Source organism: Saimiri boliviensis, chromosome 6, assembly GCF_048565385.1.
Source record: "Saimiri boliviensis isolate mSaiBol1 chromosome 6, mSaiBol1.pri, whole genome shotgun sequence".
Lineage (NCBI taxonomy): Eukaryota > Metazoa > Chordata > Mammalia > Primates > Cebidae > Saimiri > Saimiri boliviensis.
In genome coordinates this window covers 121,554,078-121,626,166 of record NC_133454.1, presented here as the reverse complement: position 1 = coordinate 121,626,166, position 72,089 = coordinate 121,554,078, and the positions used below count along the sequence as shown (strand labels likewise).

General features: G+C 41.2%; 1 protein-coding gene across 1 annotated transcript; it reads left to right on the top strand.

The window, feature by feature from the left end:
- The first annotated feature begins 17,547 nt into the window (after positions 1 to 17,547).
- LOC141584964 (mammaglobin-B-like) lies at positions 17,548 to 37,305 on the top strand. Its single transcript, XM_074401936.1, has 4 exons — positions 17,548 to 17,602; positions 18,803 to 18,990; positions 34,315 to 34,396; positions 37,226 to 37,305. Exons 1-4 carry the CDS (start codon positions 17,548 to 17,550, stop codon positions 37,303 to 37,305), a joined length of 405 nt encoding a protein of 134 aa, XP_074258037.1.
- The last annotated feature ends 34,784 nt before the right edge of the window (positions 37,306 to 72,089 follow it).

Genomic DNA, 72,089 nt, shown 5'->3' with positions numbered 1-72,089 from the left:
AAGAAAAAAATGTGTAAGATAAAAGAAAACAAAGCTAGAGGATGAATCCATTATGTCCAACTAAAAAAAAAAAATCCAGAATGAGAGAAAACATGGTGGGAAGAAAGTCACCCCCCACCCCCCAAAAATACAAGAAAATGTCCCAGAAAAAGAATGTGTGAAATTAAGATTGGAATGAGATTTAAAAATCCACTAACTTCCCATACCAAAAAATCTTTTGTTAATGTTTTTAAACATCATTTTAAAGAAAAGGTCTTCTTTCCAGAAAGAAACACAAGACACATCCAAAGATGGGGAATAAAAATGGAACCAACACAAGAACAAGATGGCAGAGGAAAAACAAACTCAAAATTCAGAGGATCCCAACCTGTGATTCTGCACAGATGTGAATCTACATCCAGCCTAGTATCACTCAAGCATGCAGACAGAATACAGACATTTTCAGGCGTGCAAATCCTCAAACATTTTATCACCAACGAACTTTTTCTCAGAAAGGTGTTAAATAATATGCTCCATCAGAAAGGAGGAGAATAAGTAAGAGGAAGACTTAAGATTTGGTAAACAGGAATTAAAATAGGAGTTAGTGGATGCTCAAGAAAACAGCAATAAAAATTATTTAGAACATGGAAATCGTTCTGCAGGGAAAGAAGTTCAGGGTGAGGATGGTATTGGGGGGGTCCCTAGGGGAAGGGCAACGAAAGGTCACTTTTAATAAAATTCTTTTTATACTATTTTATTTTTCAAAACATGTGTCTATATCAGCTTTTAAAAATAAAAATTGCTGGGTCAAACAGTATTTCTGGTTCTAGATACCATTTGACCCAGCAATTTTTATTTTTAAAAGCTGATACAGATGCATGCTTTGAAAACACGTATACACAAAGGATTATAAATCATTCTACTATAAAGACACATGCACATGTATGTTTATTGCAGCACTATTTACAATAGCAAAGACTTGGAACCAACCCAAATGCCCATCAATGATAGACTGCATAAAGAAAATATGGCACATATACACCATGGAATACAATGCAGCCGTTAAAAAAGAATGAGTTCCTGGCCCTTTCAGGGACTTGGATGAAACTAGAAAGCATCATCCTCAGCAAACTAACACAGGAACGGAAAACCAGACACTGCATGTTCTCATTTGTAAGTGGGTGCTGAACAATGAGAACGCATGAACACAGAGAGGAAAACATCACACACTGGGGCCTGTTGGAAGGTGAGGGGTAAGGGGAGGGAGAGCATTAAGACAAATACCTGATGCATGCAGGACTTAAAACCTAGATGACAGGTAGATGGGTGCAGCAAACCACCATGGCACATGTATTCCTAAGCAAAAATTCTGCACGTTCTGCACATGTATCCCAGAACTTAAAATAAAAATAAAAATTGTGAAAAATAGAAGGTGTTGGAAGACAGAAATAAAAAGGAAAGAGGATAAAAGAAAAAGTACAAAAAATTAGGCAGAGGGCAGATAGTTGGCAGAAAGAAGCTAAGAAGCTGCAAATGGTTTTAGGTAAATGCAGAATGGACTCCACATCAAATTATAGAGGAGGATGTTATATTTTGTAAGAGTATTAATATATAAAACCTCAAACTATAAAAACCCTGGAAGACAACCTGGGCAGTGCCTTTCAGGACATAGACACAGGCAAAGATTTCAGGACAAAGATGCCAAGCAATTGCAACACAAGCAAAAGTTGGCAAATGGGAACTAATTAAACTAAAGAGCAAAATAAATTATCAACAGACCAAACACAAACTACAGAATGGGAGAACATTTTTGCAAACTATGCATCTGACAAAGGTTTAGTATCCAGCACTTGTGAGAAAATTAAGCAAATTGATACACTCACATGCACACACAAAGAAACAAAAATGTGGGCAAAGGACATGAACAGACATTTTCCAAAGAAGACATACACGTGGCCAAGAAACATGAAAAAAAGCTCAACATCACTGATCATTAGAGAAATGCAAATTAAAACCACAATGAGATATCATCTTCCTCCAGCAGAATGAATATTACTAAAAAGTCAAAACATAACAGATGCTGGTGAGGTTGTGGAGAAGGAATGCTTATGCACTGTTGTTGGGAGTGTAAATTAGTTTGCAATTCTGTAAGACAGTGTGGTCTTCCTCAAAGACATAAAGTCAAAAACAGCATTTTACCCAGTAATCCCATGCATGCACACTTTCATTGCAGCACTATTCACAATAGCAAACACATGGAATCAACCAAAAACCTTATCAAAGATAGACTGGATAAAGAAAGTGTGGCATATACACACCATGGAATACTATGTAGTCATAAAAAAGAATGAGATCATGTCTTTCGCAGAGACGTGAATAGAGCTGCAGACAATTATCCTTAGCAAACTTACGCAGGAACAGAAAACCAGGTACCTCACATCCTCATATATAAGCAGAGGCTAATAAATGAGAACACGTGGACACATAGAGGGGAACAAGAGACACTGGGGCCTACTGGAGGGTGGAGGATGGGAGGAAAAGGAATCAGAAAAAAATAACTAATTGGTACTATGCTTAATACCTGGGTGATGAAATAATCAGTACAATAAACCCCCATGACGCATGTTTACTTGTGTAACAAACATGCACATCCTGTGCATATACCTCTGAACCTAAAATAAAAGTTGAAAAAGAATGAAATTTTTAAAAGAGTTAATTAACAAGTTGAATGAAAAGACAAGATGTAGAACTAAAGAGGACACAGTGTATATCACTGAGATCTTATTATACAGTTTAAACGCTCATGTAATTCAAGGATATACGAAGGAAGGCTTGTGGAAGAGGTGATGGCTGAGCTGGACCATGAAGCACCGAGAACATGAAAATGACAGTCAGGGGAAGTAAGGCCTCCAGGTGCATGAAGCAGCCTGGGCAAAGGCATGGACGTGAGGCTGACCCAGCCCCACTGGAGGACAAAGGACAAAGATGCCCCCACTCCTGCTGGCATCTTGAATGCTGGTAGATATTTCTCTAGCTCAGGATTTCTCAATCTTAGTGACATCAAGAGTGAATAAACCTTTTGGGGTCTAACCTCTGCACTGTAGAAGGTTCAGCAGCACCCCTGACTTTTGCCCACTTGATGCCAATAGCGCTCCCACTACCATCCAGCCCTTACAACCAAAACATCTCCGGACTGACAACTGCAGGGGTCAGGAGAAGAGGAAAGGAGATGTGCCCTAGTTGGGACATCACTGCTCTAGAATGGGAAACTTTACCTCAATTCTCCTCTATGACTCTACTAACGGCCGTAAGGACTGGACATTCACAACTCTGGGATCATTTCAGTTACCAGGAAAGTGGGGCATTGGAAAAAAGAAAAATTATGAACTTAAGGGACATGTCGGCACAAATATTTGATGAACTAAATCCACAGTTACGTGTGTACAGGAGTAAGCCTTTAACCACACATTATAGGGAAATGTCAGGTTGAGTAAAGTTCAGGGATTTGGTGAAGGAGCCATGGAGAATTAGCCAGGGGCAGAAACCCATTCCTGGCTCTGCTTCCAAATCCAGCTCCTGGTCTGAACTCATCAAGTGGATCCAGGTCGGTCAGTGTCATGGAAATGGTCACTTCTGGGGAAAAGGGACACGGAAGTGTCCTAGGCCCTGGTTGGCACAGTCTCCAACCACCTCTGCTCCTTACCTGTGTCCTGACACCCTAACCCTGAACTCCTCATACAGGAAAAGAGAACATTGATATAAATATTGTTGTCCGATCCTTCCCTTTACTAAAGATTCAAAATAGATGAGCAAGTTTCTTTTTCTTTTTCTTTCTTTTCTTTCTTTCTTTTTCTTTCTTTCTTTCTTTCTTTCTCTTCTTTCTTTTCCTTCCTTCCTTCCTTCTTCCTTCCTTCCTTCCTTCCTTCCTTCCTTCCTTCCTTCCTTCCTTCCTTCCTTCCTTCCTTCCTTCTTCCCTCCCTCCCTCGCTCCCTCGCTCCCTCCCTTTTTTTCTTCTTTCTTCTTGCTTGCTCTGTTGCCCAGGCTGGAGTGTGGTGCTTCAATCTCGGCTCACTGCAACCTCCTCCTCCCATGTTCAAGTGATTCTCCTGCCTCAGCCTCCTGAGTAGCTAGGACTACAGGTGCCTGTCACCATACCTGGCTAATTTTTGTATTTTTAGTACAGACAGTGTTTCACCATATTTGCCAGGCTGGTCTTGAACTCCTGACCTTGTGATCTGCCCGCCTTGGCCTCCCAAAGTGCTGCGATTACAGGCAAGAGCCACCACGCCCGGCCTTATTTCTAAATAGATCTAATAATAATACATATAATATCATCAGGAAAATCTTGTAAAACATTAAATTCTACTCCAGAAAATCAATTACAAAATTATTTATTGAGCAGCTACTGTATGATGCTGCTACACAAAGACAGAAGATGCAGAGGACATGCTGTCCAGGGGCATGAGCCGAGAGGGAAGGTCAGCATCACGGTCCTGAAGATGTCAGGATGGAGCTGCCTGTGGACAGCCAGGGACCCTGTGAAGAGGGAGATCCAGGAGATGCAGGGGCTGAGAAAGGGGGACCAGATGTGGGCTGGTCTTTGCTGTGACTTTGGGAATGATGAAGTATTTCAACTCAGAGAGTCTGAGGAAAGGTCAGTTGAGGACGGGAGGCCACAGGGAACAAGGTCTCAGGCAGAAAATAATGGGCTGGTACAGAAATCAACCGGAGTACATATAGAGCAGCAGTGGAAGTCGAGGCCACCAGGACCCATCTGAGCCATGAAGTGCAGGTCCCTCAGGGTCCAGCCAAGAAGCGTTGAGAGCAACAGAATGCCTGGCTTCATATCCTGCTTCCACCACTTCCTAGCTGTGTCCTGGGAAATTCTATGGAATCTCTGTGTCCTGTAGCTTGGTTTGAATGATCTGCCCACCTCACAGTGTGGTGACCACACATCTAGTTTGCTCAGGACAGTCCTGGTTTATGTTGTTGTCTTGGGGTCCCACCCTTTTAGGGTTCCCAGATGTTCTCCAAAGTGCCCCACATTTACAATCAATACTATGGCCACACTGCTCATAGGATTGTGGTTGTGAGATTCAAAGAGGCTTACAACAGTGCCTGTCATTTAGAATCTAATACACGATATTATTTCATTCATATTTTATTGAACATTTTCATAAAAATTGTTAAGAAATTAGATTGTAAGTTCTTATCACACAAAATTTTATGTGTTCTTGTCACACTAGTTTTGAGATGATAGATACTTTAATCATTGAATTAATCCTTTAATAACATAAACATATCAAAACACATGTTATACAACATAAATATATACAATTTATATCCATCAATTATACCTTAATAAAGATGGGTACAATTTTTAATTGTACAATGGGTACAATCTTTTAGAACCCAGCTCTAATTAATTGCCCATATTTTAAAAAGATATTTTAAAATATGGGCAATTATTTAGAGCTGGGTTCTAAAAGATTAATGTAGTAGCAGTATATGAAATATACTTGGGAGAGAAATTTTTTTTTGAGACAGAGTCTCACTTTGTCACCCAGGCTTGTGTGCAGTGGCACGATCTCAGCTCACTGCAACCTCCACCTCCCAGGTTCAAGCAATTCTTCTGCCTCAGCCTCCCAAGTAGCTGGGACTACAGGTGCGTGCCACCGTGACTGGCTAACTTTTGTATTTTTAGTAGAGATATGGTATCACCATGTTTGCTAGGCTGGTCTCGAACTCCTGACCTCATGATCCGCCCACTTCTGCCTCCCGAAGTCCTGGGATTATAGGCATAAGCCACTGCACCCAGCCAAGAAATCTTTTACAAATTATATCCTTAATGTCTCTGTGAAAAGAAGAACTCATAAAACATTACACAAACACAAATCAACACAGTGCTTTCTTTTCAAAGTGAAAACTTTTGGCCTGTTTTTGAGTAGGTTGCTCTGTTTTGGAGAAAGTGATGTGCAAACTCAATTTTCAGAGATTACAAAGCTCCTTAGAGTTTATCAGAAACACATTTGATAATTATATAAAAATAAGGACACCAGTTGACATTGAGGTAGGTTGATATTGGCTACTCTGTGCCAAGCACTGTTCTCAGGACCTCACACTTGTGAACTCACTGACAAGTCACAACAATTCTATGACTGTTTCTGTTATAATGGAGACACAGAGGATCAAGACTCCTATCCAATGTGGCAGTCAGCAAATGGGGAAGGTGGCATGAAAACACAGAGGGTCCAGCTCAGGGTCCTCACTCACCAGCCATCTGCCATTTGACCATGAAAGGAAAGAGCTGCAGAGCTTGCAGGGACTGGAATGGCAGCACAGCACAGAGGTGCTCAGCAGAGCTGCAGCTTCCCAGAGCCTCTGTTCCCAAGGCTTCCCTTCCCACATCTCTTCCCAGGTGCCTTGGGAATGTCCTGCTGGGGTAGGACTGCCCATCGGAATAAGGGTTTTTATTTCTTCCTGACCTGTCAATCATCTGACTCCTCTGGATACATCCTCACCTCCCCCGAGGTCAGGTGGATACATCTGAACATATCCACTTTTAACCTACTTGTTTCTTATCCACAGTTTCCCCTGATCCTCTGAGTCTGAGGAAGTTTCTCCTACTTAAAGGAAAGCACCCTCTCCGTCCCCTGGACTTCCAGAGCCTTCATCAGTCTCTCCCTCTGCACCTCCCCTTTCCCATTGGGGCTGATAGTCTCTCGGGCCTCTGAAAGGCACAAAGGGACACAGGTTTCTTTGGAAAATTGCATATAAAAACCATGCTACTATGACACCCATTTTCTTGTGTTTTTCTGTAAGGGGAACAGTGTTCTTCCTTGGTTGTTGTAGACTCCACATGGAGGTGACAGATTCTCCTTTTCTCAGCTCCATTACAGAAAGGAGAGGTTTCAATGTGTTGCTGATGTTCGTGGTCTCTTTAGGGGAATCACACGGTTCTGCTCACACAATCCCAACCCTGTGTTGTCATGCACACACATACTTATTCAGGGGAATGTCAGTCTTTGTAGGTTTCTTCGGGCACTTTTGGTGTACTCAGCTGAGCTATGGGGGTGGTGGTAGGGTGTGGATTAAACACTGAGATACACACGGACATGGAACCCCAGCCCCAGACTTGGACTAAGACAAGGAAGGCACTGGGTCTGGGAGAGGCATTGGTGACTTAATCAACATCTAAATGTGAAACAAGACAGCTCCAAGACCAGAGGCCTTTCCTAAAGTCTCTTGGATAAGCAGCTCCTCACTTAACATCTACATTGGGCAAAGTCTCTTATTTACCTCAAAAGGCTTGTCTCAAGTGGTTTCCCACCAACCTAGTAGGGGAGAGGCTAAACTAGATGCAGGGGATGAAGTAAAAACGCACATCTGTGTTATGTTCCCTCAAACACCCTGGAGGAGGTTCATACCTGTAATGTACAATTTAAAATATAAAACTTCTTGATCATTTTGCCTTCAAAAAATATTTTTTATGCTTTCTGTTTAAACACACAAGTCACTAACCCCCGTATGGGTCTCAAAAAAGTTGCTACTTAATATTAAGGATGGCAAGGCCTTGCAAATGTCAAAAAATATTAATATGTCTTTATCTGAGTCTCCTGGGAACCTGAGGCTAGCCCAAACATCACTATTTCTTACCAAGGACTTTTATTCTTTCCAGAGACACCAGCTCACTCCAGATAGAACTTGTAAATAATTTATTTTTGCAGTGTGCTTGTCACAGCAGGTGATGAATAAATATTAGTGAAACCAAGCACGGCACTGAAGGACACCAGACTTCCCCAGTTCCTGAACTTCATTAAGAGACCCAAGCAAAGACCCTTTGTGAAGAGAAAAAGACTGTAAACTGCACCAGCAACATGAGTGTGCTGAGTTCTGCGGCTCTCCTAGTTCTTTCTGGGAAGGCTGCATTGCCAATGAGTTTTTTTTTTTTTTTTTTTTTTTGACACAGAGTCTTGCCCTGTCATCCAGGCTGCAGTGCAATGGTGTGACCTCAGCTCACTGCAACCTCCATCTCCTGGGTTCAAGCGATTCTCCTGCCTCAGCCTCCTGAGTAGCTGGGATTACAGGTGTGTGCCACTGTGCCTAGCCAATTTTTGTATTTTTAGTAGAGACGGGGTTTCACCATGTTGGTCAGGTTGGTGTCGAACTCCTGACCTCGTGATCTGCCTGCTTCAGCCTCCCAAAGTTCTGGGATTACAGGTGTGAGTCACTGTGCCCAGCTAGCCAATGAGTCTTTTTAGGCTTGAGTTACTGTTATTTCACTCACAAGAGAATAATCACCTTCAGATGTCCTGATGGAGGTTAAAGAAAACCCAACATTTTTAGTGTGGGCAACTGCACCTGTCACCTCTGGCCCAAGAGGTGACAGAGCAGGGTCATAAGGACTGTGGCACTAGGCAGAAACCCAATAAGTCTTGGCTAAAAAAAGACAGCACTCATTTCCTGATCAAAGTCCTTAACTTCCCCTGAGAATGAAGGATGCCAGCCATGGTCAACCATTTACACAGGTAAGTACACAACCCTTCTACTTTCTGTCCTCCCACAATTAGGCTTGTTCTTGGCATCACAGGCTCTGGCTGAATGATGACAAATATATGCCACAAATAATCCAGACAGCAAATAATGCATTAATGAGTAGGAAGGGACACATAATTTTGGCTGTCTCATTTATTTCTGTTAAACTTGAGCCAACTTTGTGTTTCTAGTACCTTTTGCCTTTATGTTATTCCTAAATAAATGAGGGTTGATTTCTATCATGTGAAGGCAACTTGTCCCCAGAGGGTACAATGTGCCCTACCTCCCTTGACCTTACCAAGTGCCTTCCACCCTCAGGCCCTGTACTTGCTGTTCCCAACTTGGAACACTCTTCCTCAGATGCGTCTCTGTATATCACTCTCCATTCATTCAACCCTCAGCTGAAATGGCACCTGCTCCCCAGGCTGCCTTGGGCTGCTTACAGGAACCTGCCCTCACCATCCAGTCCATGACAGCATTCTGCCACTATGGATATTCTGCTGTTCTTTGCAGCAGTTCTCACTTTCCAATATCTCTGATTCATTTGCAGGGTTATTTTTGACCTTCTGGGAAAGCAAAGTACATGAAGGCAAGGACTTGATCGAATTTTTGTCTGGAATGAAATTTCCATGGCTCAGCTCATAGGAGAAGCCCACGAGTTATGTCGTCAACAATGGATGTGTATATAGATGAAAACGGACATTTATTCAGAATTATCTTATGTTACACCATGTTCTAAAAACTTGGCATAAAGTATCCATCATCATTACAAATTTTAGCATGGTATCACTTATGCGCATTTCACAAAAGAGAGACAGAAATTCTAGAGAAACCAGCATTGTAACTTGCCCAAAGACACGTCATGACTACACATGGCCTCCAGGATCTAAGCCCACATCTGCATGAGCCTAAATCCCATCACCGCCCACTGCCCGGCACTGCCTGCCCAGGAAGTCAGTTACTCCACTAACTCACAGCATCCTTTCAATCAGTGGGAGGGAAACCTTAAAATGCTACCAAAGTGGCTGGGAAGATGGCCGCCTAAGAACAGCTCAGGACTTCAGCTCCCAGTGAAGGTGCAGAGGGTGAGTGCACGCCGCATTTCCAGACGAACTCTTATTGCCCACAGACCAGGAGATACCCAGGCAGAGGGGTCGCCAGCGTCGCAGTCCCAGCTGGTGCGGCTGTTTTGGCCCCCGCGGGGCTGATTCCGCCCGCGCGGCTGCAGTGACCACTCCCTGTTGCTGCGGTTCTCTGTACAAAAGCCACTGGTCTGGGAGCCCTCTTAGCTGGCGAGCAGAGCCCTGAGACGGCAGAATAGCCCATTCATCTGAAATAGCGAGTCAGGCCAGGAGATTCCTAGGCAAAAAATCCGCCAGGAGCCGGCGCCGCGGTTCGAGCCGACTCCGTGAGTCGCAGCACGGGAGATCCCGGCGCCTTTTCAACAAGCGACCGGAACGCGGGGTCGTTCAACTTAAAAGAAAAGACTCTGAGTCAGGGAGCCAGGTGATCAGGCTCGGTTGGTCCCACCCCTCCACCCCCAACAACAACGAAAACAAAAACAGTAATTGGAAACCCTCTGGGTTGAGCCCTTCAAACCAAACACAGCTGAACCGGGACGGTCTGGCTCCGTGGGGGAGGGGCTTCCGCCATTACTGAGACTCTCCACCACTAAGGAGGCAGGCTGCCGTTGCTGAGGCAACCCGCCGTTGCCGAGGCAACCTGCCACAACAGAGAGAGTCCACCATAACAGAGGCGGGGCCACCATTGCCCAGACAGTTCTAACTACGCCCATATAAAAAGGACTACAGGGAAGAGCTCAGGGCAGCTGGGCGGAGCCCACAGCAGCTCAGCAAAGCCCCTGCGGGCAGGCAGAGGCTAGGCGTGCTGCTAGCTGGGCGGGTCCGACCTGAAAGAAAAATCAAAAAAGGCAGTAGTGCAACGGAAACTCATAAAGCTCCAACTCCCTGGGACAGAGACAGACAACAGGTGGATAAACCCACAAAAATGGGAAGAAACCAGCGTAAAAAGGATGAAAACTCCCGAAACCAGAACACCTCTCCTCCTAAAAGTGATCACAACTCCTCACCAGCAAGGGAACCAGACCGGATGGAGAAGGAGGGTGATGAAATGACAGAATCAGACTTCAGAAGGTGGGTAGTAAGAAACTACAATGAGCTAAAAGAACATGTTCTAACCCATCGCAAAGAAAATAGGAACCTTGAAAAAAGATTGGACGAACTGCTGACGAGAATGGACAGCATAGAAAGGAGTATAAGTGAATTGATGGAGCTGAAAAACGCAACTTGAGAACTTCGTGAAGCATGCACAAGCTTCAACAGCCGAATTGACCAAGCAGAAGAAAGGATATCAGAGGTCGAAGATCAACTCAATGAAATAAAAAGAGAAGGCAAGAACAGAGAAAAAAGCGCAAAAAGGAATGAACAAAATCTTCAAGAAATGTGGGACTATGTGAAAAGACCTAATCTACATTTGATAGGTGTACCTGAATGTGATGAAGAGAATGAATCCAAGCTGGAAAATACTCTTCAGGATATTATCCAGGAAAACTTCCCTAACCTAGCAAGGCAGACCAATATTCAAATCCAGGAAATACAGAGAACACCACAAAGATATTCCTCAAGAAGAGCAACCCCAAGGCACATAATCGTCAGATTCACCAGGGTTGAAATGAAAGAGAAAATGCTAAGGGCAGCCAGAGAGAAAGGTCGGGTTACCCACAAAGGGAAGACCATTAGACTCACAGCAGATCTCTCAGCAGAAACCCTACAAGCCAGAAGAGATTGGGGGCCAATATTCAACATCCTTAAAGAAAAGAACTTTCAACCCAGAATCTGCTATCCAGCCAAACTAAGCTTCATAAGTGAAGGAAAAATAAAATCCTTTGTGAACAAGCAAGCACTCAGAGATTTCATCACCACCAAACCTGCTCTACAAGAACTCCTGAAAGAGGCTCTACACATATAAAGGAACAACCAGTACCAGCCACTCCAAAAACACACCAAATGGTAAAAGAGCATCAACACAATCAAGAATCTGCATCAACTAACCAACAAAACAGCCAGGTAGCATCAAAATGACAGCATCAAATTCACACATAACAATACTATCCCTAAATGTCAATGGACTAAATGCCCCAATCAAAAGACACAGACTGGCAAATTGGATAAAAAGCCAAAACCCATCAGTGTGCTGTATCCAGGAAACCCATGTTACATGCAAGGATACACAAAGGCTCAAAATAAAGGGATGGAGGAAGATCTACCAAGCAAATGGAGAGCAAAAAAAGGCAGGAGTTGCAATTCTGAACTCTGATAAAATAGACTTTAAAGCAACAAAGATCAAAAGAGACAAAGAAGGACATTACATAATGGTAAAAGGATCACTGCAACAAGAAGAGCTAACGATCCTAAATATATATGCACCCAATACAGGAGCACCGAGATACATAAGGCAAGTTCTTAATGACTTACAAAGAGACTTAGACTCCCACACAATAATAGTGGGAGACTTTAACACCCCATTGTCAATATTAGACAGATCAACGAGACAGAAAATCAACAAGGATATCCAGGACCTGAATACAGACCTGGAACAAGCAAACCTAATAGACATTTACAGAACTCTCCACCCCAAATCCACAGAATATACATTCTTCTCAGCACCACATCACACCTACTCTAAAATTGACCACATAATTGGCAATAAATCACTCCTCAGCAAATGCAAAAGAACAGAAATCATAACAAACAGTCTCTCAGACCACAGTGCAATCGAGTTAGAACTCAGAATGCAGAAACTAACTCAGAACCGCACAGCTTCATGGAAACTGAATAACTTGCTCTTGAATGTTGACTGGATAAACAATGAAATGAAGGCAGAAATAAAGATGTTCTTCGAAACCAATGAGAACGAAGACACAACATACCAGAATCTCTGGGACACATTTAAAGCAGTCTCTAGAGGAAAATATATAGCAATGAGTGCCCACATGAGAAGAAAGGAGAGATCTAAAATTGACACCCTATCATCAAAATTGAAAGAGCTAGAGGAGCAAGATCAAAAAAACTCAAAACCTAGCAGAAGACAGGAAATAACTAAGATCAGAGCAGAACTGAAGGAAATAGAGACACAAAAAACTCTTCAAAAAATCAATAAATCCAGGAGCTGGTTTTTTGAAAAGATCAACAAAATAGACAGACCACTAGCCAGATTAATAAAAAAGAAAAGAGAGAATAACCAAATTGATGCAATAAAAAACGATAAAGGGGATATCACCACAGATTCCACAGAAATCCAAACCATCATCAGAGATTATTACAAACAACTCTATGCACATAAACTAGTAAACCTGGAAGAAATGGATAAATTCCTGGACACCTGCAACCTCCCAAGCCTTAATCTGGAAGAAGCCGAAACCCTGAATAGACCAATAACACGGTCTGAAGTCGAGGCAGCAATAAAGAGCCTACCACCCAAAAAAAGCCCAGGTCCAGATGGGTTCACAGCTGAATCCTACCAGGCATACAAGGAGGAGCTGATACCATTCCTTCTGAAACTATTCCAGACAATCCAAAAAGAGGGAATCCTTCCCAAATCATTTTACGAGACAAACATCATCCTGATACCAAAACCCGGCAGAGACTCAACAAGAAAAGAAAATTTCAGGCCAATATCCATGATGAACATAGATGCAAAAATCTTCAATAAAATACTGGCAAACCGATTGCAACAGTATATCAAAAAGCTCATCCACCATGATCAAGTAGGATTCATCCCGGGGATGCAAGGCTGGTTCAACATATGCAAGTCCATAAACGTAATTCACCACATAAACAGAACCAAAGACAAAAACCACATGATTATCTCGATTGATGCAGAGAAGGCTTTTGACAAAATTCAACAGCCCTTTATGCTAAAAACCCTCAATAAACTAGGTATTGACGGAACGTATCTCAAAACAATAAAAGCTATTTACGACAAACCAACAGCCAATATCATACTGAATGGGCAAAAACTGGAAGCATTCCCTTTGAAATCTGGCACTAGACAAGGATGCCCTCTCTCACCACTCCTATTCAATATAGTACTGGAAGTTCTAGCCAGAGCAATCAGGCAAGAAAAAGAAATAAAGGGTATCCAAATTGGAAAGGAGGAAATCAAATTGTCTCTATTTGCAGAAGACATGATTGTATATCTGAAAGACCCCATCATCTCAGCCCAAAATCTCCTGAAACTGATAAACAACTTCAGCAAAGTCTCAGGATACGAAATCAACGTGCAAAAATCACAAGCATTCCTATACACCAGTAATAGACTTCAAGAGAGCCAAATCAAGAACGAACTGCCATTCACAATTGCAACAAAGAGAATAAAGTACCTAGCAATACAACTAACAAGGAACGTAAAGGACCTCTTCAAGGAGAACTACAAGCCATTGCTCAACGAAATAAGAGAGGATACAAACAGATGGAGAAATATTCCATGTTCATGGTTAGGAAGAATCAACATCGTGAAAATGGCCATACTGCCCAAAGTGATTTACAGATTCAACGCTATTCCCATCAAGCTACCAATGACCTTCTTCACAGAACTGGAAAAAAACACCTTAAACTTCATATGGAACCAAAAGAGAGCCCGCATAGCCAAGTCAATTCTAAGCAAAAAGAACAAAGCAGGAGGCATCACACTACCGGACTTCAAACTATACTACAAGGCTACAGTAATCAAAACAGCATGGTACTGGTACCAAAACAGAGATATAGACCAATGGAACAGAACAGAGGCCTCAGAGGAAATACAACATACCCACAACCATCTGATCTTCGACAAACCTGACAAAAACAAGCAATGGGGAAAGGACTCCCTGTTTAATAAATGGTGTTGGGAAAACTGGCTAGCCATGTGCAGAAAGCAGAAACAGGATCCCTTCCTGACACCTTACACCAAAATTAACTCCAGATGGATTAAAGACTTAAACATCAGACCTATTACCATAAAACCCTTAGAAGAAAATCTAGGGAAAACCATTCAGGACATAGGTGTAGGCAAGCACTTCATGACCAAAACGCCAAAAGCAATGGCAACAAAAGCCAAAATAGACAAATGGGACCTAATCAAACTCCACAGCTTCTGCACGGCAAAAGAAACAGTCAGTAGAGTGAATCGGCAACCAACAGAATGGGAAAAAATTTTTGCAGTCTACCCATCTGACAAGGGGCTGATATCCAGAATTTACAAAGAACTAAAGCAGATCTACAAGAAAAAAACAAACAAGTCCATTCAAAAATGGGCGAAGGATATGAACAGATACTTTACAAAAGAAGACATACAGGAGGCCAACAAACATATGAAAAAATGCTCATCATCACTGGTCATCAGAGAAATGCAAATCAAAACCACATTGAGATACCATCTCACACCAGTTAGAATGGCGATCATTAAAAAATCTGGAAACAACAGATGCTGGAGAGGATGTGGAGAAATAGGAACACTTTTACACTGTTGGTGGGAATGTAAATTAATTCAACCATTGTGGAAGACAGTGTGGCGATTCCTCAAGGACCTAAAAATAGAAATCCCATTTGACCCAGCAATCCCATTACTGGGTATATATCCAAAGGATTATAAATCATTCTACTACAAGGTTACGTGCACACGAATGTTCATTGCAGCACTGTTTACAATAGCAAAGACCTGGAACCAACCCAAATGCCCAACGATGATAGACTGGATAGGGAAAATGTGGTACATATACACCATGGAATATTATGCAGCCATCAAAAACGATGAGTTCACGTCCTTTGTAGGGACATGGATGAACCTGGAAACCATCATTCTCAGCAAACTGACACAAGAGCAGAAAATCAAACACCGTATATTCTCGCTAATAGGCGGGTGTTGAACAATGAGAACACATGGACACAGGGAGGGGAGCACTACACACTGGGGTCCGTTGGGGGGAAATGGGGGAGGGGCGGGTGGGTGGGGAGGTGGGAAGAGATAGCATGGGGAGAAATGACAGATACAGGTGAGGGGACGGAAGGCAGCAAAGCACACTGCCATGTGTGTACCTATGCAACAATCTTGCATGTTCATCACATGTACCCCCAAACCTAAAATGCAATAAAAATAAATAAATAAATAAATATTAAAAAAATGCTACCAAAGTGATAAGCAAATATTCATTCACAGGTTTCTACTACAGTGAACTTGTCAACTTGGGTGAATTTTCTTTTCTTTTCTTTTTTTTTTTTTTTGAGACAGAGTTTTCGCTCTTGTTACCCAGGCTGGAGTGCAATGGCGCGATCTCGGCTCACCGCAACCTCTGCCTCCTGGGTTCAGGCAATTCTCCTGCCTCAGCCTCCTGAGTAGCTGGGATTACAGGCACATGCCATCATGCCCAGCTAATTTTTCGTATTTTTAGTAGAGACGGGGTTTCACCATGTTGACCAGGATGGTCTCGATCTCTTGACCTAGTGATCTACCCGCCTTGGCCTCCCAAAGTGCTGGGATTACAGGCTTGAGCCACCGCGCCCGGCTGAATTTCGTATTTTTTAAACACTGAAACTTTCAGTGGCTAACAAATACACGAAAAATAGCTCAACATCACTGATCATTAGAGAAATGCAAATCAAAACCGCAGTGAAATATTATCTCACACCAGTTAGAATGGCGAATATTAAAAAGGTAAGAAACAACGGATACTGGCAAGGTTGCAGGGAAGTTGGAATGCTTTTACGTAGAAATGTAAATTAGTTCAACCATTGTGCAAGACGGAGTGACAAGTTGTCAGAGATCTGGAACTAGAAATATCGTTTGCCCCAGTAAACCCATTGCTAGGTATATACCCAAAGAAATATAAATCATTCTGGCATAAAGATACATGCATGTGTATGTTCATAGCAGCACTATCCACAATAGCAAAGACATGGAATTAAGCCAAATACCCATCAATGATAGACTGGATAAAGAAAACGTGGCATATATACATCATGGAACACTATGCAGTTATAAAACGGAAGGAGAGTATGTCTTTTGCAGGGACAACATTGAAGCTGGAAGACATTATCCTCAGCAATAACACAGGAACAGAAAAGCAAGTATGGCATGTTCTCACTTATCAGTGGGAGGTTAACAATGAGAATGCACGGACACACGGAGGAAAACAACACTCACTGGGGCCTGTTGTGGGAAGGCAGGAAGGGGGAGTTTTAAGGAAAAGAGCTGATGCATGCCTGGTTTTATACCGAGGTGAATGGTTGATAGGTGCAGCAAATGACCACAGCACATGTTGACCTATGCAACAAACTGGCACATATTGCACATGTGCTCTGGAACTTCAGAAAAAATAAAAATAAAAAACCCACAGATTAGATATTAATATATTCCCTTTGCACTTGAAACACCATTAACGAAAAAGGAATGACTATGGGTGAAGAAGGACTGCCTCCCAGGGGAAGATACAGGTATTGGCACCTACTCCAACTAGAATAGTTCCAGGAGAGAAAGACAGGATACGAAGCTGTCTGCACCTTGTAGAATAGGAGGAGAAGAAGAGGTGAAGAGAGGCAGAAGAAGAGGTGAAGAGAGGCAGAAGAAGAGTTGAGGCGGCAGGAAGCACAAAGCAGGTAGGAATAGAGAAGTCATGATCATAATCACCAAAGTGACAAGAGCACAGGTCACATTGCTGGGTTTTGCTTTATATTTTGGAAAACACTGTCACATTCAATTTATCTGGAGCCACCTGTCATTATTGCAGTCCCCAAATTGTCAGGTGTCCAAAAATCACTGCCTTCTCTGTTTCTACAAACAAAGCACAGGCTGGCTGGGTTCCCCTCGGTGCATGCTAATGCGTCCTGGTCTCACGCTAGGTTGACTCATTGCTTCATTCCTGGAAGGGACTAAGGTGCCTCCCTCGGGAATAAATAGAGCAGTGCTAGGTGCTCATCTCACAGCAGCTTCCTTGATCCGTGCCACACACAACTGAACGTTGACAGCACCCACCTCACCATGAAGCTGCTGGTGGTCCTCATACTGGCGGCCCTCCCCCTGTACTGCTATGCAGGTGAGTTCTGGGCAGGGAGGTCAGCCTCAAAGCTAGGGGTTGTGCAGTCACAAAGCTTACCCTGCACACTCTGCCTCATTTGCTGCCAAAGTAGGTGCAAGTGGGTGAATAGCTGACAAGTTCACAGTCAACTTAATAGAAAACAGCAGAGCCCAGAGCACAAGCAGCTCATGCAAATCCATGTCCAGAGCACTTTCCACTCCCCAAAAGTGGGGGCCACCCCAGATCCTATCATAAGTAAGAAGTTCTGTTTTAGGTTCCTTTTTTATCGCAGTTGACTCAACAGAGCTGATGGACAATATCTTAGACCCATTCATCTGAAATCATTGAACCCCTATTTGATGCTGGGAATGATAAAAGGGAAGCACTGCATGATTTTGGACCAAAGAAGTTGAAGCAGTGTTTGCTGCATGTCCCAGGTCAGAGCCCCTCATTTCCCGAGGGTCTTCTTCACCAAGAATGCACAGGGTTGGGCTGATCTGAGCTTTAGAAGTCAGGAGAAGTTGTGCAGACTGAGTTTATGCTCCTAGAATTGAAAACATGAGACCCTGCGCCATAATCTTTCTGAGGCTCAGTCTCTCTTGGGAGGTAGGCAGATGAGTAGCCTCAGAGCTCATCCCCAGAATGGGTTTGAGGGAATGTGCTCTCTTTTGGGGTCCATGAGGGGGCATAGCTTTAAGGGAGAGAATTTCCCAGCGCCATGCCCACCTCCCATCTCTCTCCATCCGGGAGATTCAATGGTTTATGTTTCAATTTCGCGGTCGCGGGAAGAAACTAAAAGTCAGTCACTCCAGCAGAAGCTCTAAGGAACTGCTTTCATTGGCTCAGGGTCTTAGAGAAGGTGGAGGTTTCTCCTAGGATAAAAGCCGGATTTTCGAGCTTTCTGGAATTCCCTCCCACATGGTGGGAACTCCTTCTGGGATTTCCCCTCTGGAATCCCCTTCCACACTCTTCGTGGAAGACTTTCGCTTCTTCTCCTTTCCTTCTCTTTTCTCTGCCTGAATAAAATCACTTTTCTGCGATGCTTTTTGGGTCCGATATTCTTTTTACGAGCATACGGTCCACCTGCAGTGGCCCCACCGCTTATCCCTTGAGAGGTTGGAGGCCAAAAACCCACAACGATCACCGGCATCCAAGAAAAAACCCAGCTACAGGTTCACCCCTCTGGGGATGGCCCATGTTCTTCTGCCTTTTTCTCAGGTTCTGGCTGCCAACCGCTGGAGGATGTGATTAACAAGACCACCGATCCTGAAGTGTCTGTACCAGAATTCCAGCAATATCTGCAAGAGTTCTTAGGCAGTGCTACCAGTGAAGAGGCTGTAGCGGAATTCAAACAGTGTTTCCTCAACCAGTCAAATGAAACTCTAAAGAATTTTGATTTGTTCATGGTAATTTCATTTTTTTTCTTATGTGTCCTTTAAAATCACGGTCCAGAAACAAACAGGCTCCAAACATGGCACGAGGAGTGTTAAGCACTGGTGAACAAGCTTTCTTTATAAATCGGTTAATTTAAGGGTGCTTTGCAACTTTACTTTGAGTGTCTTCAGGGAGTGATAATTGCAAAAAAACAAGGAAGAAAGAAAGAAAGAAAGAAAGGAAAGAAAGAAAAGAAAGCTCCAGAAAAGAAGGCAGGGCTAACCATCAGCTCCCCAGTCCATTCACACACACAGACACACACACGCACACTCTTTCTCACATAGACACACACAGACACAGACACACACACACTTAGAGAAACACACACACACCTGTAGAAACACAGACACACACACAGAATCAGAGACACAGACACACACATGTACATAGAAACACACAGACACATGCACATAGACACAGAAAAATAAACACATAGACATACACACATGGACACAGACAGGGACAGAGATACACCTATATTTTCTTTCTTTCTTTAATTTTTGTGAGACAGGGTCTCACTCTGTCGCTGGGCTGGAGTGCAGTGGTGCAATCTCGGCTCACTGCAACCTCCACCTCCCAACTTCAAGATATTTTCCTGCCTCAGTCTCCCCACTAGCTGCAGTTACACGTGCCTGCCACCATGCCGGGCAAATTTTATATTTTCTGTAGAAATGGGGTTTCACCATGTTGGTGAGGCTGAACATTTTCTGTCAAGAGAAAATATCTGATTCTCAAAGAGCCACTCACTGCTGGGAACAACCAACAATATTTTCCTTTTCATAGTAATGAATAATCAAAATGTTCTCAAAATTATTTTACACAGTGCAGAAAATATTATTTGGGCAAACTCTACAGATTCTAATATAAAGAATTTAAAACCCATGTCCAGATTTTTTGGCACATCTGATGGGAATCATAGACTATTTAATTAAATACCTCTGGAAATGGAAAGTGCAGATCATGGTGTGAAACAGCACAAGTGGCAGAATTCTTCATCAAAATAAAAGTCAACGATTATAACAATAAGTATTTCTGCCCATTAAAGAAAACCATGTTACCTACAGATTCTATTTTTAACATTTATGTAATATTTCAAAACTCCATTGGAATCATTTTATGGTAGAAAATGTAAAGACCTACCAAACATTTGTAGAATAATTTCCTCTTTAAAAATCTATAGTAGACTAGTCATGCCTAGCTCCAATATTTTTAAATTTATTCCAAGGTAAAGGGTGAAGAGCCTCAGACTGTTACAATATTTCTCACTCGTAAGGCAACACAGTAACTCCAAACCATCAATATTCATATATCTGAGCTGAGGTTTTAACAATTCTGTGTTGTAGCCGGGTGCAGTGCTGCATGCTTGTAGTCCCAGCTACTCGGGAGGCTGAGGTGGGAGGACCACTTGAGTCCAGGAGTTCTGGGCTGTAGCGTGCTATGCTGATCGGGTGTCTGCACTAAGTTTGGCATCAATATGGTGACCTCCTGGGATTGGGGATCACCAAGTTGCCTAAAGAGGGGTGAACCGGCCCAGGTCAGAAACAGAGCTGGTCAAAATTCCCGTGCTGATCGGTAGTGGGATCACGACTGTGAATAGCCATTGCACTAGAGCCTGGGCAACATAGGGAGACATGGTCTCTTAAAAACAAAAACAAAAACAATTCTGTGTGGAAAGAGTGGTCTCAGAATCAGTTTCAACTGGCAGGTCTTCATCCAATAGTGCATGTCACGTATGTATTGGATAAATTATTTCAAGGAATAGGATTTTTGGAGAAGAAAATCTTAAGGGGATCCTGGCAGGGAAAAGATCCTAAAACCCTGACCCCTGTTGGATGTCTGTAGGACTAAGTGTCTCCTGGGTCTTGTGCGGTGGCTCACAGCTGTAACCCCAGCACTCTTGGGAAGCTGAGGTGGGTGGATTAACTGAGGTCAAGAGTTCAAGACCAGCCTGGCCAACATGGTGAAAATCTATCTCTAGTAAAAATACAAAAATTAACTGGGCGTGGTGGCAGGCATCTGTAATCCCACCTACTTGGGAGGCTGAGGCAGGAGAATGGCTTGAACCTGGAGGCGGAGATTGCAGTGAGCTGAGATCATGCCACTTGCACTCCAGCCTGGGAGGCAGAGAAACATTGCCTTAAAAAAAAAAAAGTGTCTTCTGGATGACAGAATAAATGAAAAGAGAATTCTTGTTTTGCTTCCAGTACAAATTTTCCTAAGTGTTAGATGTTTGTGAACAAATGCAGAAAAACAGCATGAAGAGAAATGTCTGTATTTTAGTATCGCACTTTCTAAGAGTGATTTGCAAATGTAAGTGGCCTGCTTTTGTTTTCCAGCAAATAATTTATGACAGCATTTCCTGTGCGCCCTACTAACTTTATACGGGACCTTTGACTCAGACACCACTACGACACGGAAGATGGCCGGAAAACTGCTGCCTACTGCTAGAAACCACAACTTTTCTTGTTTTCTTTTTCCTCTGGACCTTTTTTTTGTGGAAACTGCAAGGCAATTGTTGAAACCTCATATTCATTTTCATTTCAATAAACTAACTGCAAATCATCAAGTTCCCTTTGTCGTTACTTGAAAAGGGAGGCTTTCCAGGACTCACAGTCAGGCAGCCCGTGGGAGGCAGACACAGACAGGACTTGCAGGTGTCGGGTGAGAGATGAGGCTTCTGTGGAGCACGTGCTTTCTTAGCACCTCTCGCTCAAGCACTGGGCCTCTCTCTGAAGACTGGTTCCCTACCCTCATCGCACCACCTGCCCACATGCCTCTCTCTGGGTTCCTCAGGCTCTGAGGTCTGAGGTGGGGTCCTGCTCAGAGGCCCTGCTTTCATTCCAGTCCTCCTGTGGGTACTGAGTCCTGCTGTCCACACCAGGCTCCTCTGCACTATCTCTGGGCCTCCCCTAGGTGTGCAGGGTTCAGATCAGAGCCAGCCAGGGATAAGAGAACTGCAAAGCAGGGTGGATCGTGTCTGGCTTTTAAATTACGATTTTTGTTCATCGTGGATATGGGCCTCAGATTTAATTTTTTAAACATTGCATTAAAATATTATTTATAATATTATATTATAGACACATAGAAATATAATTACTGGGTTTCATAGCATCCTCCCTAAATTGTTGAGTTTCCCTGAGTCCTTACTCTGCAGCAGGAATGGGGTCCATCCTCCCCTGTCCTACAGTGAGCTACAAAGGCAATGAGGGTGGACAGGAGTGAGTGTGCTCTGCAGGGACCCAGCACAGCAGCGGATGTTTAAATGGAACCTGGGGTCTCCTTCATGTCCTGTTCCCAGCATACCTGTCACCAGGGGTAGGTTATTGCCACCTCTTCTGCTCTTACCTCAGCCTGTCCCGCTTCTTTCTGGTGCCATCCCCTCACTCAGGAAGACTCTGTCTATTTCTCAGGACAGCTCATCTCTACCAGGGCCAATTCTTTTCTCAGGCAAGGCAGCTGCAGGGATCCAGGCCCATAATATCTACAGGGGTATATGAAAATGTTATAATTTTTAGAAAATCATTTCCTAAAGTGAATATAATGATGATGAATATATATACCAACAAATCTAGCCAGAAATGTACACACCTTTTACCAATGTGGTTGTAAAATACAAAGTTTAATATGTTTTTATAAAGAAGCAGCAGAAAGCAGAAACTGGATCCCTTCCTGACATCTTACACTAAAATGAACTCCAGATGGATTAAAGACTTAAACATAAGACCTAACATCATAAAAGACCTAGAAGAAAACCTAGGCAAAACCATCCAGGCCATAGGCATAGGCAAGGACTTCATGACTGAAACACCAAAAGGAATGGCAACAAAAGCCAAAATAGACAAATGAGATCTAGTTAAAACTCAGAGCTTCTGTACAACAAAAGAAATAATTACTAGAGCAAACCAGCAACCAACAGAATGGGAAAAACCTTTTGCAACCTACGCATCTGACAAAGGACTAATATCCAGAATCACAAAGAACTAAAACAGGTTTACAACAAACAAACAAACAAACAAACAAACAAACCCATCCAAAAGTAGGCGAAGGATATGAACAGACACTTTTCAAAAGAAGACATTTATGCAGCCAAAAAACATATGAAAAAATGTCCATCACCACTGGTCATTAGAGAAATGCAAATCAAAACCACATTGAAATACCGTCTCATGCCAGTTCGAACAGCAATCATTAAAAAATCTGGAGACAACAGATGCTGGAGAGGATGTGGATGTGGAGAAACAGGAACACTTTTACACTATTGGTGGGACTGTAAATTAGTTCAACCATTGTAGAAGACAGTGTGGCAATTCCTTAAAAATCTAGAAATAGAAATTTCATTTGACACAGCAATCCCATTACTGGGTGTATACCCAAAGGATTATAAATCGTTTGATTATAAGGACACATGCATATGCATGTTCATTGCAGCACTGTTTACAAGAGCAGAGACATGGAACCAACCCAAATGCCCATCAATGATAGACTGGACAATGAAAATGGGGCACATATACACGATGGAATACTACGCAGCCATCAAAAATGATGAGTTCGTGTCCTTTGTGGGGACATGGATGAACCTGGAAACCATCATTCTCAGCAAACTGACACAAGAACAGAAGACCAAACACCCCAGTGTGTGATGCTCCCCTCTCTGTGTCCACGTGTTCTCATTGTTCAACACCATCACTCACAGGTGGGTGTTGAACAATGAGAACACGTGTACACACAGAGGGAAGCATCACACACTGGGGTCCGTTGTCGGGGGGCTACAGGAGGGATAGTGGGAGGGAGGGTGGGGAGGGATGATGTGGGGAGAAATGTCAGGTATAGGTGATGTGGGTATGGAAGCAGAAAACCACCTTGCCATGAATGTACCTATGCAACAATGTTGCATGATCTGCACATGTACCCCAGAGCCTAAAGTACAATAAAACAAAAAAGAAAAAAAAAAGTGGCCTATGACCGCAATAAAATACACATCACCTGCAACAGATACAATGAGGCCTTGTCCCCAAGAACTTGCTGAAACCATAGCCCATCCTTGACAGTTTAAGACCCTGAAAGAGAGGAAAAGGGAGAAGAGATTCAGAACTAGAAACTGAAAGATGGACACCTGGGTAGCAGAAAATGTGAATCTGTTCAGAGAAGATCCTGACCCATTTGGTGAGGGGGCCATATACATTCTAGAGAAGAAACAGGTTGTAAGGGAAGGAGCCATTTCCAGATGCCCACACCACAGAGGGAGCATCACACAATCAAAACCAGGTTTGCCCCAGTGGAGGAACCTATGCCTGAGCATGTCAGACCCAGGCAGTGGAAAGGGGACCCTATGCATAGTAGGTGACAGACATAACAGCTTCTGAAATTGCCAATGAAATGAACATTCTTGAGAGAAGGTGTTTTTTTTTTTTTTTTTTTTTTTTTTTTGCATAAGAGATTCCTTTAATCAAAGTGTTATTTGACATGGGAAACTTCAGAAATGAATATCCAAAGAACCAGTGAAAACCAATGAAAAACTGTTAATTTTAAAGCTTAAATTCAATAAAGAGCACACAGCTATGTAGAAATCCGATTGGACAAAAAGCAAATGATCTTATGCTAATAGACTGAGTGGGAAAACCCAGCAAACGCTGTCTGTTTTGATTCTTCTTAACTTATCTGTGTGGCATTCCCAGAGAAGGGGTCTTAAGAAGCCTGAGGATGACAAAGTATAACTTGGAGTCTTTGAGGCAGAAGGTACCCACATCTATCATTTCTTGAAGACCCCTGAGAAATCCATCACTGTTGCCCCCAGAGTCCTGGTCTACTGTGGGACACAGCACTCCCAAGTAGCTACACTGGGAACCAGGTGAGACCCCAAATTGCTTAGAGGAACCATCCTGGGTGACTTATGAGAACCATGGGGAAATCCCATCTTGGACCCAGGCAGGAAAAAAACTGAACATTCAGAACATTGCTTAGAGTCAATAAAATACTGGCAAACTGATTGCAACAGCACAACAAAAAGCTTATCCATCACGATCAAGTAGGTGTCATCCCTGGGATGCAAGGTTGGTTCAACATACGCAAGTCTATAAACATAATTCACCACATAAACAGAACCAAAGACAAAAACTACATGATTATCTCAATAGATGCAGAGAAGGCCTTCGAAAAAATTCAACAGCACTTTCTGCTAAAAACTCTCAATAAGCTAGGTATCGATGGACCATATCTCAAAATAATAAAGGCTATTTATGACAAACCCACAGCCAATATCATACTTACTGGGCAAAAACTGAAGCACTCCCTTTGAAATCTGGCACTAGACAAGGATGCCCTCTCTCACCACTCCTGTTCACTATACTATTGGAAGTTCTAGCCAGAGCAATCAGGCAAGAAAGAGAAATAAAGGGTATTCAATTAGGAAAGGAGGAAGTCAAATTGTCTCTATTTGCAGATGACATGATTGTATATTATAAGACACCATTGTTTCAGCCCCAAATCTCCTGAAACTGATAAGCAACTTCAGCAAAGTCTCAGGATACAAAAATCAATGTGCAAAAATCACAAGCATTCCTATACACCAATAACAGACTCAAAGATAGCCAAATCAAGAACGAACTGCCATTCACAATTGCTACGAAGGGAATAAAATACCTAGAAATACAACTAACAAAGGATGTAAAGGACCTCTTCAAGGAGAACTACAAATCGCTGCTCAAGGAAATAAGAGGACACAAACAGATGGAAAAACATTCCATGTTCATGGTTAGGAAGAATCAATATTGTGAAAATGTCCATACTGCCCAAAGTAATTTATAGATTCAATGCTATCCCCATCAAGCTACCAATGACCTTCTTCACAGAACGAGAAAAAAACCACCTTAAACTTCATACGGAACCAAAAGAGAGCCTGCATAGCCAAGTCAATTCTAAGCAAAAAGAACAAAGCTGGAGGCATCACACTACCTGACTTCAAAGTATACTACAGGGCTACAGTAATCAAAACAGCATGATACTGGTACCAAAACAGAGATATAGACCAATGGAACAAAATAGAGGTCTTGGAGACAATGCCACACATCTACAGCCAGCTGATCTTTGACAAACCTGACAAAAACAAGCAATGGGGAAAGGGTTCCCTGTTTAATAAATGGTGTTGGGAAAACTGGCTAGCTATGTGCAGAAAACAAAAACTAGACCCCTTGCTAACATCTTATACTAAAATTAACTCCAGATGGATTAAAGACTTAAACAGAAGACCTAACACCATGAAAACCCTAGAAGAAAATCTAGGCAAAACCATTCAGGACAGAGGCATAGGCAAGGACTTTGTGACTAAAACACCAAAAGCATTGGCAACAAAAGCCAAAATAGACAAATGGGACCTAATTAAACTCCAGAGCTTCTGCACAGCGAAGGAAAGAAATTAGAGTGAATCAGCAACCAACAGAATGAGAAAAAATTTTTGCAATCTACCCGAAGGACTGATATTAAGAATTTACAAAGAACTAAATCAGATTTACAAGAAAAAAACAAACAAGCCCATTCAAAAGTGGGCAAAGGTTATGAACAGACACTTTACAAAAGAAGACATATATGAGGCCAACAAACATATGAAAAAATGCTGATCATCACTGGTCATTAGAGAAATGCAAATCAAAACTACATTGAGATACCATCTCACACCAGTTAGAAAGGCAATCATAACAGAATCCGGAGACAACAGACGCAGGAGAGGATATGGAGAAATAGGACACTTTTACACTATTGGTGGGAGGGTAAATGGGTTGTGGAAGACAGTGTGGCAATTCCTCGAGGACCTAGAAATAGAAATTCCATTTGACCCAGCAATCCCATTACTGGGTATATATCCAAAGGATTATAAATAGTTCTATCATAAGGACACCTGCACACGAATGTTCATTGCAGCACTGTTTACAATAGCAAAGACTTGGAACCAATCCAAATGCCCATCAATGATAGACTGGACAGGGAAAATGTGGCACATATACACCGCGGAATACTATGCAGCCATCAAAAACGATGAATTCATGTCCTTTGTAGGGACATGGATGAACCTGGAAACCATCATTCTCAGCAAACTGACACATGACCAGAAAATCAAACACTGCATGTTCTCAATCATAGGCGGGTGTTGAACAATGAGAACACATGGACACAGGGAGGAGAGCATCACACACTGAGGTCTGTGGGGGAGAACTATGGGAGGGACAGTGTGGGGTGGGGAGTTGGGGAGGGATAACATGGAGAGAAATGCCAGATGTAGGTGATGGGGAGGAAGGCAGCAAACCACAGTGCAATGTATGTACCTAGGCAACAATCCTGCATGTTCTTCACATGTACCCCAAAACCTAAAATGCAATTTTATACATATATGTGTGTATATATATACACACACACATATGTATACCTGGAACTATTTAATAAGAAGTGTAGAAAACTAATATGAAGTCACCATGAGGAAGAAATTGTTTCAAAGAAAAATCAATAGCTTAATGGTATTTCCTTCTAACTATACATAGTGTTGAGAATTTTATCTAGCATTTATTCACTATGCAAAAATTGTACTTTAATCTTTGTGTAGTAGAAAAGTTAGAAATATACCAAAATATCCCCTAAAGACAAAAGTGACCATTACCTTGGGAAATCTGACACCTCCTACAACATAGTTGAACGCTGAAGACGTTATGCTGAGTGAAACAAGGAGTCACAGAAACACAAATGCTGCATGACCTACACATGTGGGCATCTGGGGAGTCAAACTCGGAGACACTGAAAGGAACACGGTGGTTGTCAGGGCTTGGGTGCCAAGGAGAAAGGGGAGTTGCTTTTAATGGGTACATAATTTCAGGTATGCAGGACAATAAAACCTGAAACTGAAGTTCTGGAGCTGGATTGCACAACAGCATGAAGATACAGAACGCTCCTGAACTGTTAACTTAAAACAGCAAATTTCATGAGATGTACATTTTACCACATTAATAATTTATTTAAAAACTAAATATCAACTGCAATGAAGGATGAGGTGATTTTTTTCTTTAAAAGCCTGCTTAGACTAGTCATAGTCTACAGTGTCAGTCATTAGCAGGGCACAAAGGTAGTGGTGGAGCGTGTCAGACTGCTGCCCATATTTCCACACGGAAGGTCATATGAAAACTCACACCTTCACATTTCCTTGCATGTGAACTAAGATGTTAACAATTCTGTGTGGTGGAGTCATGATCCAGAAACAGTAGCACTTCTTTGGTGTCAATAAGTGTCCCTTGAATGACGGCATTAACAAGTAGATCATTTTCATTTTACTACCAGCAATAACTTTCTTGGATGCTAGATATTTGTAGGCAAACCCAGGAAACCAATGAGAAGTTTCTGTTTTTTAAGATTTTATTTAGTTAGAGGGTGCTGAAAATCTAAGTGACATCTCTGTTTTTGCTTTTTAGGAATCAGTATATGGCAGCAGTTTCTGTGATTTATTTTAACTTTCCATGAGACCTTTGGCTCATAGGACTAGAGCATGGTGAGAAACCAAATACAGATTGCTATAAACTACAACTTTTCTGTCTTACGTCCTTTAAATACGAACTGCAAGATAATTGTTGAAATCTGCTTTTCATTTTTATTTTAAAACATTAACTTAAATGTGGCACATATACACCATGGAATACAATGCAGCCATAAAAAAAACGATGAGTTTGTGTCCTTTGTAGAGACATGGATGAACCTGGAAACCATCATTCTCAGCAAACTGACACAAGAACAGAAAATCAAACATGGCATGTTCTCACTCATAGACACGTGTTGAACAATGAGAACACATGGACACAGGGAGGGGAGCATCACACCCTGGGGTCTGTGGCGGGGGGATCTAGGGGAGGGACAGTGGGAGGTGGGGAGTTGAGGAGGGATAACATGGGGAGAAATGCCAGATATAGGTGATGGGGAGGAAGGCAGCAAACCACACTGCCTATGTGCCTATGCAACAATCTTGAATGCTCTTCACATGTACCCCAAAACTTATAATGCAATAAAATATATACTAAAAAACCTAAAGATTCTCTTTATTCTCCCATAATAAGGATGGATTTAGAGGGTCTCATCACATATCACCTCCTTATGTGCATGTGTGCATGCACGTATACACACACACATGCACACACTTGTTTATGAAAGAACTCATGATTGTGGATTGAAGACTGCAAAGCACTTGCTTCCTTGGCCTGTCCCCCAAGCCTTGGTCCTCTCTCCAAAGACTGTTTCCCTGTCCCCATACACCACCTGCCCACATTACTGTCTCTGGGGCCCTCAAGCTCTGGGGTTTGAGATGGGATTCTGTTCAGTGGCCCTGCTTCCACTCCAGGCCTCCTGTTCCTGCTGAGGCCTGCTGGCCATGTCAGGCTCTTCTGCACGCTCTCTGGGCTTCTCCCAGGTGTGCACGGCTGAGACCAGAGCCTGCCAGAGAGAGGAGGCCTGCAAAACATGGCAGCTCCTGTCTGGATTTTAAATTTTGATTTTTGTTCATCATGAATGTTGGCTTCAATTTTAATTTTTAAAGATATTGCATAAAAATATTATATACAACAGCATTATGCTATTATTTTAATAATAAAGTTATGATTACTGACTTTAGTAGCACCCCCTTAAATTATTCAGCTTCCCCTAGTCCTGTTCATGCAGTGGGAATGGGGCACATCCTCTCTGCCACACAGTGAACTGCAAAGGCAGTGAGGGTTGAGGGGAGTGTGTGTGTTGTGCAGAGACCCAGCACACCAGGGGATTTAAAAATGGTACCTGGGGTATCCTTCATGTTGTGTCCCCAGCCTTTGTGTCAGCAGGGGTAGTTATTGTCACCTGTTCTGCTCTCACCTCAGTCTTTCCTTCCTCTTCTCCAGGCAATCCCCTCACCCAGGAAGACCCTCTCTATGTCTCAGGACAATTCAGCTCCACCAGGGCCGACACTTCCCTAAGGCACGGCAGGTGCAGAGATGCAGGCTCACAACAGGGGCTTATGATACTGTTATAATTTAAAAACTTTTACTAATATACACAACGTATTATGAATGCAGTTGTAAAATACACAGTTTATTTTTATGGAGGAGTGGCCTATGAAAGCCATAATACTTGTGACTTACAAAAGTTATAATGAGATCCTCCCTTAGCACCTTCCCAAACCAAAGCCCACCCTGTTTTGCTTAAGACCGTGAAAGGGAGGAAAAGGGAGAAGAGATTCAGAGCTAGGAACTGGAAGATGTGCATATGGGCCCTCAGTAAATGCGAATCTGTTCAGTGAAGGCCCTGGCCCATTTGATGAGGTGGCCAAATACCTTCTAGAAAGGAAACAGGCTCCAGTGGAAGGGGCTGTTCCAGGATGCCCATGCCACATGGGGAGCATCTCACAAGGAAAAACAGGTTGAGTCTGATGGCCAAGCCTGTGCCTGCACATGCAAGGCCCATGTAACTGACAGAGGAAACAACCAAGTTGGTGTAATAGCTTCTAAATTTGCCCAGGAAAAGAATATTTATGAGAAGCGTCTTAAGGCAGCATGAGGATGATGAGAAAGTATGACTCAGGTCTTTGAGGCATAAGGTGCCCACACCCAGCACTTCCCGAAGATCCCTGGGAAGCTCATCACTGTCCGCTCCAGTGTCCTGGCTCAGTGAGGGATCTAGGTCTCCCAGGTGGCTACAGTGGGGAAACAGATGAGACTCCAAATAGCTTAGACCAACCATCCGTTGTGACTTTGACAATGTCGGGAAAGCCTAATTTAATCAAGACTCAAGCAAGGAAAAACTGCACATTCAGAGCAAGGCTCAGAGTTGTGCCTGATGGAGAAAATCATCTCTGTATTTTATTTCAGGGGAGCACATAACCCATTGAGGAATTCCTCAGTGGGATGGAAATTACCTGCTTCAGGCAAGGGCGGATGCTGCGGTCCCAAGGCAAAACTGGATGAAGAGGCTTGGAGACTGAGAACTAGAGTGGTGCTCATCAGGACGGACACTGCTTGTCAATGGCTCTAGCTCCAGCACTAACTGTGTGGAGAGTTCCATGGGGAGAAGGGACACAGATGTGGTGACCAGCCCAGGATTCGCCCACAGCTTTAGGGGCTGGATGTATTGGTCTAGGTACCATTGAATGAAACTATGAGGGCCCAGCACTGCAACCGGCTGGGGATTCACCACCAACCTTCACAGGTTTACAATCACCGAGATCACAGAAACTATGTTCCGCAGCTGTAATTGAGTGTAATTAAAATTCAGAGCAGAATTATAAGAAATTCCCCAATCACTTGGTAAGAAAACACTCTACTATCAAGCAATCAGTGAGTAATTAAATACCTATTGAAATTGTTGTGAAAGTGTCTCTGTCCAGACCTAGGCTGTGGGGTATGGACATGGACAATGGATATGACTTTCTCTACTCCGACTTTTTGCTGAGATAGTTGGGGGACAACATTCTTTTCTTAATAACATGCCCTCTGATTTGTTGAGAGCATTAGGGTCTTTGAAGCACAACACGAATCTCTTATGTTACAATGCCTGGGATGACACCATCTTCCTCTACGTACATTTTCTTCCCACAGCCAACTATGGATGCATCAGGACACCCATGATCTCTGCTCTCTGTGATCACCTCCATCCCATTTGCAGTGAGCTGTAGTTCCTTTCAAGAGTCTACTTCTATTTCATTCTTATTCCTATGCTTGTCTCCATACAAAGTCAGGGGTTTAGAATTGATCAATCCATAGGTAGACTTTGGACTGCGACCTCAATTGCTCTATCAAAGGAATGTGTTGGCTGTCACTTCTATCCACAGGATTGCAACTGCTATCTGAGGAGAGCAAGCCCAAAATGGGCGGTGAGCTCCCTATGCCCGTGTCCTGGCCAGATCTAGGCTGAGATATTTGTCATGCTCTTGGAAGCTTCCCTACATTTTCTCTAGATACTGTCTCGCCTTTAGCCAGATACTTGTTAATTATTCTAGCATGCAATGAATTGGGGCCCAAGGTTTCACTGGCGATGCTTTTTCCAGGTTTTCTCTGCCTTTCTTTCTTCATTGCATTCACTGAGATGTGTTTAATTTCATTTTGTTTCTCTTTACCAGTCTGAAATTTATATATGCTCTTGATATTTTTATACATAAATTCATTTTTATTTTTTCTTTTAGCAAAACATCTTAAAAACAAGTACTGATTGTGCTAATACTGGTCCACAATGTGTGATCTCTCCTGTAGTTATTGTCTTATGTGAGACTTTTCCATGATATGTATTTATATGTTCCCTTGTATTCCCATTTTCCTTCTACTGTGCAATGGGTTTATAAATGTCTAATAGAGTTGATTATTCCAATGAAGTTTGGTATTAAACTATAAGGAAACGTTACAGACTTGTGAGTACATTCCTGCCACTGATCATTTATCCTCTCATTGTATTCCAAGGTCAAATAAAGGTGAATGGCCAAGAGAGGAACAGATCTCGGCAGCCTGAGTCCACGGTTGCCCTGTTATGTCCTGAGCCACTTAGGCAAACTTCCAGAATCTTGGTTTTCTTTAAATTGATATGCTTGGTTTTCTTTAAATTGAAACTCTGTTTCCCATAAGGGGGACACACAATAATTTATTTTGAAAATCACATGTGCCATTGAGTTGCTGAATCCTGTGCACCTGTATTCCTTGATTTTATCATTCCGCTAACTTACAAAGAACTTTTAGTTCTTTGTAAATTCTGGATACTAGCCCTTTGTCAGATGGGTAGATCGCAAAATTTGTTTCCCATTCTGTTGGTTGCTGGTTCACTCTAGTGATAGTTTCTTTTGCTGTGCAGAAGCTCAAAAGATTTATTAGATCCCATTTGTCTATTTTGGCTTTTATTGCAATTGTTTTTGGTGTTTTAGTCATGAAGTCCTTGTCCATGCTGGTGTCCAGAATGGTATTGCCTAGGTTTTCTTCTAAGGTTTTTATGGTGTTATGTCTAATATTTAAATATTTAATCCATCTGGAGTTAATTTTTGTGTAAGGTGTAAGGAAGGGGTCCAGTTTCAGCTTTCTGTAATGCCTAGCCAGTTTTCCCAACACCATTTATTACATAGGGAAGCCTTTCCCCATTGCTTGTTTTTATCAAGTTTGTCAAAGAACAGATGGTTTTAGATGTGTGGCATTATTTCTGATGCCTCTGTTGCGTTCCACTGGTCTATATCTCTGTTTTGGTACCAGTACCATGCTGTTTTGATTACGGTAGTCTTGTAGTATAGTTAGAAGTCAGGTAATATGAGCTTCCAGCTTTTTTCCCCTTAGGATTGTCTTGGCTACGTGGCTCTTTTTTGTGGTTCCGTATAAAGTTTAAGGTGGTTTTTTCCAATTCTGTGAAGAAAATCAATGGTAGCTTGATGGGGATAGCACTGAATCTGTAAGTTACTTTGGGCAATATGGCCATTTTCACGATACTGAGTCTTCCTAACCATGAGCATGGAATGTTTTTCCATCTGTTTGTGTCCTCTCGTATTTCCCTGAGCAGTGGTTTGTAGTTCTTGAAGAGGTCCTTGACATTCCTCGTTACTTACATGCCTAGGTATTTTAAACTGACCATGAGTGTGAACCACTAGGTGGCACCATTTCCTCTCAAATCTGGGATCTCCTTGAACATTTGCAATATGACACTGGTCACTAGGGGGAGGCCCAAGTTTCCTTTTCCCATGTAAAGCTAAAGGACCAAAATGAAATGATAGTGTCACTGGGTTCTATGAATTGAAAACAGCTGACTAACTTCTCTCTTCTTGGCAAAAGAAGGTTGTTCTGCATTAATCTAGCAGGTTTATGTAAGAGTTGTCTCCTCTGATTTTATACCCAGAGAGCAAGACACAGAAAATGTGGGCAAAAAGGCACAGAAAGGTAAATACCACAAGTTCTCACTCATAATGGGAGCTCAGAAAGTTGATCTCATGAAATTAGAAAGTAGAATGATGGTTATCAGTTACTGGAAAGGGTGGATAAAGAGAATTTGGTTAACACATGCAAAATACAGCTAAGCAGAAGGAATACACTCTAATGTTTGATGGCACAGTAGGATACCTATAGTTAACAAAGATTTATTGTATAGTTCAAAAAAGCCAGAGGAGAAGACTGAAATGTTCCCAACATAAAGAAATAATACATCTTTGAGGAGATGGGCATCCTAAATACATTGATTTGATCATTACCCATCAGATGCGTGTATCAAAATATCACTTGTGCCCCATAAATATGTACTATTATTATGAATGATCAATTTTAAAAAAGAAATTACGTGTAACCTAGGTTGATATTAAGTACGGGACAGAATGTGGGGAGAGCCTAGATGGAGATTTGGCTTTAGCAGATGGAGGAATAAAGGGAGCAGGTCTGTGATCATGGTGGTGATGGTGGTGGTGATGTGTGCAAGAAATAGGAAGTAAGACTTGAAGGATGAAGTTCCAGAAAGTGAAGATGACTCACAGGTGCCTATTTAGAGAGGAATTAGGTTGCCCTGAGTAATGCATTGAAGGGAAAATATGAATGAGGCGCAGCTGTGAGTGCTTAACACACACACTAGTATTTGATCCCTTTGACTTCTGTGTAGCAGAATAAAAGTGTAGTCTTAATTTACTGAGATTAGAAACATTCAATGGCTCTCGCGAGCTGACGTATTTTATTTACCCTGTGTTGGAAAGTAAGTTTCAGACCTCATAGACTGGACGGGACTGTTTTACTTCCCTATCTCCTTCCTGTTGATCATGGGAAGACATTACAAACATCACTTAGTGAGGTCCTACAAATAGACAAATTCTAAACTGGATTATAAGAGCTTGACTTTCTAAAGCAGTACTAGAAGATCTTTCCCTGCTAGGCGACAACTCCTTTCCCTGGACTTTTTTTCCCTCTGTGTCATTACTATAAGTCTATGAAGATGAGCATTTCTAAACGCGAAGCAAACATCAAAAGGAGATTTAGAGGGAGTTACATTTGCCTTTAAGGGAAACTATTTTCTTTACCATGACAAGCCTATGATTATCAGAGTTATCTGTTGGTTAAAGAACACGACCATGATGAAAATCAACAAATAGAACACATTACCTAAGATCGGATCAAGACCACAGATCAAGCATGAGTTGAATCTCTACCCCTCTTTCTTTGAAATTTCAAATATTATGAAATTTACAAAACAACAAAAGAACAAAACATTAAACTCTACAGTGTTGTAAAAGAAGACAGTGACAACATCTGAAAAGAAGTGTTTAAGAACTCCTGGCAGATGAAGAGCAGAAAGGATGAAATCTACAGAGAAATAAGACTAGGGGAAACTGAAGTACAGGCATGCACTGAAGGAAAAACCTTAGATAGAGGAGATTTTTCTGGTAAAGAGAAAAGGAAGTTTAGGATAAGATGTGCATAACTATTGAGACTCCACAAAGAAAAGGATGAGAGTAGAAACCTATAATCAAGTGGGGACAATAAACTCATTCCAGTTTCTTCTATCCTGTCCTTCTTCAACATGGGTTTTTCTCCACAGAAGACAGGTGTAAAACTGGGACACTGGATTTCATTAGGTACATGAAGTCAGAAGGTCAGGTTATCAGGCTGAATGAGACAGCATCACAATCTGTCATGTAGTGCCAAGTATCAAAGGAAATATGTGTTAGCAAAATACCTGAAGTATTGATAAATAGTGATAATTGTGTGCTTTTGAAGATGTTAGGGTATTTATCCAGAGAACTGGGTAACAAGAGCAAAAAACAAAACAAAACAAAACAAAACAAAAACCTTAAGTTCTTTCAGCTTGGTGACTCATTAATTTTTCTCTAACTGACAGTCAGTGTGATACATAGTTCTTCCCATGATGGGACTTCTCTCTTTGCTTTGTTTTTCTGCAAACCACACATTTTCATGTATGTATTTATTTGAGAGAGGAATATATATATATATATATATATATATATATATATATATATATATATGTATGATGTGAGGAATATATGTGTATATATATTATATGTACATATATATATCAAGTGAGAGAGATGTATAATACATAAAGTATATACACATTTCCAGTCCTTATCAGAAAGCGTCCAGTCAGGAAAATAAAGAGTAGAAGTAAATTGAACAGAAAAATGTTTCATGTAGGAATTGTCATTAGTGGGTTTTGAAAGACTGTAGAGGCAAAAAGGGACTATGAAGGATGCCTTTTGATTGAGAATTGCAGGAAGACCATACGAACCCTGGAGCTGGAAGAGAAAAGGTTAAGTGGTGTTGCTTAGATCCCATGACAGCAGGTGAAGGCGAGGCTGCTGCTGGAACTGAGCCACCTCAGCAGGAATAACAGTCATCGCACTGCACTCTGCCCTTCTGGGCTGCCAGATGTTGCAGGATCTGCTGCCACAGTCACTGCAAGAAGCAATGTGAGAAGCAAAGAAACATGACTGCTACCTACTTTCACCTTCCAGTGTCCCAGCAATGCCTTCCATGGGAGAACCCACAAGGAGCCCGCTGCCACAAACTTTAGGGATGGAAAACAAACAGACCTCCATTTTAGCAATAAGGCAATACACAGGAACAAGCAAATCTGGAACTAAGAAAACATGCATCCTACCTGGCATCACATGACTGCAATATAGAGTCTTGGTCTTTCTTTTTCAGCCAGTCGGAGGCCATTTGTCTGACCTTTCCACACGTTAAAGGCTGGTAAGTTTCTTGTCTATACTGTAATAAACAAGGCATAATTAGCTCAATAACTACATAGAATAAGGACCACACTAGACTTTTTGGGCAATAGCTAGTACTAGGTCATCTGGAATAGGAAAATTTTCTGTTAATTTACGCCTTAGAGCCAAAGAGTGGCTGACCTACAGTCACAGAGATTTTAGGGAAGATCATAAGGCTAGATGTACACAAAATATGAGAGCTAATGACATTAAAGGGGGCCAGTAACAGGTGGTACACAGTGTTATTGGCTCTCTCAATGCAACAGCGTGTTGGGAAAGAAAGGTCTTTCTAGTGAGCAAACTGTCACTTTCACCAAAGTAAACTGTCCCTAACAAACCACAGTGAGGATCAGCCTATCAGTTTCCTAGTTTTTCCCACATAACTTGAGGTTATTTGGTTTGCTTCTCCATGCCGTTCTTCCAAAACTTATAAAACATTTCATTAAGCCTGTTTGTAAATACCTCAAGGTAACTGCTTTCCTCTCCAGATCAAGATGCAGAAAGTTCAGTTAATTTCATCATCTTCAGTGGCACGTGTTTTGCAGAAGACTCAAACATCCCGATTTGACATGGTACCTTTGATGTGATTGTGGCTTGCTGTCCTCATGTGTATTGTTCATTATGTGGGGCTGATTTGCCGAGACACACAGGTGGGGCTGATTTGCCGAGACACACAGGTACCTCAAGGGTGGGCCAGCATATTTTGTGGGGATGAACTGTGCGGATGGTCATGAAGAAGTTTGAGGACCTGGCCCAGTTCTCTGGCAGGCAGTTCTCCCTCTGGGATTCCTTAAGCAGTGTGACCACCTGATAAGTGTGTGCTCAAAGTCCTTAAATATTAGGATCTTGATTGAGTCTCTTACTGCTTCCATCTCCCAGGAAGATGTTCACCAGTTTGAAGACCAATCCCTAGAGAATACTTGAGTGGTAAGTTGAGGCAGAAAGACACTGGGACCACACGTTTTTGTGAGGACAGAAGTCCAAGGCCTCTGTGTGTTTTGGGGATTGATAATATTTACCCCACCCATACTCTCCTGTAGACTTAGATCCAAGATTCATTATTAAGGATATTAATAACATCATAACAATAGCACTTTGAGCTAACCATAAAACAATAAATTAGGTTATTGAAAAGTAATTATCTGCACTATGGGAAAACCCAAGGGAATCAGAACCAGATTCTGAAGCACTCCTTGTTAGCACTTAGGGTAAGTACACATTCCTTGTTGGCAGAATCGGTCAGATTCAGTTTGATATTTTATGTTGAGAAAGAGATGAATTATTTCCTTTACCTTATTAGTTATAATTTTCTCCTCTGGTTACATAACTGTAGACATTGACATTTAGTGCTCAGATGCTGTAATATGTATTTTCCTCCATTAATTCATTTATTTTGTATGTGAATCCTGTGAGGTAGACACTGTTTTTACCACCTGAGATTAAAAATGAGAAGACTATGGCTGCAAGGCTAAGCCACTTTCTGAAAAACTCACAAGTAGAAAATGCCAGAACTGAGCTTGAGCCCAGGTAGTAAGTCACCAAATCTTGCCTTCACTTCACTTTTCAATCAGTGGATACATTCTAATTTTGAAAGACCCAAACAGCACTTTAGAATTAAACAAAACATCAAATTTCCCTAGTAAGATTCTGTTAGATGCTAGCCAGGTTGTAGAGAAAAGGGACTGCTTATATACTGTTGGTGGACATGTAAATTAGTTTAGCCATTGTGGAAATCAGAGTGACAATTCCCCAAAGAGCTAGAAACAGAACTACCATTTACCTAGCAACCCCATTACTGGGTATACACCCAAAAGAAAAGAAACGATTTGACCACAAATACACAGGTGTGCATAAGCTCATTGCAGCCCTATTCACAGTAACAAAGACATGGAACCATCCTGTCCATCAATGGCAGATTGGATGAGAAAAATGTGGTGCATATACACCATGATATATTATGAAGCCATAAAAAAGAATAAGATTATGTCTTTTCCAGGAACATGGATAGAGCTGGGGGACATTATTCTTAGCAATCTAATGCAGGAAGAGCAAGTCAGATACTACATATTCTCACTTATACCTGGAAGCTAAATGGTGAGAACACATGGATAGAGGGGAACAACAGACAGTGGGCTCAACTTCATCATGGAGGGTGGATGGAGGGAATCATCTGAAAAAATAATATTGGGTACTAAGCTTAATAGCAGAGTGATAAAAAAGTTGTAACAACAAACCCCCCATGATACCAGCTGATCTATGTAACAAACCTGTAAATGTATCCTGAACTGAAAATAAAAGGTAAAAAAAAATCTGCTAAGTAATGACATTAAATTTGCAGAATATCAGAGCATAGATGACATCTTTAAATTTTCTATATTGCCTCCAGGAACCAGGTGTGTGCCTCCATATATTTCGATTTCCTTTTTATATTGTGACTAAAGTTTTATAATTTTATTCTTAGAGGCTTGCATATCTCTAGTCAGGTAGATTTCAATATATTTTTGTCACTGCTATGTATAATCTTGTCAGTTGTGGCATCTATCCATTATAGAATGTAATCGTGTAGCTAGTTTACTAAAAGCGAGTGATGTTCATATTCTGATCTTGTGTTTAGCTAACTTCATGAATTCTTTTTTTTTTTTTTTGAGACAGAGTCTCGTCTCACTCTTGTCGCCAGGCTGGAGTGCAGTGGCGCAATCTTGGCCCACTGCAACCTCTGACTCCCTGGTTCAAATGATTCTCCTGCCTCAGCCTTCTGAGTAGCTGGGATTACATGCATGCACCATCACATTCAGCTAAGTTTTGTATTATTAGTAGAGATGGGGTTTCACCATGTTGACCAGGATGGTCTCAATCTCCTGACCTCGTGATCCACCTGCCTTGGCCTCCCAAAGAGCTGGGATTATAGGCATGAACCACTGTGTCGGAACTCTTATTTATTTATTTATTTATTTTTATGTATTTTTTTTTTAGAATAAAGAAGAGGAAGAAAGAGAAAGAGGAAGAAGGAGAGAGGATGGGGGTATTGCTTTATTGCCCGGGCTAGAATGCAGTCTAAATATGGGTATGCCTATAATTGTCCTTAATAATGGAGACATGAAAGAAAATGAGGGAAGAAAATAGCAAACAAGGAGCCAACCAAGATTTCTTTTAAGCTTCTAAGTTGATATGATGTGGTACTGATAAGAGTGTATATTTTGTATATTTAAAGTGCAGAGTTCTATAAATGTTAATTACATTTACTTGTTCCAGATCTGAGTTCAAGTCCTGAATATCGTTGTTAATTTTCTGTCTCATTGATCTGTCTAATATTAATGTTGAAGTCTCCCACTATTATTATGTGGGAGTCTAAGTCTCTTTATAAGTCTTGTATGTCTGCGTATTCCTGTATTGGGTGCGTATATATTTAGGATCTTTAGCTCTTCTTGTTGTTGCATTGATCCTTTTATCATTATATAATGTCCTTCTTTGCTTCTTTTGATCTTTGTTGCTTAATTGTAACTTCTGCTTTTTATTTATTTATTTTAGCTCTCTGTTTGGTTGGTAAATCTTTCTCCATCCCTTGTTTGGAGTCTTTGTGTATCCTCGAATGTGAGATGGATCTGGATGCAGCATACTGATGGGTTTTAGTTTTTTATTCAAGTTGCCTGTCTTTGGATTGGGGGATTTAGTCAATTTAAATTTAGAATTAATAATAATATATGTGAGTTTAATACTGCCATTAGCTGGCTATTTTGTCCATTAGTTGATGTAAATTCTTCATTATATTGATGCTCTTTTTGATAATTTTTTTTAGAAGGGCTGATACTGTTTGTTCCTTTCATATGTGTAGTGGTTCTTTCAGAAGCTCTTGTAAAGCAGGCCTGGTGGTGATGAAATCTCTGAGTGCTTGCTTATTCACAAAAAACTTTATTTTTCCTTCACATGTGAAGCTTAGTTTGGCTGGATGTGAAATTCTGGGTTGAAAGTTCTTTTCTTTAAGGATGTTGAATATTGGCCCCCACTCTCTTCTGGCTTGTAGGGTTTCTGCTGAGAGATCTGCTGTAAGTCTGATAGGCTTCCCTTTGTGGGTAACCTGACCTTTCTCTCTGGCTGCCCTTAGTATTTTCTCCTTCATTTCAACCCTGGTGAATCTGACGATTATGTGCCTTGGAGTTGCTCTTCTTGAGGAATATCTCTGTGGTGTTCTCTGTATTACCTGGAGTTGAATATTATCCTGCCTTACTAGGCTGGGAAAATTTTCCTGAATAATGTCCTGAAGCGTATTTTCCAGCTTGGATTCATTCTCTTCGTCACATTCAGGTACACCTATCAAGCGTAGATTAGGTCTTTTCACATAGTCCCATATTTCTTGGAGACTTTGCTCGTTCCTTTGTATCCTTTTTTCTCTAATCTTGTCTTCTTGTTTTATTTCATTGAGTTGGTCTTCGACCTCTGATATCCTTTCTTCTGCTTGATCAATTCGGCTGTTAAAACTTGTGCATACTTCACGAAGTTCTCCTATTGTGTTTTTCAGCTCCATCAATTCACTTATATTCCTCTCTAAATTGTGTATTCTTGTTAACATTTCGTCAAATCTTTTTTCAAAGTTCTTAGTTGCTTTAGATTGGGTTAAAACAAGTTCTTTTAATTCACAGAAGTTTCTCATTATCCACATTTTGAAGCCTGCTTCTGAAATTGGAACATACTCGTTCTCCATCAAGCCTTGTTCCGTTGCTGATGAGGAACTGTGATCCCCTGCTGAGGGAGAGGCGTTCCGATCTTGGGCATTCTCAGCCTTTTTTGGCCGCTTTCCTCCCTTCGTTATAAATTTATCCATCTGTGGTCTTTGAATTCACCGTCTTTGTAATTAGGTTTCTGAGTGGACGTCCAACTTACTGATTCTCAGCGCCGAAATCTGAGCAACCCACTGCGCCGACAAAATCAGCGGCGTTAAGATTGATGGTGCTTTTCCGACTCTGCACCAAGAACCGTCGCTCCAAGGCGCCGGCAAAACTGCCTCGCCGGTCACAAGAGTCGCGCTGGCGACCCGTGGGGCTCCTCCGCTGGGAATCTCCTGGTGCGTGAGCAACAAGAATTCATGTGAAGGTGTGGCGTCCTCTCATTCTTTGCGCTTTCAGTGGGAGCTACAATCCCGAGCTGTTAGTGATCAGCCATCTTGGATCTCTCTCCTCTTATTTATTTTAATATGCTTTTTTCCAGTAGATTGCTTTGATTTTCACCAAAATTGATACACAGTCTATAATAGTGTACAATTCATTGAGTCAATTTTTTCAATTGAGATTTTTCTTCTTGTGAGAAGAGAATACTATTTGCAAATTACATTGTTCCTTTTTTTTTTTTTTTTTTTCTAAAAGACTATTTTCTTTAGGCTTTCAGGCTTAACAAAAAAATTGAGTAGAAAATACAGATTTCTCATCTAACCTGTCCCCCTCAACAGGCACAACCTCCCTTGTGATTCACAGTCTGACTCAGAGTGATATACAGAATTGATGAACTCACCTTGACACATTATTTTCATCCCAAGTGCATAGTTTATGTTAAGGTTCATTCTCACTGTCCTACTCTCTATAAATTCTGAGAAATGTGTGATGATTTGTATATAGCATCACAGGGCACTCTATTCCACAAATGTTGCTAGGATAATTGGCAAGCCACATGTAGGGAAATGACACTGTGTCCTCATCTCTCACCTTATACAAAAATCACCTGAAGATGGATCAAGAACTGAAACCTAAGACTTGAAACTATAAAAATTCTAGAAGACAATGTCAGAAAAACCCTTCCAGAGATTGGCTTAGGCAAAGATTTTATGACCAAGAACCAAAGCAAATGCAATGAAAACAAAGGTAAATAGGTGGGACTTAATTAAACTAAAGAGCTTGTGCACAGCAAAAGAAATGGTCAGAAGAGTAAACAGACAACCCACAAAGTGGGAAAAAAATCTTCACAATTTACACATCTGACAAAAGGCTAATATCCAGAATCTACAAGGAACTCAAACAAATCAGCAAGAAAAGTAAAACAAAGAATCCCATCAAAAAGGAGGCTCAGGACATGAATCAACAATTCTCAATAGAAGGTGTACAAATGGCCAACGAACATATGAGAAAATGCTCAGCATCACTACTGATCAGGGAAATGCAAATCAAAACCGCAATGTGATACCATGTCATTCCCACAATAATGGCCATAATTTAAAACTCAAAAAGTAATAGATGTTGGCATAAGTGTGGTACAAAGGGAACACTTCTACACTGCTGGTGGGAATGTAAATTAATTCAACCACTATGGAAAACAGTGTGGAGATTCTTTAAAGAACTAAAAATAGAACTACCATTTGATCCTGCAATCTTACTACTGACTACCTACCCAGACTAAAAAGAAGTCATTATATGAAAAATATATTCACACACATATGTTTATAGCAACACAATTTGTAATAACATAAATATGGAACCAGCCGAAAGGCCACCAATCAATGAGTAAAGAAATTGCGACATACACACACACACACACACACACACACACACACACACACACACATATATACACCATAGAACACTATGCAGTCATAAAAAGGAACATTTTGATGTCCTGCCCGGAGATTTACATTTTTTTCATTGTGATACACAAATGTAAAGGGCATCATCTTAAGCATTTCTTGGTGTGCACCTAAGTAGGATTAAGTGCATTCACTTTGCTGTACAATAAATCTCCAGAATTTTTTTTCAGGAGGAACTGGAAGCTCTATATTGTTAAACAATAGCTCCGAAAATTTTTTCCCTCTGGCCACTGGAAATCACTGTTTAAATTTCTGTTACTATGAATTTGGCTACTGTAGACACTACATACAAGTGGAATCATATTGTGTTTGTTTTTGTGACTGAGTTATTTCATGTAGGATAACGTACTCTAGTTCATCTACGTTGAATTCTACAGCCTGTTTCTGAACTTCTTTCACTTCTGAGGTCTGAATCAGATTCCATTCCCTGAATACACAGATTTGCTTCATCCATTCATCTGGGGATAAAGGTTGGGTTAGTTTTCCTTCCTGACTGATGTGAATAGTGTTGTTAAGAGCGTGCGCATGCAACATTTCTACAAGATCCTGATTTTAGTTCTGTCTATATCATGAGGGGAGAAATTTCTTGATCCTACAGTATTTTCCATTTTAATTTGAGAGAACCCCCAGTCCACGGCTGCTGCACTATTTTACATTCCCTCCAAGAGTGCACAAGAATTTCTACCTCTGCTCATCCTTGTTACAGTGTTATTTTCAAATGTATTAGTTAACTTGTTTGTCTGTTTTAAAATAGCTATCCTAATAGGTATGAAAATCTATGTTATTTTGACCTGAGATTTGAAAACACCAAAAAACAAACAAACAAACAAACAAAAAACAGTGGGGTACATTACTGGGTATGTACCCAAAAGAAAAGAAATCATTCTATCATAGACGCATGCACACATAATGTTCATTGTGGCACTATTCACATAACAAAGACATGGAACCAACCAAAATGTCCATCAATGGCAGATTGGATAAAGAAAATGTGGTACATATACACCATAGTATATTATGAAATGATAAAAATGAATAAAATCATGTCATTTCTAGGAACATGGATGGCGCTGGAGGCCATTATCCTTGGCAAACTAATGCAGGTCCAGAAAACCAAGTACTGCATGTTCTCACTTACAAGTGGGAGCTAAATGATGAGAACACATGGATAAATAGAGGGGAACAACAGACAGTGGGTCTTACTAAAGCATGGAAGGTGGATAGAGAGAGAGGATCAGAAAAAATAATATTGGGTACTAAGTTTAATAGCAGAGTAATAAAATAAGCTAAACAACAAACTCCCATGATACCGGTTGACCTATGTAACAAACCTGCAAATATACCATCAACATAAAAAGTAAAAAAAAAAATCTGTTAGATGTGGCATTGAATTTGTAGAACAGAGCACAGTTGATATATTTAAGTTTTCTATCTTTCTTTCAGGGACCAGGTGTGTGTCTCCATTTATTTAGATTTCCTTATTATATTGTGACTAACGTTTCATGATTTTATTCTTAGAGGCTTGCATATCTCCACTCAGGTAGATTTCAATATATTTTTCTTGTTGCTATGTATAATCTTGTCAATTGTATCATTTTTCTATTATGGAATGTAATGGTGTAGCTAGCTTACAGGAAGGCAATTGATGTTCATATTTTGATCTTGTATTCAGCTAACTTCATTACTCTTCTTTTAATATGTCTTTTCAGTAGATTTTCTTAGATTTTCATCAAAGTTGATCCACAATCTATAATAGTGTACAATTCACTGATTCAGTTGTTTTCAATAAGGATTTTTCTTCTTGTGTTAGGCAATACTTTTTACAAACTGTATTATTCTTTTTTTCTAAAAGACTATTTTTTAGAGCACATTCGGGTTTACTAAAAAATTGAATAGAAAATACAGAGTTCCCATCTAACCCCTCCTCTCCACCAGGCACAGCTTCTCTAGTTATTCACAGCCTAACCCAGAGTGATATACACAATTGATGGACTCATCTTGACACATTATTTTCATTCAAAGTGTGTAGTTTATGTTAAGGTTCACTCTCACTGTCCTACATTCTATAAATTCTGAGAAATGTGTAATGACCTGTATATATCATCAGAGGACACTCTATTCAACAAATGGTGTTGAGATAATTGTCAAGCCACATGTAGGGAAATGACATTGGGTCCTCATCTCTCACCTTATACAAAAATCAACTCAGGATCAATCAAGGATTTAAACCTAAGCACTGAAAGTATAAAAATTCTAGATGATGTCAGAGAAAATCTTTTAGAGATTGGTTTAGGCAAAGATTTGGCCAAGAACCCCAAAGCAAATGCAATAAAAACAAAGATAAATAGCTGGGACCTAATTACACTGAAGAGTTTTGCATAGCAAAAGGAACAGTCTGCAGAATAAACAGGCAACCCAAAGAGTGGGAGAAAATCTTCATGGTCCTTGCATCTGACAAAAGAGAACATCCAGAATCTACAAGGAACCCAAGCAAATTAGCAAGTAAAAACCCCAAACAATCCCAGCAAAAAGTAGGCTCAGGACATGAATTGGCAATTCTCAAAAGAAGGTATACAAATGGCCAAGAAACAAGTGAAAAATGCTCCAAATCACTACTGATCAGGGAAACACAAATCAAAACCACAATGTGATACCACGTTACTACCACAATAATCGCCATAATCATTAAATCAAAAATAATAGATGTTGGCATAGATGCAATACCAAGGGAACACTTTTACACTCCTGGCGGGAATGTAAACTAGTACAACCACTACAGAAAACAGTGTGGCGATTCTTTAGAGAACTAAAAGTAGAACTAACATTTGATCATGCCGTCTTATTACTGGCTAGTCACTTAGAGTAAAAAAAGTCATTATACGAAAATATACTTGCAATGTATATTTACAGCAGCACAATTTGCATTGCAAAAATATGGAACCAGGCCAAATTCCTATCAATTAATGAGTAGATAAAGAAATTGTGTCATAGATATGCCACTGTGGCATAGATATACTACTCAGCCATAAAAGGGAACAAATTAATGGCATTTGCAGCAATCTGGATGGAACTGGAGACTATTCTTCTGAGTGAAGTCACTCAGGAATGGAAAACCAAACATTGTATATTCTCACTCCTAAGTGAGAGCTAAGCTATGAGGATGCAAAGGCATAAGAATGATACAAAAGACTTTGCGGACTCAGGGAAAAGGATGGAAGGGAATGAGGGATAAAAAAACCCAAATTGAATTCAGTGTACACTACTCTGTTGATGGGTGCACTAAAATCTCAGAAATTACCACTAAAGAACTTATTCAGGTAACCAAAGACCACCTCGTCTTCAAAAACCTATGGAAATAAAAACATTTTTTAAAGGTATTCAGAATCATTTCCCTGCTCTAAAAATCCTTTCCACTCTCCCTTTTCAGGTTTTCCTGCCCAATAGCCTATGTCAATCTCTAATCTTTGTCTCCATATTTGCTTTTCGGAATGTCATAGGGTTGGATACCTATAGAAAGTCACCTTTTCAGATTGGTTTCTTTCACTTAGACATATGCATTTGAGATTCCCCTTTGTCTTTTAATAACACAATTGCTTATTTCTTCTTGGTGGTGAATCATATTCTACTGTCTGTATGGACCAAAGTGTAATAATTCCTGCACCTATTAAGGGACTTCTCAGTTGCTTCCCAGTTTTGACAACAACAAGTTGAATATTTGTGTCTATGAATATCTGTGTCTATATTTTTTTATGGAAATGAAATTTCAACTAATTTAGGTCAACGTCAAGGAGCACACTTACTGGAATTTATAGCGACAATATGCTCACTTTAGTAATAACCTGCCATACTGTCTTCCAAATTGTTGTACATTTTCATTCCCTCCAGTCAGTTAATGAGAGTTCCTGCTGCTCCTCATCTTGCCAGCATTTGGTGTTGTCAGTATAGCACATTTTTTTAAATGAAAAAGAAGGAAGAAAGAAATGAACTAAATGAAGGAGCTAGTATGAGACATCATTGATTAGCAGAATTTATTTAAATCAAAAAGTGAAATGCAAGGAGCAGCAAATATAGCAATTAATCTTCATCCACCTCCAGCCCGCCTCACCTGTCACCACTGCCAGATGTATGGACTGAGAGAAGCACCTTGTTACTTCACAAACTCACACACCATCAATGCCTGAGCCAGACCTTTGCCTTTCAAACTGTGCAACTGCAGACAGCTTTCTTATTTTCCGTGAGTCAGTTGCCTCAACTATAATATTGGAAATATAATAGCTTGTATCTTACATTTGGGTAACAAAGATGTGAATATAATAAATTGCATTTTGCAGGTGTGGATCTACAAACTAAAAACTATTGTTAATCTTTTTATTATCACGATTCTCTTTAGCTACAGAAGTGTTTTTGCAACCCTCAGGACCTGCCTGTTTCCAAATCGAATGAACTCACTGTAATTTTGGTGACTGGATTTTCATGGAACATTTATTCTATGAAACCAAGCCAATGTTTGTGTTCTCAATGATAAAAAATATCTGCTTGCAGAATGAATGTGTCAACAGAATGAAAGGGCTTAGGAAAGAGAATATGCTTAAGGCCCTCTTGGTTTTGAATTTGCAGAAGCAGGAAGTTCTGAATTCAGGTGCTTGGAAGGTGTAATATTGACTTCAAACCCAGGAGATTTAAATTTTTTTCATTGTGATACACAAATGTAAAAGGTATCATCTTAAGTGTTTCTTGGTGTGCACCTAAGTAGTATTAACCATATTCACATTGTTAATCTCCAGAAATTTTGTGTGTGTGTGTGAACCTGAAACTGTATCATTAAACAACAACTCCCACTACCTTTTTCCCTCTAGCCTCTGGAAACCACTATTGTAACTTCTCTTTCTGTGAATTTGTCTGCTGTAGATACCACACATAACTGAATCATAGTATATTTGCTTTTGTGACTGGATTATTTTACATAGCATAATGTACTCTAGTTCATCTATATTAAATTCTATAGTCTGTGTCTGAATTTTCTTTACTTCTAAGTCTGCCTAAGATGCTATTCCATGAATACCTACATTTGTTTTATCCATTCATCTGGGGATAAATACTGGGTTGGTTCCCCACTGACTGATGTGAATAGTGTCCTTAAAGACACACGTATACAGCACCTCTACAAGATGCTGCTTTCAGTTCTTCCAGCTATATCATGAGAGAAGAAATTCCTTGATCCTGTAATATTTTCTATTTTAATTTGCGACAACTCATACTCTTCCACGGTGGCTGCACTATTTTACATTCCCACCAAGAGTGCACAAGAACTGCTACCTCTGCTCATCCTCGTTACAGTGTTATTTTCAAATTTATTAGTTTGCTTGTTTGTCTGGTATACAATACTTATTTCATTGGCTATGAAAATCTATGTTATTTCAACTTGAGATTTGAAAACATAAAAAAAAAAGAAAGAAAAGAAAAAAAAGGAGTGAGATAAAATCTGAAGGCGTCTGACCTCTCTCATCCATTCTGCTGTCATGACCCACAGAGGAAAGTACAAGCTCCCCTCCATTTGGCCCATGCTGTTCTCCAGCCACAAACACTTCCCTGTTCTACCTACCATGTGCACCTGTTGGTTTCAGGTTCACCTGTCTACCTGATGTCCCTCACAAGCCACTTGGTCTATGCTGGGTCAGCTTCTCTCGTGCTTTTGCCTGGGCTTGTTCCACATTTTGATTTTTTTTGTGAATCAAATGCTGTGTGTCCCTGAGCAGGACTTAGATACACTTCTCTATGTTCCCAGCCTCACATCTCAATGCCTTCACCCAGAACATTCCATGCCTCTTCTGTGTTTCTCTGGAGCACTCTGCTTATGGCTTGGGAGAGGCAGAGAAATAGTCCCATGGGCTGCTCTACCACTGGGACCCTGAAGACTCAGAAGCTGCGATACTCCTAATTGGAAGAGAAACTAAAGAGGAGCTCCTGTTAGTGGATGTAGAGCTTAGTGAGCTGATATTAAGTTTCCCTGAAATTGTTTAAGTCTTGGCATGGACTAGAAGATTAGGGGTTGGGTGGTTGGTGCAGCACCATCCTCTTGCCACTGTTCTCTCTAGTGATGTGGAAAACCACTGAGTTTCTTCCACAGTCTCCATCACATTACTCACCTTCAACTGCCCCCAGGGAAGCATAGCACCATGAGCATTCTTTTATACTAAACATGACAATCACCGATTTAGCAGTTTGTTGATTCATAAACTTATCATTTATTTGTTACAAGATGGCTTGCTGATCTTCTCCATGCCAGCCGCTGTGCTAAGCCAGGATAAACAAAACCAGATACTGACCCTGTGATTATGGAGCTAACAGTCAAGAAAAATTTGCATAAATGAAATGATTGCACATTTATAATACAACAGCCTTGAGATTGCTGCAAATGAGAGGTACATGGTTACAGCAGAGTCCATGATGGGGGGCGGGAGTGGAGCATCGACCAATTCATTGGGCTCAGGCAGCAATGCCCATGGATGGAAAGAATAAACTAAAATGTTGAGTCAACTATGTAAAAAGGAGGGAGCCGTGAAAAGTGTCAATGATGAAAACAACAACAACAAAAACAACAACAACAAAACCCTGTGTAGGTGTTAACTGTGGTAGGAATAATAAAATTCAGGCAAGCAATCTTCTTGAGAGATACACATCCTCCCCAATGGACTGTACAGATGGCAAGGTGATGCCAAGCCATAGCGAGGGTAAACTCTCATCCACAGATAGGGTGAATGTCTCACAGGCCTGTCTGCTGCAAAAGAGGCCTGAGTCCTGAAACCCATGTAGACATGGATACCATAGCTGGGTTCTCTCTTCCATTTATGTCAGGGAGAAATGGTGTATCTAGGTGTCCATGTAGTTCTGCAGGTAGGTGATTTTGTGGATTTGGATTGTGCTCTAAATTAGGACCTAGTGGCAAACCACGACATATATGACAAATGGGAAAAATAATGGCAGTTTACATTGATTGAGAACTATGACATGCCTGAACTTGGTATATTTTAAAAATACACACACACCCATGAACAAACACATTTGATCACCTATCAACCCAGTGATGTAGGCACCATTAATAGCCTACCTTGACAAAGAAGAAAACTGGGGTTACATAAACTGAACAATTTTTCTAAGGTCCAGGAGCCCATAAATGAGGATCTGAACCCTCATAGCCATTAGCCTCACCATTAACCCTCCCCCTCCGTGGTGGCCACAGGGCTGATTTAGGGACTCCCTCATCATCCTGTGTGATGAAAGAGATCCACTGTTGCCCTCAGCTTGGACTCAACCAAACCTGGCAATGTGTCTTTCATGACATAACCCACAAACAAGGTCCCCTTCCTTCTTAAAGATTTTCCTGGTTGGTTCTCAGCTGTGCTGACTGTGAGAAACACCAGAGCAGTTTAAACAGTGCAGAAACCAGGGAGTCACCCCAATGTTGCTGAATCAAAATTACCAGAGAGTGAAGCCTGTGGGGTTACCATATTTTAAAAGCTCCAAGTGATTGGATTGTGTAGCTGAGAATGGAAACTCTGGTGTGGGCTGTGACTCTTCTCTAATATACATTCATTTAAGAGAGAAATTTCTGGTGATTACCTACTCAGACCACGTGAAGGCATCGCAGTGGGAGGGCATGGGGGTATATATCACTTTGTCTGGGGGTTTCCTTCACTTTCCATTAAAAATGGGATTGGCCCAGGCAGCACAGCTAGGTTTGAAGTGGAAAACTTGAGCCTAGTGGTTAAGGGGAAGCGAGCAACCACCCTGTACATCTGTCTTTTCCCTTTCATTATCTTCCCAGCCTAGAGTCCCGGAGCAAAGACCTCTCAATAGGTCTCTGATGCATGACTAGCTCTGAACACTCCAAAAGCTCCTTGAAAAAAAGAGTTGGGTTATTTAATCATCAGATCAGCCCTAAGATAAGATGTGGGTGGCTACACATCACAGGAAGCTTGCTGTTTATAGATAGAAAATGTGAATCTGTGAATGTTGCTCATATAGCTAACCTACCCCACAAACAAGACTCAGGTTTGGGAGTGAGGCAGGCTAGGGAACAGGTCCAGCCTGTTTTTCCCCAGGAAATCCTCCAAAGATGGGATGTATTGAACTAGGTTTTAGATACCTATGCTGTGAACATGGTGGTGATGAAAGGGGCTGAGGGGAAGGGTAGTCTCGTTTAGACTTGCTCAGGGTGCAGCTGAAACAAGCCTGGCTGGTTGTCAGACATGCAGGGGGATCAAAGCAGGGTCTCCTTATGTCCGTGCTCTCCCAGCAAAGGAAATTGAAAGGCTCTAGAACAGTCTTCCAGTTTCCTTTGCTTGCTGAAGTCAGAATCCACCTATACTCCCACACTGCTACATAGATAAAAAGAAATAATCAGCAAAAGCTCAGAAGGAAACTGAGAATCCCAGAAACATTTCCAGATGTGCCTGAATACTCACCTGGAGCCCAGAGCAGATTTCCCACAGGGCTGCCATACTTTGCTCCGCCCCACTCAGATGCAGAGATGCCTAAGGAGGTGACATTGATGGATGGCAGCAGCCTTGGCTTGGAAGGGTGGGCTGGGAGCCAGGCCTTCTGGCCTACCAGGTGCCACAGTAGGTAGGACCAGCCAGGCTCCCTAGGTACAAATATCCCTGAGCTCCATGACTACATAGGCTCCTGGAGTCTAATCCAATCACTCATTGTGAAAGCTGAGCTCACAGCAGAATAAGCCACCATGAGGCTGTCGGTGTGTCTCCTGCTGGTCATGCTGAGCCTTTGCTGCTACCAGGGTGAGTACCTCAATCATGAGTCCAGCACCAGCCCCTGGGAAGCACACCCCTCTAAGCACGAGGTCACCTATTTGTGCTGGGGTTGAGATCTGTGCAAAACCAAATAGAATTCCAGATCCTTTTCTGTGCTTGTTGAATAAGCCCCTCATAAATCTTAGAGCTATTTATTCTAATCCCCAGCACCTAGGAAGTTTTATAGAAAAATCAGTGCAGCAAAATGTTCAGAATTCTTCTGCCTGAGCTTTACTTCTGGATGGTATCTGTGTCAGATGATGTAATGTGAGGTCTAGGGTGAATCTGGGATTCACTACTTCCCATCCTTTGATCTTGGGCATAATACTCACCCTCCCCGAGCCTCCTCCTATCAGTGGTGGTTAAAGCTTCTGCCAGGAGCAGCTATGAGAATGAAGTAAGGTTATGACTGTTAAGAGTCAAGCTGTGGGCCAGGCATGGTGGCTCATGCCTGTAATTTTAGCACTTTGGGAGGCCACAGTAGGCAGATCCCTGAGCTTAGGAGTTCTATGCCAGCTTGGGCAATGTGGCAAAACCCCATCTCTACCAAACAAACAATCAAACAAACAAACAAACAAACAAATACAAAAAAAAAAAAAAACAAGAAAATGAGCTGGTCATGGGGACATGGGTCCATAGTCTCAGCTACTTTGGGGGCTGATGGAGGATCGCTGGAGCCCAAGACATTGAGGCTGCAATGAGCTAAGATTGGGCCACTACATTGCAGTCTGGGTGACAAAGTGAGAACCTGTCTCAAAAAAAAAAAAAAAAGTCTAGCTGAGGACGTGAAGCTTTTCCCTTTGTTGTGTGACCTTGAGAAAGTCATACCTGGAGTATCTGGCACTGTTATCAGCACAATCATGGTAGAAGGACATAGAATCCAAGGGATCTTGTCTGGTGTAATATCAGGAAGCCATGAGACAGAAATCGACTTCCCTAACATCAACGATATTTTTTTTTTGTGCTGCAGCCAATGCTATCGTCTGCCCAGCTCTTCTTTCTGATATCACGAGCTTCTTTTTCTTACCGAACGAAATTGTAAAGCTGCAAGTTTCCAGATATAATCCACCTCCAGAAGCTGTAGCAGCCAAGTTGGAAGTAAAGCAATGCACGGATCAGATATCTCTTGCGAAACGAATTCTCATTGAAGGAGTCCTGGTAATTTATTTCTCCTTTATGCAGAGGCAGAAGTCAACTCACCTACACCCTCGAGTGTGCTGAGGACATGGGGAGTGAACCGGAGCCCAGGCAGGGGTGGTGAAGGGCAAAGCATGGCCACATCCTTGCTGGGAGCTTTCCTGAGGCCCACCTGCCCTCAGACAGTGGGCACAGTCACTGGAATATCCTGGGGAGTGTGGGAGCCTTGAACAGGGAGAGAAGGCTGTGGGGGACCTAGGGCTGGGCCTCCCACAGACAGGGTGCTGGTGAACTGAGCTCCTCTGCAGCATCCGCAGAGCCAGGAGCCCCTCCCATCTCCTCAGGGCCCACTATCCACTCCTCATCCACAAGATCTCCTGACCATGGCCAGTGGACCAAGACTTTTTCACTGCTCTACTTCCCACAGTGCCATGGAGTGGGATGTTCTCACTAAGTCTTTCTCAAGAAATCATAGGATTACAGGGCCCTCTGAGCCTGACTGACTCAGGGTTGCTGTCCTGAGGTTTGGCTGCAAATACCCATAAAAGCTTTAGGCTCGGGGCTGAGAAGTGCCTTGGCTCTTGGGCAGAATTATTTCATGGGAAGGGTGGAGTCTCCTGGAAGGTGTATTTCCCAGATGCTCTCCCTGCCCTGCCCTGCCTGGCTTCAGAGCCCTGGGTCCCCCATTAGAAGTATCAGGAGACTCCACAGTCCTGGGACAGCCCAGACAATAACCTAAGGCTGCACTGTCAACCCCTCCCCACCCACTCCATGAAAACCTTGGTCCTAACTCCTGGGTCTTCCGAGGGCTATTGGTCTGGTGGGGAAAAGCTGCTTTCTCACCAGAATGAATGTTGTAAGGCCACCAGGTCTAGGCCTCAGTTTCCCAAACTGAGTTCTTGCCTCTGCCTTTCCAAGGGCCATTGGGGCAAAATCCCATTGGCCTCTTTCATGTTAGCCTGTCATCATCAGCAGCACAATGACTGACCCCACCTCTCTTCCTTTCTTTCTTTTTTTTTTTTTTCTTTTCTTTTTTTTTTTTTTTCTGTTTCAGGCGAAACTAGTGTTAAAATGTAATGCCAAGTAAAAATGCTCAACCTGGTTTCCACGGTCTTTCAACGATACCTTGATCTTCATTAAAAAATGTAAAGGTTTCAACATCTTGCTTTAATAAATCACTTGCCCTGCACATCTCCACTGGTCTTGCTATGATTTTGCAGTCTTGGGCCTTGAGTCGAGGGGGGTTTCAATAGGGGAGCAGGCTTTTTCTGTGGCCAATAATCAACTCTAGAGTGCCAGCATTCCTTTACCAATGGCGTCTGAGTGCAGGCATCCCAGAAGGGAATATTCGGCAGAAATCATTCTGCATTCCTTACAGATTTCCCATCCTGCAGCCGTGAATGAAAACCATGGTAACGAGGAAACAGGAGTTATAACGTTCCTGCTGATCTTGGACTGAGGAGTCCCCGAGCCTGGCTGGGTGCCCAGGCACATGGTTCCCGCCAGCAGCAGCCCTAATGTAATGTCCCCTGAGACCCACAGACAGGCTGCTTGGTGCCATCTCTGCATAGCGGTTTCTCTCCTCTGTCATGTTCAGTATACTTTATTTTACATTTATCACAATTTGAGGACATCTCCAGGTTTCAACCTGGAATTCAGATTGTTTTACTCCCCACACTCAGAGCTCTTCTCAGTGTCTGCATCACTCACCAGCACCTGAGGCAAATGCTTCCTTCCTCAAACTACCAGAGGCTCCGGAGATCAGCACCCCTGTCAACTGGACAGCTCCCAGTGAGCGCTCTACAGTCATTTCAGGAGCAGGATGTAAAACAGCACAGGGTCAGCCGGGTGCGGTGGCTCAAGCCTGTAATCCCAGCACTTTGGGAGACCGAGGCGGGTGGATCACGAGGTCGAGAGATCGAGACCATCCTGGTCAACATGGTGAAACCCCGTCTCTACTAAAAGTGCAAAAAAAAAATTAGCTGGGCATGGTGGCACGTGCCTGTAATCCCAGCTACTCAGGAGGCTGAGGCAGGAGAATTGCCTGAACCCAGGAGGCGGAGGTTGCGGTGAGCCGAGATCGCGCCATTGCACTCCAACCTGGGTAACAAGGGCGAAACTCCGTCTCAAAAAAAAAAAAAAAAAAAAAAAAAAAAAAAAAAAAACAAACAACAAAAAAAAAACAGCACAGGGTCTTCCTCCAGCCTGCTCTCCCTTCCACGCCTCCACCGGGCTAATGCATAAGCCCAGCAAGTCCCCTTGCCAGGACCAAAGGAGACGCGACAGGTTCCTGGCTTGGTGTCCTGTGGCTGCTGGAAGAAACCTTTGAAAGCTAGGTGTCTTAAAACAACTGATTCTCTTGCACCTCTGTGGCCAGAAGCCCACCACTGGTATTACGGTCAGGGGATCAGGAGTCACATGCAGAGGAGAACAACAGACACTGGGGCCTATTGGCGGGTAGAGGGTGAGATGGGAGAGAGGATCAGAAACAATAACCAATTGGTAGTATGCTTAGTACCTGGGTGATAAAATAATCAGCACAACAAACCCTCAACGACACGTTTACTTATGTAACAAACCTGCATATTCTGTACACGTACCTCTGAAACTAAAAGTTAAAAAAAGAATGGATTTCCTTAAAGGATTAATTAGCTAGTCGAATGGACAGGCAAGATGTAGAATTAAAGAAGGACACGATGTATATCACTGCTATGAGATCTTATTAAAGAAAGTTTTAAAGCTTCTGTAATTGAAGGAACTACAAAGGAAGGCTTGTGGAAGAGGTGATGGCTGAGTTGGACCATGAAACGCCTAGAAGATGAGGATGACAGGCAGGGGAAGTAAGGCTCCAGGTGCATGAAGCAGCCTGGGCAAAGGCATGGATGTGAGCCATGCCTGACCCCAGCCGCCTGGAGAACAAAGATGACCACACTCTTGCTGGCATCTTGAATGCGGGCAGATAATTCTGTAGCACAGGATTTCTCAATCTTAGCTATATCAAGACTGAGTAAACCTTCTTTTGGGGTCTAACCTGTGAATTGTAGGATGTTCATCAGCACCCCTGGCCTCTGCCCACTTGTTGCCAATAGTGCCCCCACTGCCATCCAGCCCTGACAATTAAAAGCATCTCCAGACTGACATCTGCAGGGGCCAGGAAAAGAGGGAAGTAGATGTGCCCTAGTTGGAAATCACTGCTCTAGAATGGAAAACTTTATATCAATTCTCCTGTATAACTCTACTAGTGGCCCTAAGGACTAGATATGCACAACTCTGGAGTCACTACAGTTACTAGTAAAATGGGGGCATTGAAAGAAGAGAAATCACAAACTTAAGGAATCTGTTGGTGTAGATATTTGATGAACTAAATCCACAGTCACACGTGTACAGGAGTAAAACTTTAACCACACCTTACAGGGAAATGTCAGGTTGAGTAAAGTTCAGGGATTTGGTGAATGGGCCATGGAGAATTAGCCAGGGGCAGAAACCTATTCCTGGCTCTGCTTCCAAATCCAGCTCCTGATCTGTACTCATCAAGTGGATGCAGGTGAAATGGTCACTTCTGAAGCAAAGGGACACCGAGGTGACCTAGGCCCTGGTTGGCACAGTCTCCAACTACCTCCTCTCCTTATCTATAACCTGAACTCACACCCCTAACCCTGAACTCCTCATCCAGCAAAGGACAACATTGGTATAAATGTTCAGCATGTCAGTCTGGTGTGTGGTTTATTGTCATGTCTGATGTTTCCCTTTACCAACGATTCAAAACAGGTAAGGACCTCTTTCTAAATAGACCTAGTCATAAAACATGTAATATCAGGAAAGTCTTGTAAAACACAAAATTCTGCTCCAGAAAATCAATTGCAAAATGATTTATGGAGCATCTGCTGTACAATGTTGCCACACAAAGACAGAAAATGCAGAGGCCATGCTGCCCAGGGGCATGAGCAGAGAGGGAGGGTCAGCATCATGGTCCTGCAGATGTCAGGATGGAGCTGCCCATGGACAGCCATCCAGTCGTATGAAGAAGGAGATCCAGGAGACACAAGCTGGGAGGGCACAAGATATGGTTCATCTTTGATATGGCTTGGGAATGAATGAAGTGTTTCAACCTAGGGTTGCTGATGCAAGGGAAGTGGTGGAGTGGAGTCTACAGGGAATAAAGGTCTCAAGCAGAAAACTGTGGGGCTGGTGCAGAAATCAACCTGGAATACACATAGGGCAGCAGTGGGAGTCAAGACCACTAGGACCCACCTGAAAGCCATGATGTGCAGGTTTCTCAGGGACCAGCCAAGGAGGGAAACATTGTTGAGAGAATCCAGTGGAGCCAGAATGCCTGCCTTCATATCCTGCATCTGCCACTTCCTAGCTGTGTCCCAAGAAGCTCTATGGACTCTCTGTGTCCATGTCCTTTATGTGGGGTGAAATGATCTACCCACCTCACATGGTGGTGACCACACATTCAGTTTGCTTAGGACAGTCCTGGTTTACTTTGTTGTCCTGGCACCCCACCCATTCAGGGTTCCCTTTCATTCTCCAAAGTGCCCCGCATTTAAAATCAATACTATGATTATCCTGCTCATAGGATTGTGGCTGTGAGATTGAAAGAGGCTTACAACAGTGTCTGTCATTTAAGGACTGGCATAAAATATTATTTCATTCATATTTTATTGAAATTTGTATCAAAAATTGATCAGAAATTAGATTTGAAGTGTACTTATCGCACAAAAAGCAAGTTTTGAGATGATGGTTATGTAAACTACATTAAATTTTTTTCATAATGTAAAAATATATCAAGACACATGTTATACACCATTAATTATACACAATTTGTATTTGTCAACTATACCTTAGTAAAGATAGATAAATTTTTAATGATATTTTTAAATATTGAAAATTAATTATAGATGGGTTCTGAAAGATTAATATGGCAACAGTATGTAGAATATATCTGAGGGAGGAATCTTTTATACATTTTATTTATGTCTTTGACCAAAGATGAACTCAGAAAACGTCATGCAAACATAAATCAACACAGCACTTTAAGTTTATCTGAAGATGGCTACTCTAAGTGCTTTAGAGAAAGTAATGCATGTTCTCAGTTTTCAGTGTCTATAAAGCTTTTTAGAGTTTATCAGAAACACTTTTGATAATTATATAAAAATAAGGACACCAGCTGACATTGAGGTAGCTCCTACTCTGTGCCAAGCACTGTTCTCAGGACCTCACACTTGTTAACTCACTGACAAGTCACAACAATTCTATGACTGTTCCTGTTTCAAAGGGAACATAGAGCATCAAGAATCCTGTCTAATGTGGCACAGTCAGCAAATGGGGAAGGTGGCATGAAAACACAGAGGGTCCAACTCAGAGTCCACACTCACCAGCCATCTGCCATTGGACCGTGAAAGGAAAAAGCAGCAGAACTTGCAGGGACTGGAACGGCAGCACAGCACAGAGGTGCTCAGCAGAGTTGCAGCTTCCCAGATCCTCTGTTCCCAAGGCTTCCCTTCCCACATCTCTTCCCAGGTGCCTTGGGAATGTCCTGCTGGAATAGGACTTCCCCGTGAAATAAGGGATTTAATTTCCTCCTGACCTTTCAATCATCTGATTATTCTGGATTCATCCTGACCTCCCTGATCTTCGGAATTTATTCCCCTTTGACCTACTTGTTCCCTACCAACAGTTTCCCCTGATCCTCTGAGCCAGAGGAAGTTTATCTAACGAAAGGGAAAGTGCCCTCTCCCTCCTCTGGTCTTCCAAAGTCCTTGATCCATCTATCTCTCTCTCTGCACCTCACCTTTCCCACCTGGGCTTACAGTCTCCGTGTGTCTTCTCAGGCATCTGAGAGGTACAGAGGGACACAGGTCTCTTTGGACAATTGAGTATAAATAATACACAACTATCATGCCTGTCTTCCTGTGTTTTTGTGTAAGAGAAGGGGATTCTTCCTTGGTTGCGGTAGACTCCCCATGGAGGCTAGGGCCTCTTCCTACTCAATCCCATTTCAGAAAGGAGAGGCCACAAAGCATTGCTGATGTTTGTGGTCTCCTTAGGGGAATCACATGGTTCCATTCGCTCAATCCCAACCCCATGTCACCACACGCATACACACCCACCCAGGGGCATGTTAGTGTTTACAGGTTTCTTTGGACACATTTTGGGGCACTGAGCTGGAATATGATGGTGGTAGGGTACGGATTAAACTGTGAGAGACACAGGCATGGAATTCTAGTCCCAGATTTGGATTAAGACAAGGAGCCACCGGGTCTGGGAGAAGCCTTGGTGACTTGAACAATTGATGTCTCACTGCCAAGCAAGACAGTTCTAAGGCCAGAGACCTCTCCTAAAGTTTCTGTACTGGGTAAGTAGCTCCTCACTCAACATTTACATTTTGCAAGGTCTCAAAGAGGAGGAGAATAGCTTCACCTCAGAATACCTGTCTCAAGTGCTTTTCCCACCAACCTAGTAGGTGAGAGGCTAAACTAGATGTACAGAATGAATTAGGAAAGTAAATATCTCTTTAAGACTTGCAAAATGTAAATGTTGAGTGAGGAGCTGCTTAGGCAGGACAGAAACTTTAGGAAAGGCCTCTGGCCTTAGAGCTGAACAGCAAGAACACATGGACAAAGGGACGGAAGCAACACTTTCTGGAGCCTGTTGAGGGAGGGAAGAGGGGGAGAATATTAGATAAAAGAGCTGATGCATGCTGGATTTAATACCTAGGTGATGGTTTGATGGATGCAGCAAATGACTGCTGCACGTTTACCTATGTAACAAACTTGCACATACTGCACATGTGCCCTGGAACTTGAAAAAAAATACAACAGAGTTGAGATATTAGTATATTTCCCTTCAAACTTGATACTTTAATGGAAAAAAATGACTATTGGTTAGGAAGGACTGACTCCTAGGGAAAGTATTGCATCTACTCCAACTTTGATGCTTCCAGGACTGACAGATAGGATATGAAACTGTCCGCACCTTAAAGTATAAGGAGGAGAAGAAGCGATGAAGAGGAGTAAAACCAAAAAGAATTACGGAGTGAGGAATCACAAGGCAGGAAGGAATAGAGAAGACACAATCATGATCACAACAGTGATGAGAGCACAAGGTCACACTGCTGGGTTTTGCTTTGTATTTAGGAAAATACTATCACATCCAATTTGCCTGGAGCCATGTGTCATTATTGCAGTCCCCAAATTGTCAGGGGACCCCAAATCATTGCCTTCTCTGTTTCTACAAACAGAGCAGAGGCTGGCTGGGTTCCCCTTGGTGCATGCTAATGTGTCCTGGTCCCACACCAGGTTGACATGTTGCTTCATTCCTGGGAGGGAGTAAGGTGCTTCCCTGGGGGAAAAATAAAGCAGTGCTGGGTGCTCTCCTATTGTGGCAGAGTTCAGAGGGCAAATGGACAATATTCTAGACCCATTAGTCTGAAATCACTGGACCTTAATTGATTCTGGGAATAAGAACAGGGAAGCACTGCATGATTTTGAGCCAAGAAAGTTGAAATCGTGTTGGCTATGTCCCTCTAGTGAGAGCATCTCATTTCCAGAGTGTCCTCTTCAGCAAGGACACACAGAGTTGGGCTTCTCTGGGTGTCAGAGGTCAGGAGAATTTGCACTTTATAACAAGAGGCGTCTTTTTGCTGCGTAAAGTATCAAGTTCAGTAAACTGTCTCTAGAAACCCACAGTGAGGATCAGCCCATCAGTTTCCTGGTCCATCTCACATGTGATCCTCATGTGTAAACAACATGTGTGTTATTTGTTCTGTTTCTTCATGCACTTCTTCCAGGATTCATAACACACTTCATTCAGCCTGCTGTGAATGTTACAGGGCAACTTCTAGAGGGGTAGAAAAAGAGCCAGCAAAAGAAAGATTTTTGATTTTGACTACTTGAGGGTCTTTATTCACATAACAAGGCCACCTTTTTCCTAGCTAGGCCAAATGGAAAGAGCAATGGCTGTCACCCCACACTGCAGTTCCATAGCTAAGGTTCTGCCTTCTTTTTTTCACCACTGCAGCCTGGGTTTGATTCCTAAATCAGGCCCTTTCTAGTTTAATACTTGGTACTTCGGAAATATCAACAGTTTGTTGTAGTTGATTTATGGTAATGAGATTTAAAAAGATTTTTTTCAAAGGAGCTTTATGTTTAAAAGTCAGCATAATTAAAAGCTAACATCCAAGATACGTGTGTGTGTGTGTGTGCGCGCGCATGTGTGTTTATTTAAAAGGCCTTCATGTTTTCGTTTTGCTTTCTCCCCTAGAAGCTTGTCTTTTCTGAGCAAGAAAAGACAAGTCTTTTTTTTCAGTTGACTGAATTCTGTTTTATTCATTGACTTCTGCTGTCTCTCCTTTCTCTTGACAGCCTCTGCTGCCTGAGGACCTACAACTGTTTACAATAGCTTCGGTTTCCATAAAGAAATTGGAGAAGTTCCCAGACTCCATTTTGGGAGAATCTGTTTTTCCTTATGGAATCCCAAGAGTGTTGTTAACGAAGTTTATCTCAGCTTTTAAACTGCTTACTTTTGTATTGTGTTACGTAATTTTTCAATGAAAATAGTTATTGCAACAGAGGCTACTCTTGGATTTTTAAGGAAGAGTGTAGTTTAGACACTTAGAAATGTCTTTGTTTGAATTTTTTTAAAAAGTGCACAGTAAAATCATCATGTGGTCTATTCTCAACAATAATTCTCCCTTTTTCGGAGACCCAGGATTCAGAGTGGGCTCTGCCCAGAGCTCAGAGATTCAGTTAGAAGACAGGTAGCCCTATCCGACTAAAACTGGTTTCCTTATACGATCACATGATAGGTTTCTATAACTTTATATTTAATTTGGCATTCATCTTTAATCTCCTTCTAGCACCACGAGGCTTTTTCTCTCTGTACCTTGGGATGTAAATTTTGCTATCTGATTTTTCACCTAAGGCTTGTTTCTTTCAATATGTGGATTTAGGGCTATTTATCTGACAGCTGCCAAGGTGATGAAACAGGTTATCAAGAGTTTGGAAATCTAATATAGGGGAACAAAAGGTCTTATGAATTCATAAGATGTACTATCAGTAGGCCTAATACGTATATGTATTTATGTATTGTGTACACAGTTTCAATATTAAAAATATATAATGAGCTCTAATTAATTGGCTTAAAAAAAACACCTAAATCAAATACTTTATCAGAAAAAAGGAAAGACTAGTCAAATGCTTATTCAAGTTTATGTGACTTATGTAAACTGTTTACAAGTAAACTAGCTTTAAAATTATTGGTAAAGTAATATTAGAAATGTCTTAAGAATTGCCAGCATGCATTTTTGTTTGCATTATTTTATGAAGCAGTTTCATAGTTATCCCTGACAAATAGTATAGGGTGTGAAAATTTGGCATAGGAGTTAGACAACTATAAACACTATAAACATTCCAAAAGAGAAACTATAAACATTCCAAAAGAGAATGATATTTGCTCCTTTAACTTTGAATAAATAAGACATTGATAGACAAGTGGGACCTAATCAAACTGCACAGCTTCTGCACGGCAAAAGAAACAGTCATTAGAGTAAGTCAGCAACCAACAGAATGGGAAAAATTTTTTGCAGTTTACCCATCTGACAAAGGGCTGATATCCAGAATTTACAAAGAACTAAAACAGATTTACAAGAAAAAAACAAACAAGCCCATTCAAAAGTGGGCAAAGGATATGAACAGACACTTGAGAAAAGAAGACATACATGAGGCCAATGAACATATGAAAAAATGCTCATCATCACTGGTCATTAGAGAAATGCAAATCAAAACTACATTGAGATACCATCTCACGCCAGTTAGAACGGCGATCATTAAAAAATCTGGAGACAGCAGATGCTGGAGAGGATGTGGAGAAATAGGAACACTTTTACACTGTTGGTGGGAGTGTAAATTAGTTCAACCATTGTGGAAGACACTGTGGCGATTCCTCAAGGACCTAGAAATAGAAATTCCATTTGACCCAGCAATCCCGTTATTGGGTATATATCCAAAGGATTATAAATCGTCCTACTATAAAGACACATGCACACGCATGTTAATCACAGCACTGTTTACAAGAGCAAAAACCTGGAACCAACCCAAATGCCCATCGATGATAGAATGGACTGGGAAAATGTAGCACATATACACCATGGAATATTATGCAGCCATCAAAAACGATGAGTTCATGTCCTTTGTAGGGACATGGATGAACCTGGAAATCATCATTTTCAGCAAACTGACACAAGAGCAGAAAATCAAACACCACATATTCTCACTCATAGGTGGGTGTTGAACAATGAAAACACATGGACACAGGGCGGGGAGCACTACACACTGCGGTCTGTTGGGGGGAAATATGGGAGGGACAGCGGGGGATGGGGAGTGGGGGAGAGATAGCAGGGGGAGAAATGCCAGATATAGGTGAAGGGGAGGAAGGCAGCAAATCACACTGCCACATGTATACCTATGCAACAATCTTGCATGTTCTTCACATGTACCCCAAAACCTAAAATGCAATTAAAAAATAAATAAAAAAATAAAAAAAATAAAAATGAATGAGACATTGATATTGGCTTACAAAAATAGTGAAATCTTAAATTATTTAGTAAAATAACCATTACTTTTAATAGTGTGGGCTTAGGCAATTTAGTACCCCAGGCAGGAATGGGGTTTGTTTTGGGAAAGGGGTGTTATCATTTTTCTTTCAAGCTAAACTGTAAACTAAGTTCCTCTCAAACTTAGTTTGGCTTACACACAGGAACAAACAAGAATAGCTTGGCAGTTAGAAGCAAGATGGAATCAGTTAGGTCACATCTTTTTCACTGTCTCAGTTATAATTTTGCAATGGCAATTTCATAACTTTAAATTATAACTATTGCAGTTTTCAAATAATCCAGGTAAGTGATTAAAATAAAATAATTAGGTAAAAGTAATGGCTAAACACTTGTAAACAAATTTGTCATAATTTATAAACAAAAGTTATATTAAATTATAGATATTTCATTATTTAGGTATTTTTCCAATACAATTATATTGTAGAAAACATTCTTTCTTTAAAATGTGTCCTTTTTGAAAAGGTAAATGATTTTTGTCTAATTCAAAACTTACTTAAAGGTTATGATATAGACAAGAGACAGGGAAATACTGGGTAGAAGAGTGCTGTTCCTTGGCAAAGGCCCCACCCTCAAGCCTGGAAACCCATGGCCCTAAATGAGAACAGGCATTCCTGTTTTTGCACTCAAAAGTTGACTTTTGGCTCACCATGCCCCCCTATCTTGTATCCATAAAAACCCCAGACCCCAGGATCCAGAGGCAGAGGAGGAGGTGAACAGAAGAGCAGAAGTACAGCAGAATGGCATGTCAGAGAGAAGAGAAGGAACATCTGAACGCCAAGAGGAATTTGGCAGGGGACATTTAAAGAGGAGATTGGCCACTGGACAGCACAACTCAGGGGAAGATTATCTTCCCAATCTATCCCCTGTCCAGTCCCCCATCCATCCCACTGAGAGCCACCTCCACCACTCAATAAAAACCCCTGCATTCATCTTTCAAGTCAGTGTGTGATCCACGTTTCCTAGATGCTGGACAAGAACTCAGAATACAGAAAGCTGTCACACTGGCCCTCTACCCATGCAAGAAGGCAGAGGGCCCACTGAGCTGTTTAACACTTAAGCTGTCCACAGAAAGCAAAGCTAAAAATGCACACTGTAACACACACCCACTTGGGTTTTCGGAATCGCAGGCACCCAGTCCCAGACACCACTGTGGGGCCAGAGCCCCAAGTTGCTTGCCCTGGCTTCTGCACCTGCTCATCTGCATGCTCCTCCTCATCTGCATGCTCCTCCTCCCATAGGGGATTTGAGAGGGTGCAGCAGTTGAACAGATGAGCCACACCCTTGTCACAGATACTGTGATGGGGGTCAGGGAACTCTCCCATTTCAGTTACGTATAAAACAAGAAAAAAGGAACCAGGAAATCAGAGAGTCGTAAAGAAAGTTATAGAAATAAAGATTTTTTTTTTTTTTTTTTTGTAAGGAAGCTTACAGAGAGAGTTAATCTTGTATGGCAAATTTTGTCCTAGAATAAAATGACTGGTTGTTTAAGAAAGATAGATGTTCAGGACAATCTGGAAAGTCCAAACATGTCATAAATGGTCTGTATCAGTTATAATAAGAGAATTTATTTGAAAAAAACTTCGACATGACCAAGTTGTCTATAATTAAAGGGAAATTATAGCAGTCTTTCTAGAAATTGGCTTTTGATTTTTAAAAAGTGTATACACTAAAGAATTGTTTCAAACTATGAAATTTCCTTAAGGTACTGCTTTACTCTTAATAAATTATAAGACCTTATATTTTTTATGCAAAGTTCAATTTTTATTATGTCTCACTGTGTTTTCAGCTTTCTCTTCCCTTTTAAAAAGCCTGGAATAATAACTCAATCCTTCAGCTTATTTTCACCTTCTGCAAGTATTTCCCCCCTTTGGGTTCTAACTTGTGGCCTGATGCTAAAACAACAACAACAAAACAAACAAAAACTTTTAACTTAAAGGTCCAAAGGAAATGTTTCCTTCCAACAATAATTCTCCCAATAGGGAATAGCAGTAACACCTCAGGTCTTTCCTCTTGCATTGGGTAACTGGCCTGATAAACAGATCTTATGCTTTATTGAAATAATTTTTATATTATTGTTTCTACGTTTGGGTTGCTTAGAAAAAAAGATTTAAAAAGATTTTAAAAATTAAGGATAATACATTCATGTTACTTTCCATATGTATTTTAAAAATCCTTGTGTTATTAAATTATAGGGCTTTGACTGATGGGTGTAAAAATACATCAAGTCCTGATAAAGCATAATACTGGTAGCCACTAAGCCTCATCTTCAGACCCCATAGACGACGCCAATCAATAAATTGTGTTTGTGAGGCACAGGGCCGGAAATTAAAGGTATTTAACTCTTCAAGGCCCAGGGACTATCATGAAAGAGGTGGGCATATGAGACCGTAAGGGCTGATTTGAAGAGAGAAAAGAATTTGCTTCTCTATAAATTAAACATTATTGTCAAAGACACACTGATGCAAGATCAGCATATGAGTCTCTGTGTCAGATTAGGAGAAGGTTTTCTGAAGCCTTAATCAACTCCTTTTAATAAAGATTATAAAAAACTTATGGAAATTTTATCTTATGGCCAAGGTGATTAAAATTTTATAGATTGTTTATAACATTTTGAAAAATAAGTTTAATTGGCTTTGTACTGTTTTCATTAGGGCTTATTGTTTGGAAAATTAAGCCTCTTCTCTTAAAGAGTGGTTATCTTTTTTTTTTTTTGAGATGGAGTTTTGCTCTTGTCACCCAGGTTGGAGTACAATGGTGCTCATTGTAACCTCTGACTCCCAGGTGCAAATGATTCTCTGCCTCAGCCTCCCAGTTATCTGGGACTACAGGTGTGCACCACCATGCCCAGCTAATTTTTGTATTGTAGTAGATACAGGATTTCACCATGTTGATCAGGATGGTCTCAATCTCTTGACCTTGTGATCCACCCACCTCGGCCTTCCAAAGTGCTGGGATTATAGGTGTGAGCCACTGCATTTGGCTGGTTTTCACTTTTTTTGGAAATCCTTGAGTTATTACTTTGGTTAAATGAATGACTTATTTTACAATGACCTGTGATTCTATTTTCTAATGTCAATTGTTTTGAACTTTTGATATTTGACAAACTTTCCAAAATCAAATTATACATTATGTCTTTTTCTGATCGAATTAATCCTTTAAGATATTACATTCTGTAAAGTCCAAAAATGACACATGTGGCTTATTTGATATAAAAATTATACAGGAAGCATTGTTGAATATGAAATTTTGTTTGGCCTTCTTTGCACTGTATTTATTTATTTATTTTCACTCTTATCACCCAGGGCAAAATGCAATTGTGTGATCTCAACTCCCTGCAACCTCCACCTCCCGGAGAATCAAGTGATTCTTCTGTCTCGGCCTTCCAAGTGGCTGGGATTACAGGCACTCACCACCACACCCAGCTAATTTTTGTATTTTTAGTAGAGATGGAGTTTCATCACGTTGGCCAGGCTGGTGTCAAGTTCCTGGCCTCACGTGATCCACCTGGCTCTGCTTCCCAAAGTGCCGGTGTTACAGGCCTGAGCCATCACACCTGGCCTCTTTTAGATCTTTAAGGAAATACTTTTAGCTTTAGGCCACCACAGTGAGAACACAAGGAGAAAAAAAAGACTTATATGAACTGAAAATGGGTTGAAGGAGAGAGTTATTACTTCATGCCTTTTAAAAAGGGAGAAAAAACCAAAAATGGTGAGATGCAATACAAGTTGAACTTTGGGTTGAAAAAGACTCTTGTAATTTATTAAGATTAAATCAATCCCTTAAGAAAATTTTGTTATTTGAACCAGTTCTTTAGTGTGTGTGTTTTTAAGCAAAACCCAAACCCTAGAATTACTATTTAAATAATTTTCCTTTAATTATAGACAATTTGATACAAATCATTTACTACACGCTTGGACTTCCTGTTCTATGCTAGACATTTCTAGGATAAAGATGACTATTTGTATCCTAGAAAATTGTTTATTTTGCCATGGGCTAAGGAGGCACCCATGACACAGCCTCAGGAAGTCCTGAGACATGTGCCCAAGGTGGTTGGGGGTATAGTTTGCTTATATACATTTTAGGGAGACATGACATATCAACCAATATGTATAAAATGTACACTGGCTGAATTCACTAAGGGGGGACAATGAGAAGTGAGGGCTTGAAGTAAACAAGAGACAAAAGGTTGCATTCTTAAATAACCAGTTATTTTATTTTAGGACAAAATGTTACCATACAAGATTCTTTCTTAGATAAGATTATTTTTCTTTTAACCTTTCTTGCCTGAAATACCTCTTTATAACTTTCTTTACATTGTTCTTATTCACTGATTACTTTACCTAATTCATAATTCACTTTTATGTAGCCTATGAATTAGACAAAATTAGTTTTTAAAATGAGAACAAATTTCTTTTTTTTTCAGAAAAATGTTTTGCTATAATTGAAAAAATTTGGAAATGACCTAGACATTTAATGAATATTTATTACTTAGATAATATTAATATAACTGTAGATTATAAATTATAGGACAAATTATTGTTGGGCAAGAAGTGATTGAGTTCTTTGGCTTATTATGTATATTTTTTCTTTTGTTAAATAACTGTAGGAATCCACACTTAGTCTCAGACAGTGTGATGAGGCTTTTTTTGTGTGTGTGTGGTTTTAAGGAGGGGAGAGTTTAATAGGCCAGAAAAAAAGAAAGCAGAAGAAAACAGCTCACCTGCACAGAGACAGAGGGAGTGGGGATTTGAACAAAGAGAAAACCTCCTGTGTGGCAGAAAAGTGGCTGCTTATATGAGGGGGTGGAGGAGGTGGTGTCTGATTTGTGTAGGGCTCAGGGGACTGATTAGTTTGACCAGGCATGTCACTCACATAGCCTCTGAAAAAGCTGGCCCGTATACCCTAGACTTTTAATGTGCAAATCCAGGGTGCCCAGATGTTCCACACAGGTGAGGATGTGTATTGCCAGGCAGGTGTGGGGGCAAAGAAGAAGATGGCAGAAATCACCATGTTTGCGTGGGCCCAATTTCTAATGGCCTGTATTTGCATATCAAAGCTTGCTGGCCAGGCTCTAAAAGCTGGGGCTTTCCTGCTAGACAAGAAATGTTTCTGGAGCTGCTTTGAAAGAAAGGAAAACTGGGCTAGGTGCCTGTAATTCCAGCTCTTTGGGAGGCTGATGCAGGTGGGTCACAAGGTCAGGAGTTCAAGACCAGCCTGGCCAACATGGTGAAACCCCAACTCTACTAAAAATACAAAAATGAGCCAGGTGTGGTGGCGGGCGCCTGCAATCCCAGCTATTCGGGAAGCTGAGGCAGAGAATGGCTTGAACCTGGGAGGTGGGGGTTGCAGTGAGCTGAGATAGTGTCACTGCACTCCAGACTGGGCAACAGAGTGAGACTCCATCTCAGAAAAAAAGGAAAAAAACTTCCCAAGGGCCTCTTTTCCTTTCTCTGCCTAAAATAATTTCTTAATAACTCCTATAACATTCCCCCATGTGGAGATGTGACCCTAACTGTCGTTAGGGGGTTTTGGGCCACAACTCTTTCTGGCTGCTTCCTGCTGAAAAGGGATGTCAAATGGGGAATGGCAGCTGGGGATCCTCCTGGGGTCGACGTAAGTGTCCTCAGAAGTGTGTCCGTGTGTAGTTCAGTTCGTGGCACCATTTTGGTTTGATTGCTTCTAAGTGAAAGGAAACAATTTGAGTTATGGTATTGAGTAAATAGGGTCCAAATTCTAATATAAGGCATAATCTCTATCCAATATTTCAGTTAGAAGGCACTGCTGTGTATAACCCTATTGCAATTAGCAGAGTGAGTATAGTGATACTCACTCGTGTGGTGTAGTAGATCATTTTCGTCTAAAAATTTACTTGCTAAGACATAGCATTTTGGGGGTTTATGAAGTTTCTTGGTTTTATTTCCCAAACAAAGCAACCTTGTTTCTTCCAAGCTTCAGGAGATCACCACTTGATTTACAGGAATAAGCAAGGTTAGTCTAAAATGTGGGCAAAAGCTTAACAATAATTAATGAGACTAGGATTTAATGACAAACATATTATTAGCTTTGGAGCACAATTTCTCTCTCTAGTCCTTATTTTTAATAAAAACAATTATAAGAGTGTGTGTATTGTTTGTAGAATAAACTTTAATCTTATACTTGGCCTGATTATTTGCATAACGTCCAGCAAGAATGGTTATTTCTACATAGGCCTTTTGGATTGGCTTTCAGGAAACTTTGTTCCACAAGGAATTTCAGATAGGAGTGTTAAAGCTGTGCCCAGCCATGGGCTTGTATCCTCAAATACCTATGAGTTGGGTAATCCTCTTGATGTCCCAAGATAAAGCTGGAGCTCCTGGGTCAGTTGGAAAGTGACATTCTTACTGACCACAGGCTAGGAACCCTGTGCAGATGCTATGTAGACAAGGTGTAAGACCAGTTTTCCCCAAGGGGCTTTTATTGGTTCTGCATATCAAGCTTGATTCCTTAAAGGGAAACACACTCTTTCAGTTAAAGCCTTGGTAAAATAATTAGTTTTTCCAATTGTGTCTTGTTGACAAAGAAAAATAGATTCTTACTGCACTGATGAAAACAAGTATATTGCCATAAGTTAAGAGTGCTCAGCCAGCTTCCAAATTCTGTAGGAACCCGGCAGAGAAAAACAAACCTGCTCCAAATTTTGTTCACAGGAGTACACCTTACTCAATTATTAAAGGTTGTAAATAGTTTAAAATAAGTTTCCTTGACTCTCAAAAACAAAACAAGGATCAGCAATATTCCAAGCAAAAGTCAAAAATGTTTCTTTAACTTTCTGAATGCAGTCCATTTAGTTAACTCTTGTTTTGGTTGGTATTTGTGAATGTGTCAGTTCTTTATGAATCTTGTACGTTCTTTCTCTATTCCAATGTTACAGTCTTCAAAGCCAAATTTTATCTTTGCATTAGTTGTTTAATGTTAACCCCAATTTGTTTTAATGAAACCTTATAGATCATTCCATCTAATCTTAACCAATCTGACCATGAGGTGAAATCTTTACGAACCTTTTATAACCCTTTTACTGAAGGGCAAATTAGTGTCTTAAAACCTCCTTGCTGTGCTTTTATTTTAATGCTCAACATATTTAAAAAAAGCATATAATACCCTTTTGAGTTTAATGTTTACACATTTTTTGCAAGATTAATTTTTAGAATCTTTCTTTAACTTGCTTAAGCCTCTAACTCTATCTTATCAAATTTAACATAATCCGTCGCCCCAGTGTGAAATTTACATTTCTATGCTTTCTTATAACCTTTTACAAAAACACCCATTTTACTGTTTTTATATGCCCTGCATATAAAACTGTTTAGTGATATTAAATATAAATACATGTTGCACTGTGTGTGTGTGTGTGTGTGTGTGCGTTTTTTTTGTTGTTGTTGTTTTGTTTTGTTTTTGTTTTTTTTCTGAGACAGTCTCATTTTGTTACCCAGGCTGGAGTGCAGTGGTGTGATCTCATCTCACTGCACTCTCTGCCTCCTGGGTTCAAGCGATTCTTCTGCCTCAGGCTCCTGAGTAGCTGAGATTACAGGTGCGTGCCACCACGCCTGGCTGATTTTTGTATTTTTAGTAGAAACAGTGTTTCACCATGTTGGCCAGGCAGGTCTCAAACTCCTGATCTTGTGATCCACCCACCTTGGTCTTCCAAAGTCCTGGGATTACCGGCATGAGCCTCTGCACCCGGCTTACTACTTGGAAATCTTATCTTTGTTTTGTTGCATTTGATTCGTGTTCTTGGTCATGAAATCTGCCTACGCCAGTGTCTAGAAGAGTTTTTTCAATGTCATTCTTCTAGAATTTTTATAGTGTCAGGTCTTAGATTTAAGTCCTGGAATCATTGTGAGTTGATTTTTCTGTAAGGGGAGATGAGGATCCAGTTTCATTCTCCTACGTGTCACCTGGCAATTATTCCAGCATCATTTGTTGAGTAGAGTGTCCTTTTCCCACTTTATGTTTTTTTTTTGTTATTGTCGTTTGCTTTTTTTTTTTTCTTTGAGGGAGATCAGTTGGCTGTAAGTATTTGGGTTTACTTCTGGGTTCTCTGTTCTGTCCCACTGGTCTATTGTCTATTTTTATAAGAGTGCCTTGCTGTTTTGTGAGTATAGTCTTATAGTACAGTTTGAAATCAGTTAATATGATGCCTCCAGATTTGTTCATTTTGCTTAGTCTTGCTTTGGGTATTCAGGCTC

Coding starts and splice junctions, on each gene's coding strand:
- LOC141584964 (XM_074401936.1), top strand. CDS start 17,548: ATGAAGCTGCTGGTGGTCCTCATACTGGCGGCCCTCCCCCTGTACTGC. Junction 18,991..34,314: donor AGAATTTTGATTTGTTCATG/GTAATTTCATTT, acceptor CGTGTAACCTAG/GTTGATATTAAGTACGGGAC. Junction 34,397..37,225: donor TGGAGGAATAAAGGGAGCAG/GTCTGTGATCAT, acceptor TTTCCTCTCCAG/ATCAAGATGCAGAAAGTTCA.